General features: G+C 45.3%; 2 protein-coding genes across 2 annotated transcripts; both read left to right on the top strand.

Annotated features, from left to right (window-relative positions):
- The first annotated feature begins 47,316 nt into the window (after positions 1-47,316).
- Positions 47,317-48,499, top strand: LOC125509195 (FCS-Like Zinc finger 6-like). Its single transcript, XM_048674108.1, has 2 exons — positions 47,317-47,902; positions 48,020-48,499. Exons 1-2 carry the CDS (start codon positions 47,568-47,570, stop codon positions 48,183-48,185), a joined length of 501 nt encoding a protein of 166 aa, XP_048530065.1. The 5' UTR covers positions 47,317-47,567; the 3' UTR covers positions 48,186-48,499.
- Positions 48,500-64,781: 16,282 nt separating this feature from the next.
- Positions 64,782-66,240, top strand: LOC125509194 (glutathione S-transferase U18-like). Its single transcript, XM_048674107.1, has 2 exons — positions 64,782-65,366; positions 65,464-66,240. The coding sequence occupies exons 1-2, from the start codon at positions 65,049-65,051 to the stop codon at positions 65,839-65,841; spliced, it is 696 nt and encodes a 231-aa protein (XP_048530064.1). The 5' UTR covers positions 64,782-65,048; the 3' UTR covers positions 65,842-66,240.
- The last annotated feature ends 5,849 nt before the right edge of the window (positions 66,241-72,089 follow it).

Genomic DNA, 72,089 nt, shown 5'->3' with positions numbered 1-72,089 from the left:
TTAGCAGGCTGAAATTAATATAGGGCCGAAATGTTAAACGGGCCCTTAACAGGGCAAAACTAATATCAGGACGAATTACTAAGTGGGCCTTTAGCAAGTGGACCCAAAAGCATAGTGTCCAGTTAACAGGCCGAATCTGATATGGGCCATAATTAAGCCCAAAGCCTCTTAAAGGGCAGGACCTGATCTGGGCCGTAATTTGGCCCAGAACGTGGTAGGCCTTTAACGGGCCGGATCTCATATGGGCCACTATTAGGCCCCGAGCGTGGCAGGCCAATAATGGACCAGATCAAATATGGGCCGGCATTTGGCCCAAAACATGGCAGGCAGTTAATGGGCCGGCCTACTAGGGTCCTCAAAATCTTGTGGGCCTACAGCTGGGCCGACCCATTAATGTCGGCCAAATCTCGTGGGCCTTTAGCTGGGCCGGCCCATTATGATCCGCAAGAATCTTGTGGGACTTTACCTGGGCCGGCCCATTACAGCAAACAAAAATCTTGTGGGCCTTTACCTGGGCCGGCCCATTATGGCCCGCAAAATCTTGTGGGCCTTTATCTGGGCCAGCCCATTATGGTCCGCAAAATCTCGCGGGCCTTTAGCTGGGCCGGCCCATTATGGCCCGCAAAATCTTGTGGGCCTTTAGTTGGCCCGGCTCATTTAAACTTGTTGGGCCGTGCCATGTGTCGACATATCATAGGCGCCTTCTGTCCAGTGAGTGGATGACATCAATCCCGACGATGAGCCGACACGTGTTTCCTCTAGCCAATGATGATTTTATACGTGGAAAATCCCCATTGGCCGGGGCTGTTAATGGGTTATCGGATCCAAAACCCGACCCAATAGCTTAACAGCGTTCCGTTACGGTGGATGCCACGTGTCGGTCACCCTTGACGAAAGCACTTCTGTGACGCGCGATTTATCGTCATGGAATTGGACACTTCCGTGATGATAATTTTGGTAATGTCATGGAACACTTCTACGACAGCACAGGTATGACTATCTTGATTATGTCATAAATTTGTCATGGATGTACATGCATGACAAAAAAGCGACCTACTGTGGCAAACACGTATCATCACGAAAGTGTTTTTTTTGTAGTGCTATGGCCTGCCGATCATCGGGCAACTCAACCAAAGACCATACTTTGTTCTCATACATAGATCACATCTCAGATTTCATGGCCTCAAGCCATTTTGTGGAATCTGGGCTCATCATCGCTTCCTCATAGTTCTTAGGTTTGTCATGGTCAAGTAGCATGACTTCCAGAATAGGATTACCGTACCACTTTGGTGTGGATCTTACTCCGGTTGACCTACGAGGTTCGGTAGTAACTTGATCAGAAGTTTCATGATCATCATCATTAGCTTCCTCACTTACTGGTGTAGGAATCACTGGAACTGGTTTCAGTGATGAACTGCTTTCCAATAAGGGAGAAGGTACAATTACCTCGTCAAGTTCTACTTTCCTCCCACTCACTTCTTTCGAGAGATACTCCTTCTCTAGAAAGGATCCTTCTTAGCAACAAATATCTTGCCTTCGGATCTGTGATAGAAGGTGTACCCAACAGTCTCCTTTGGGTATCCTATGAAGACACATTTCTCTGATTTGGGTTCGAGCTTATCAGGTTGAAGCTTTTTCACATAAGCATCGCAGCCCCAAACTTTAAGAAACGACAACTTGGGCTTCTTGCCAAACCATAGTTCATAAGGTGTTGTCTCAACGGATTTAGATGGTGCCCTATTTAACGTGAATGCGGCCGTCTCTAAAGCATAACACCAAAACGATAGCGGTAAATCAGTGAGAGACATCATAGATCGCACCATATCTAATAAAGTGCGGTTACGACGTTCGGACACACCATTACATTGTGGTGTTCCAGGTGGCGTGAGTTGCGAAACTATTCCGCATTGTTTCAAATGAAGTCCAAACTCATAACTCAAATATTCACCTCCACGGTCAGATCGTAGAAACTTGTTTTCTTCTTACGATGATTTTCCACTTCACTCTAAAATTCTTTGAACTTTTCAAATGTTTCAGACTTATGTTTCATTAAGTAGATATACCCATATCTGCTCAAATCATCTGTGAAGGTGAGAAATTAACGATATCCGCCACGAGTTTCAATGTTCATTGGACCACATACATCAGTATGTATGATTTCCAATAACTCTATTGCTCGCTCCATTGTTCCGAAGAACGGAGTTTTAGTCATCTTACCCATGAGGCATGGTTCACAAGTGCCAAGTGATTCATAGTCAAGTGATTCCAGAAGTCCATCAGAATGGAGTTTCTTCATGCGCTTTACCCCAATATGACCTAAATGGCAGTGCCGCAAATAAGTTGCACTATCATTATCAACTCTGCATCTTTTGGCTTCAATACTATGAACATGTGTATCGCTACTATCAAGATTTAGTAAAAATAGACCACTCATCAAGGGTGCATAACCATAAAAGATATTACTCATATAAATAGAACAACCATTATTCTCTGATTTAAATGAATAACTGTCTCACATCAAACAAGATCTAGATATAATTTTCATGCCCAATGCTGGCACCAAATAACAATTATTTAGGTCTAAAACTAATCCCAAAGGTAGATGTAGAGGTAGCATGCCGACTCACATCGACTTTGGAACCATTTCCCATGCGCATCGTCACCTCGTCCTTAGCCAATCTTCGCTTAATCTGTAGCCCCTGTTTCGAGTTGCAAATGTTAGCAACTGAACCAGTATCAAATACCCAGGCACTACTGCGAGCATTAGTAAGGTACACATCAATAACATGTATATCAAATATACCTTTCACTTTGCCATCCTTCTTCTCCGCCAAATACTTGGGGTAGTTCCGCTTCCAGTGACCAGTTCCTTTGTAGTAGAAGCATCAGTCTTAGGCTTAGGTCCAGACTTGGGTTTCTTCACTTGAGCAGCAACTGGCTTGCTGTTCTTCTTGAAGTTCCCCTTCTTCCCTTTACCCTTTTTCTTGAAACGGGTGGTCTTGTTGACCATCAACACTTGACGTTTTTCTTGATTTCTACCTTCATTGATTTTATCATCGCGAAGAGCTTGGGAATTACTTTCGTCATCCCTTGGATATTATAGTTCATCACGAAGTTCCAGTAACTTGGTGATAGTGACTACAGAACTCTGTCAATCACTATTTTATCTGGAAGATTAACTCCCACTTGATTCAAGCAGTTGTAGTACTCAGCAATCTGAGCACATGCTCATTGGTTGAGCTATTCTCCTCCATCTTGTAGGCAAAGTACTGTCAGAGGTCTCATACCTCTCGACACGAGCATGAGTCTGAAATACTAGTTTCAACTCTTGGAACATCTTATATGTTCCATGGCATTCAAAACATTTTTGAAGTCCCGGTTCTGAGTCGTAAAGCATGGTGCACTAAACTATCAAGTAGTCATCATACCGAGCTTTGCCAAACGTTCATAATGTCTGCATCTTCTCCTGCAATAGGTTCGTCACCTAGCGGTGCATCAAGGACATAATTCTTCTGTGCAGCAATGAGGATAATCCTCATATCACGGACCTAGTCCACATCATTGCTACTATCATCTTTCAACTTATTTTTCTCTAGGAACATATCAAAAATAAAACAGGGAAGCTATACGCGAGCAATTGATCTACAACATAGATATGCAAATACTATCAGGACTAAGTTCATGATAAATTTAAGTTCAATTAATCATATTACTTTAGCACTCCCACTTAGATAGACATCCCTCTAATCATCTAAGTGACCACATGATCCATATCAACTAAACCATGTCCGATCATCATGTGAGATGGAGTAGTTTTCAATGGTGAACATCACTATGTTGATCATATCTACTATATGATTCACGCCTGATACATCTCCAACGTATCTATTATTTTTGATTGCTACATGCTATTATATTATCTATTTTGTATGTTAATGGGCTTATTTTTACACTTTTATACTATTTTTGGGACTAACCTATTAACCGGAGGCCCAACCCAAATTGATGTTTTTTGCCTATTTTGGAGTTTCGCCGAAAAGGAATATCAAACGGAGTCCAAACGGAATGAAACCTTCGGGAGCGTTATTTTTGGAACAAACGTGATCCAGAAGACTTGGAGTGGACGTCAAGAAGCAATCGAGGAGGCCACGAGGCAGGGGGCGCGCCCTCCACCCTCGTGGGCCCCTCGTTGCTCCACCAACCTACTTCTTCCTCCTATATATGTCCATATACCCCGCAAACATCCTGGAGCACCACAAAACCATATTTCCACCGCCGCAACCTTCTGTACCCAAGAGATCCCATCTTGGAGCCTTTTCCGCAGCTCCGCCGGAGGGGGCATTGATCACGGAGGGCCTCTACATCAACTCCATGGCCCCTCCGATGATGTGTGAGTAGTTTACTTCAGACCTTTGGGTCCATAGCTAGTAGCTAGATGTCTTCTTCTCTCTTTGGATCTCAATACAAAGTTCTCATTGATTCTCTTGGAGATCTATTTGATGTAATCTTCTTTTGTGGTGTGTTTGTCGAGATCCGATGAATTGTGGGTTTATGATCAAATTCATCTAATAACAATATTTGAATCTTCTCTGAATTCTTTTATGTATGATTGGTTTATCTTTGCAAGTCTCTTCGAATTATCAGTTTGGTTTGGCCTACTAGAATGATCTTTCTTGCAATGGGAGAAGTGCTTAGCTTTGGGTTCAATTTTGTGGTGCTCGATCCCAGGGACAGAAAGGGAACCGACACGTATTGTATTGTTGCCATCGAGGATAAAAAGATGGGGTTTACATCATATTGCATGAGTTCATCCCTCTACATCATGTCATCTTGCTTAAGGCGTTACTCTGTTCTTATGAACTTAATACTCTAGATGCATGCTGGATAGCGGCCGATGTGTGGAGTAATAGTAGTAGATGCATAATCGTTTCGGTCTACTTGTCTCGGACGTGATTCCTATATACATGATCATGCCTAGATATTCTCATAATTATTCGCTTTTCTATCAATTGCTCGACAGTAATTTGTTCACCCACCGTAATACTTATGCTTTCTTGAGAGAAGCCACTAGTGAAACCTATGGCCCCGGGTCTATTCTCCATCATACAAGTTTCCAATCTACTTTATTTTGCAATCTTTACTTTCCATCTATATCATAAAAATACCAAAAATATTTATCTTATTATTATCATCTCTATCAGATCTCACTCTTGAAAGTGGCCATGAAGGGATTGACAACCCCTTTATCGCGTTGGTTGCGAGGTTCTTATTTATTTGTGTAGGTACGAGGTGACTCGCGCGTGGTCTCCTACTGGATTGATACCTTGGTTCTCAAAAATTGAGGGAAATACTTACGCTTCTTTACTACATCACCCTTTCCTCTTCAAGGGAAAACCAACGCAGTGCTCAAGAGGTAGCAAGAAGGATTTCTGGCGTCGTTGCCGGGGAGATCTATGCCAAGTCAAGACATACCAAGTACCCATCATAAACTCTTATCCCTCGCATTATATTATTTGCCATTTGCCTCTCATTTTCCTCTCCCCCACTTCACCCATGCTATATTATTCGCCCTCTTTTTCCGTCCACCTTCTTCCCGTATGTATCTTTCTTCGTGCTTCCATGTGCCTTCTATTTGCTTGCATCTTTGCTTGCTAAAAATCTATTGATATGGGTCCACTTAAAGTGTTCTACTTGGATCATCTTCGGTCCTTATGCGCTCGTGCTGAAACCCCAACTAGCCTAGTTGATGGGAAATCTTTAGATGAGCATGCTCATTTGTGCGTCACTGTTTATCCGAAAAAGGGATACTCCTATGGGATCAAATAAACAGATTGCTTTGTTATGCTTGGAATCTTTGTGAAATTTGTGATCTTACTTGTTGCTCTAAGAACCCTAAAGAACACCTCCCCTACCTATGTGAGTTTAATGATAATGAAATCTTATCTTCTTATGCAAAGGGTGTTTATAGTTACTACAACATCGAACAAATTGAAGAATTTGTTGCTTTTAAGGGTGCTTATGAAGTTGCTTCTTTGATTGAAAAGTATGATGTTACTCTCTACAAATCTGAAAATTTTGACATACTTAAATATTGCTATGAAAACTATGCTCATAATGTCTATGTCAAAGAATTTATTGAAAGAATGACCGTTGCTTCGAAAGAAAATAATGATACGCATGAATCTAAAGATAATTATGATTCCGATGATTGGATTGAAATATCCCTTGATGAACATGTTGCTTGCTATTCTTGTGGCCATGATACAGATATTTATGAAGATGAGTTTGCTATAGTTCCTTATGTTAAACATGAGATCGTTGGTATTGCACCCATACTTGATATTTCCTTCGATGAAAAGTGAGGGAGTCCTGGACTAGGGGGTCTCCGGACAGCCGGACTATATCCTTTGGCCGGACTGTTGGACTATGAAGATATGAGATTGAAGACTTCGTCCCGTGTCCGGATGGGACTCTACTTGGCGTGGAAGGCAAGCTAGGCAATACGGATATGTATATCTGCTCCTTTGTAACTGACCTTGTGTAACCATAGCCCCCTCTGGTGCCTATATAAACCGGAGGGTTTTAGTCCGTAGGACAAGAGACAATCATACCATAGGCTAGCTTTTAGGCTTTAGCCTCTCTGATCTCGTGGTAGATCAACTCTTGTAATACTCATATCATCAAGAACAATCAAGCAGGACGTAGGGTATTACCTCCATCAAGAGGGCCCGAACCTGGGTAAACATCGTGTCCCCTGCCTCCTGTTACCATCCGCCTTAGACGCACAGTTCGGGACCCCCTACCCGAGATCCGCCGGTTTTGACACCGACATTGGTGCTTTCATTGAGAGTTCCTCTGTGTCGTCATCATAAGGCTTGATGGCTCCTTCGATCATCGCTAGCGATGCGGTCCAGGGTGAGGCTTTCCTCCCCGGACAGATCTTCATATTCGGCGGCTTCGCACTGCGGGAAAATTTGCTTGGCCATCTAGAGCAGATCGAAAGCTACGCCCCTGGCCATCAGGTCATCCACGGAGACTTGATCTTCGATAGATTCGAGCCCATGCCGGACGCGCCGCACAGTCGCGACGAGCAAGATGTAACTCTACCGTCGGACAGTGTTCGGGAGATCGCATCCGCAGCTACTCTGGCCTTTTACCCGGAGCAAATCACGCCATCCGAAAGCGAAGGGATGGACCCCGCCATGGAGGCCGCACTCTTAGTGGCGATAGAACCAGATACTGACTTCACCCCTTATGAGAGCCGTGTCATCGAACCACTGGATTTATCCCCGGCCACGGACTCCGAGCCGCCTACATCCGTGCCCGTCGAACCCGACGGGTCACCGACAATGGAGTTCACCTCCGCGGATATCTTTCAGCACTCACCTTTCGGAGATGTGCTAAATTCATTAAGGTCTCTCTCCCTGTCAGGAGAATCTTGGCCGAACTATGTCCGGCTAGAATGGGATGCAGACGACGAAGAAATTCGCTGCCCACCCACCACCCACTTAGTAGCCACTGTCGACGACTTAATCGACATGCTCGACTTCGACTCCGAAGACATCAACAGTATGGACGATGATGCAGGAGACAAACCAGAACCACTGCCCACAGGACGCTGGACCGCTACTTCATCACATGACATAGACATGGTGGATGCACCCAGAGAGGGCAATGGCGAAGAGACAGCGGAGGATGCACCCTCCAAGCAACCCAAGCGCCGACGTCAATGGCGCCGCTCTAAGTCCCGCCATAGCAAAAACAATGATAATAATAGTCCACGTGACTCTGGAAGAAACGACAACTGCACCACCCCGGTGGCAGAACACGATCAAGATGCAAACTGCACACATAGTACGGATCCGACGTCCGAACACGATGACGCCAAAGATAAGCCTCATCAATCCCCGTCTAGGGAAGAAAACAGTCCGGACGCCCGGAAACGCACTTGGAGCAAGAAAACCTCCGCAGAAGGCTTATTGCCACAACGAGGAGCCTGAAGAAACAGAAGCAAAGGCTCAAGGTCGCACAAGATACACTCAACAGCAAGTGGAACAAAGTAACGAAGTATGGTGGAAGTTACCATCAAAATAGCTATCGAAAGCGCAAACTATTACCGGAATTCGACGATGAGGCCTTAGAGCCCATACAGCCGAAAGGTGATACGGCCAACCAGCCGGATCCACCACCCTATGAACGCGGTAGAGCAGCTAACAAAGTCACGCATAAGTCAACACACGATTCACGTGAGAACTTGCGTCAAAAATCCGGCGTGACCAGATCTATCTATGGATCTAGGAAGTGCGCTACGGTACACAACCAACGCCGAATACTACAACCGTCCGAACACCATGGCGCATCCCAATACAGGAGTGCCGCACACCCCTTACGTTTCACTGATGAGGTGCTGGATCACGAATTCCCAGAGGGATTAAAACCGGTGAACATAGAGGCGTACGACGGAACCACAGACCCTGGAGTCTGGATAGAGGACTTCATCCTCCATATTCATATGGCTCGTGGAGACGATATCCATGCCATTAAATACTTGCCCCTCAAGCTTAAAGGGCCAGCTAGGCACTGGCTGAAAAGCCTCCCCGAAAACTCAATTGGAAGTTGGGAGGAGCTCGAGGACGCTTTCCAGGCCAATTTTCAACGGACTTATGCCTGACCTCCGGATGCAGACGATTTAAGTCATCTAATCCAACAGTCCGGAGAGTCCGTCTGAAAGCTTTGGAATAGGTTCCTCACCAAGAAGAACCAAATTGTCGACTGTCCGGACACCAAAGCCTTAGCAGCTTTTAAACACAGCATCCGAGACGAATGGCTCGCCAGACACCTTGGTTAAGAAAAACCGAGAACAATGGCAGCCCTGACAAGCCTCATGACCCGCTTCTGTGCGGGCAAGGACAGCTGGTTGGCCCATCGCAGCACCAGCGACCCAAGCACATCCGAAGTCAGGGATGGCAATGGTAAACCATGACACAACAAAAACAGGCGTCGAAATAAAGAAGGTAGCCCAGATAACACGACGGTAAACGCCGGATTCAGGGGCTCCCGACCAGGTCAGCGGAAAAAGCCTTTCAAAGGCAGCAGAGAAGGACAATCTGGCCTAAACAAAATTCTTGACAAACTCTGTCAGATTCACGGCACCCAAGACAAACCTGCAAATCATACCCACAGAGAATGTTGGGTCTTCAAGCAGGCCGGTAAGCTAAACGCCGAATACAAAGGGGAAGAGACACCAAGCGAAGATGAGGATGAACCTCGCCAGCAAAACACCGGAGGACAGAAAAGTTCCCACAGAGGTTAAAACAGTAAACGTAATCCATGTGACAAAGAGGAGAAGCAATCATGCACTCCGATGCACACGCGCCATAGAGCCCGTCACCCCTAGGTTCAACCACTGGTTGGCATGCCCGATCACTTTTGATCGTCGGGATCACGTTACAAATATCCGACGCGAAGGACTGACGGCCTTGGTGCTAGACCCAATAGTAAATGGGTACCATTTCACACGGGTCCTCATGGATGGTGGCAGTGACCTAAATCTGATATATCAGGACACAGTCCGCAAAATGGGGATAGACCCGACACAAATAAGCCACAGCAATACTACCTTCAAGGGAGTAATACCAGGCCAAGAGCCTGCTGTACGGCCTCTCTACCACTAGAGGTGGTATTCGGTTCTCCCGATAACTTCTGAAGCGAAATGTTAACTTTTCACATCGCTCCATTCCGAAGTGATTATCAAGCACTACTCGGAAGGGCGGCTTTCGCTCGTTTTAACACAGTACCGCATTATGCTTTTCTCAAGCTCAAGATGCCCAGTCCACGTGGCATCATCACAGTTAGCGGAAATACCGAATGTTTTTTACGTATGGAAGAGGATGTGGCGGCTCTAGCAGCCGCAAACTAAGACGGCCTCACCAACCAGAAAAATGGCACGTCGTCAAGACCACGGACACGGTTAGACGAATCCAGCGTTCCATCATATATACATGAGATTGGTTTTCAAACCCTCATAAAATGACACCAGGGGCTTCCCGCGTGTAATCAAGGCCAGCCCGGCTCAACTTGGTTTCTCTTGAATTTCGATAGTTCATTGATAATAACCAACTCTTCTCTTTTTTGGCACGGCAACCTTCACCTAAGTTCTTTCCTTTTGCAGATGACAATCGTGCTGCACCCATCCAGGACACGGCACAACGGAGACACAGGCGCAGACGTGCAGCAGGGACCCGCCCAAAGGTTTCTTTTTAGATTAAGACCCTGCATAAACCTTTTTTACTATCTCTTGTTGCTCACATCCTCCGGATACTCCACATAACCAAGAAGGATGCTGGCGTTATTGGCATGTGGCCACGCCAGGATTTTGCACGTACCTGGACACATGGGGTTTCTTATTAAGGGCATTGTTTAGCCTGGTATATGTTATAAAGACCGAACACCTTAGGGAGTGTTCGGCGTCGCGAGTTTGGACATATATGCATCAGCTCCGAATCATGTCTTTGGTCAAATGTTGGGTTTGCCCGACTCCCACGTTTTGGTACCTTACGTTCCGTTATATCGGCTAAGGTAGCACTGGGAGAACTACTATGATTATGCCCTGGTTCATCCAGATGAGCACCTCAGTAGAGAAAGCCGAAAACTGACTGTCATGATATAGCGAGAGATTGGTCAACCACTCGATGACTCATCGGAATTTTCAGGATTCCTCCGCATTAATGAAGGGCCATTTCCCAGTCACGTACATATGCGCCACGTATTCGGCCAAGCGCAGAAGTACAAGGGGCTACATAGTAGCCCCACTGTCAAACTCCTATGGCTAAGTGAAAGTGTTAAAGCAATATAGTCCGATTGCCTAGTTCGCTACGCTATCACCTCAACGGACCAAGACGTTGGATCAAGTGTGAATATGCATCTTTTGCGAACACCCCTGCATTATATGCATGGGGGCGGAAGCCGACGACTGCAAACTTTCAGGTTATACACATATATACATAAACGGCCGCACAGGAGGCACCATAGTACTTTCAGGCAAAAGTATAAATACAGCCTTGACAATTCAATAAAACATTGTTTTTACAATGGGAATACATGTCACTTGAACATAACATTCTTCGAGCACTGAGCCTCTATCGAACGAGCGCCTTCAAGAACTTCTTCAAAGTAGTGCTCGGCAGCCACTCGGCCTACGGCCGAACCCTGTGTCGCAACAGTGGTGGCCTCCATCTCCACCTAGTATGTCTTGACACGGGCAAAGGCCATCCATGCACCCTCTATGCACGCCGATCTCTTTACAGCATCGATGCGTGGCACAGCACCAAGGAATTGTTGCACTAAGCTAAAGTAGCTATTTGGCCTTGGCCCTCCCGGCCACAGGTGATCCACAACGGACCTCATGGCAAGTCCGGACAACCTATGGAGCTCGGCCCACTCGGCCAATCGCTCATTCAACAGTAGCAGACGGACTGAAGCGTGGAACTGTGACTAGAACAGCTTTTCCACTTCGGGACCTTTCTGATCCTTGAAGTACTCAGCCGCATCAGCAGCACTTGCAGCTAAATCCATGTACGCGTCCGCAGAACACCATAGCCGGTCCAGAGGAGCATACTTCGGATCTTCGAAATTAGTCCGCAACAAGAAGGGCTTCCCAGACACGATATCTGCAGCTTCGTTCAGCTCCTCCTTCATCGCTCTAATTTTGGAGCGGGCTTCCTTGGCAGCCACCCGGGCCTTCTCCAGGTCCGTCGCCTTCGCTCGGTTCTCTTCTTCAAGAAGCTGGTAACGGTCAGCGGCATCTTTTAACTCTATAGCCATCTTGGCTTTTTTTCCTTGCTCTCGCAATGCGCGGCCTGTTCGGCCCTTAATTCTTCGGCCGCCTTTAAAGCGGCCGCATTGCTACTCCTTGCTTGCTCCTTGGCTCGGGCAAGCTCCGCCCGAAGGGTCTCCACGGTGGCAGCTCCATCTGCAGTCACAACACATTAAAGATACTGGCATCATGCTACTCTTATTATGTGACGACCACCAGAAAAATCACTCACCCCTGTGCCTGGTCAAGCTGCTTGTTGACAAGCACGATGTCGGCATCTGCCGCATCCAGTTGCCGCTTTAGCTTGGCAAACCCATCAGTCCGGCTAGCCACCGGAGCTTCAGCCACCTGCACATAAAGGCGGTCTGGTTGTTACCTGGGACTATGATCCTCTGTTTGCCGCCGTTTTCAACGACAACCAGAGTCTCAGGGGCTACTATCTGCATAGGGCATACCTAACGTATGTGGTACTGTTAAAAACATACACTAGTTCACGTACCTCAAAGCCTTTCAGCAGACTCATAAAGGCTTCATGCAAACCGCTTTCGGCGGATGAAATCCTTTCAATTACCGTACCCATTAGCGTACGATGCGCTTCCGAGATGACAACTTGCCCCAGAAGATCCTTCAGCGCATCCGACCGCACACTGTACGGACCCTTGTTGTCGCTCTCCTTAGGAGCCGGATACTGGGGACTCCGGGCAGCAAAAGGGTTATCCTCTGGCCCTAGTGGATCTGGAGATACCCTTCGCGACGACACTTCAAGGTCGCCCGCTTCTTGAGCCGGGGTGTCCGGGGCAGGCGTTTCGCTCTCCATCATCTCCGGAAGAAGATCCCCCGAAGATGAGCTCTGTTGAGAAGGGCTGCGATCCGGACTACAATTTATAAGCATTAGTTATTGTCTTCAGAAGTAAGGTAGGATGTTTGCACTATTAAGTACTTTTCGATTACTTACAGCTCGGTAGAGGGCTGATCCCCGCGCGGACATTGTGCGGCAAGAATACCCTCCGAGGCAGGACCCTCTGCCGGAGATTTCTTCTCCCGTTTGGAAACCTTAGTTTTCGGATCTTCAGAGGTAGTCCTTTTCCTTCCTCGGGGAGAGAGAATGTCAGATTCTTTCCCTTGGTTATCCTCCCTTGCGGAGGCGCTCATTCCCTCGGTTGGAATAAATAGCGAAGGAGGCCCGCTTTCGCCCTCTTTTTTCCCCCTTCATCTTCCTTTGAGGGCACCAGATAAGGTGCTGGCTCAAGCATCTTTTCTAGCACCGGATTGTCCAAGCCCTCAGGAAGGGGGGCCAAACACCGGATCATCTTCGCCTTTGTTATCCAGTCCTGGTCAAAGAGCGATTCTTCAGAATGATGTCATGATAAATAAAAGGACAGTGTGTTCGGCCACGAGATTACTTACTTGGGCAGTGGGGCGGTTGCAGCTCAGGCCCACGTCCTCGGTGGTGTCCGGACACTCTATTTGGGGGTCCGGAGAACGATTTGTACATCTCCTCGTGCGTCATGCCGAGGAAATGTTGAATAGTACGCGGTCCTTCCGGGTTGAATTCCCACAAGCGGAGGGGCCGGCGTTTGCAAGGTTGGACTCGACGAACCAGCATAACTTGCATTACCATAACCAGACTGATATCTCCCTCGAAGAGATCTTGGATACGGCTCTGCAGCATTGGCATGTCCTTGGCTGGACCCCAGCTCAGCCCCCTACTGATCCATGACATCAATTGTGGTGGGGGGCCCAAGCGAAAGGTAGGGGCAGCTACCCACTTGGCACTTCGGGGAGCTGTGATGTAGAACCACTCCTGCTGCCACAATCCGGACACCTCTGGGAAGGAACCCTCTGGCCATGGAGCGTCAACGATTTGGCTTATCAAAGCACCTCCGCATGCTGCATGCTGCCCCTCAATCATCTACGGCTTCATATCGAAGGTCTTGAGCCACAGGCCGAAGTGAGGGGTAATGCGGAGGAAGGCCTCACATACGACAATAAATGACGAGATGTGAAGAAGGGAATCCGGGTCCAGATCATGAAAATCCAGCCCGTAATAGAACATAAGACCCCTAACAAAGGGATCCAGAGCGAGGCCTAGTTCTCGGAGGAAGTGGGAGATGAACACAACGCTCTCGTTGGGTTCGGGAGTAGGGACGACCTGCCCTCGGGCAGGCAGCCTGTGCAAAATTTTGGCGATCAGATATCTGTCCTCTCTCAACTTCTTGATGTCCTCCTCTATGACGGAGGAAGGCATCCACCGACCTTGAAGGTTGGATCCAGACATAGTTAAAGGTCCGAAGCACCTGACCTGAGCTTTGGGTGTTAGAACTCGAGGCGGGGGAAGGGTTCGATTGAACGCGGGAGGGAAAAAAGAAAAAGCCTTGTCCCCTTTATAAAGAGGGTGAATATCAGGCGTCCTCCTCATGGCCGTTTGAGACTTACCTAAGATCTAGGAGTCATACCAACAGGCACGGTTGGGTTACCCACGTCTGTATTGATGAGAATCCCATGATAAGGGGAACACGATCTTTGCTTTGACAAGACGTGTCGAGGAAACCGCCTCGCGTTATGTGCGGGGCTGGTTAAAGAAAAACGGTTCAAATAATGACCGGGTCGTGGCGTGATGTCATGCTGTCAAAACATGTCAGCAGATTAGATTTGTGGAAATATTATTCTCTCTACGGTGGTATGTGGAACTTATTTTGCAGGGTCGGACACTATCCTCATATTCAAACTCTTCCATGGTGTATTCGGAGGAGGAACCCGCCTTGCAATGCCGAAGACAATATTGCGCGCCGGACTCATCATCATTGAAGCCTGGTTCAGGGGCTACTGAGGGAGTCCTAGACTAGGGGGTCTCCGGACAGCCGGACTATATCCTTTGGCCGGACTGTTGGACTATGAAGATACGAGATTGAAGACTTTGTCCCGTGTCCGGATGGGACTCTACTTGGTGTGGAAGGCAATCTAGGCAATACGGATATGTATATCTCCTCCTTTGTAACCGACCTTGTGTAACCCTAGCCCCCTCCGGTGCCTATATAAACCGGAGGGTTTTAGTCCATAGGACAAGAGACAATCATACCATAGGCTAGATTTTAGGGTTTAGCCTCTCTGATCTCGTGGTAGATCAACTCTTGTAATACTCATATCATCAAGAACAATCAAGCAGGACGTAGGGTATTACCTCCATCAAGAGGGCCCGAACCTGGGTAAACATCGTGTCCCCTGCCTCCTGTTACCATCCGCCTTAGACGCACAGTTCGGGACCCCCTACCCGAGATCCGCCAGTTTTGACACCGACAAAAAGCATGATTGCAATGATGTTATTGTAAATTCTCTTAATGTCAATTGTGCTAATAATATGCAAAACACATAGCTTGGGGATGCTAGTTTTGCTATGTCCTCTACTTGTTGCAATGATCATGATTGCGGTGATTCTTCTTTTGATCTTGAAAATTTATTTAAGCCCCATGATGGATATGAGATTGATAATAGTGTTTGAAATAATATTGAAAGTAGGTTTGGAAGAGTGTCAACTTTAGATCCCACATATTTCTAGAATGTCCAATCTTATGAAGTTTTTGATAAAAGTGGGTTTGGAGAGGTCATGACTTTAGTTAAGGTTAATCCCACTATTTCGGAAGAGTGTCAACTTTGCATGCATGTGGATCATGTAGAGAATATTTTATGTGATAGCTATATTATTTAATTTGATTATGATCCTACATGTAATTATTATGAGAGAGGAAAATATAGTGGTAGAAATTTTCATGTTTCTAAATTACCTCTCGTTATGTTGAGATTGCTATTGTTTCTTTCCGCTTCCTTGCATCTGCTAGTTTTTGCTTGCCTTGATAATTTGTTTGCCTATAAAATGCCTATGCATAGGAAGTATGTTAGACTTACATGTGTTTGTCACGTGTTTTATGATGCTCTCTTTGTGCTTCAATTCTTGTCTTTAATGCCTAGCTAAAAAGGCTTTAAAGAAAAGCGCTTGTTGGGAGACAACCCAATATTTTTCCTTGCTGTTATTCAATAAATAATTTATCTAGCCTCTGTTTTGGTTTGTGTTTTTTGTGTTTAATTAGTGTTTGTGCCAAGTAGAACCGTTAGGAAGATTTGGGGAAAGTCTTTTTGATCTTGCTGTAAAAAACAGAAACTTTAGCGCTCACGAGAATTGCTGCAATTTTTTATTGAAGAGTGCTATTTAGTTAATTCTTTTTGCAGATAATTAATAGATAACTTCCTCACGTCCAGAAATTTATTTTAGAATTTTTGGGGTTCAAGAAGTTTGCGTTAGTTACAGATTACTACAGACTGTTCTGTTTTTGACAGATTCTATTTTTCGTGTGTTGTTTGCTTATTTTGATGAATCTATGGCTAGTAATAGAGTTTATAGACCATCGAGAAGTTGGGACACAGTAGGTTTAACACCAATATAAATAAAGAATGAGTTCATTACAATACCTTGAAGTGGTGTTTTGTTTTCTTTCACTAACGGAGCTCATGAGATTTTTCTGTTAAGTTTTGTGTTGTGAAGTTTTCAAGTTTTGGGTAAAGATTTGATGGATTATGGAACAAGGAGTGGCAAGCGCCTAAGATTGGGGATGCCCATGGTACCCCAAGGTAAAATACAAGGACACCAAAAAGCCTAAGCTTGGGGATGCCCCGGAAGGCATCCCCTCTTTTGTCTTCGTTCATCGGTAACTTTACTTGGAGCTATATTTTTATTCGCCACATGATATGTGTTTTGCTTGGAGCGTCTTGTATGATTTGAGTCTTTGTTTTTTAGTTTACCACAATCATCCTTGCTGTACACACCTTTTGAGAGAGACACACATGAATTATAATTTATTAGAATACTCTATGTGCTTCACTTATATCTTTTGAGCTATATAGTTTTTTCTCTAGTGCTTCACTTATATCTTTTAGAGCACGGTGGTGGTTTTATTTTATAGAAATAATTGATCTCTCATGCTTCACTTATATTATTTTGAGAGTCCTTTAGAACAACATGGCAATTTGCTTTTAGGCATAATAAAAAATTTCATATAGGTGCATTGAATACTAAGAAAAGTTTGATACTTGATAATTGTTTTGAGATATGGAGATGGTGATATTAGAGTCATGCTAGTTGAGTAGTTGTGAATTTGAGAAATACTTGTGTTGAAGTTTGTGATTCCCATAGCATGCACGTATGGTGAACCGTTATGTGATGAAATCGGAGCATGATTTATTTATTTATTGCCTTCCCTATGAGTGGCGGTCGGGGACGAGCGATGGTCTTTTCCTACCAATCTATCCCCCTAGGAGCATGCGTGTAGTACTTTTTTTCGATAACTAATATATTTTTGCAATAAGTATGTGAGTTCTTTATGACAAATATTGAGTCCATGGATTATACGCACCCTCACCCTTCCACATTTGCTAGCCTCTCTAGTACCGCGCAACTTTCGCTGATACCATAAACCCACCATATACCTTCCTCAAAACAGCCACCATACTGATATGTCCATTTTGCATCATGCTTTTATATCAATATTTATTGCATTATGGGCTGTTATTACACATTATGTTACAATACTTATGCCTATTCTCTCTTGTTTTACAAGGTTTACATGAAGAGGGAGAATGCCGGCAGCCGGGATTCTGGGCTGGAAAAGGAGCAAATATTAGAGACCTATTCTGCACAGCTCCAAAAGTCCTGAAACTTCACGGAAGCTATTTCTAGAATATATATAAAATACCAAGCGCAAGGAGTTCCAGAGGGGGGCCACACCCTGGCCATGAGGGTGGGGGCGCGCCCTACGCCCTGGGCGCGCCCCCTACCTCATGGGCCCCCTGGTGGCCCTTCGATGCCCATCTTCTGCTATATGGAGTCTTTCATTGAGAAAAAAATCATAAGCAAGCTTTCGGGACAAGACTCCGCCGCCATGAGGCGGAACCTTGGCGGAACCAATCTAGGGCTCTGGCGGAGCTGTTCTGTCGGGGAAACTTCCCTCCGGGAGGGGGAAATCATCACCATCGTCATCACCAATGATCCTCTCATCGGGAGGGGGTCAATCTTCATCAACATCTTCACCAACACCACCTCATCTCAAACCCTAGTTCATCTCTTGTATCCAATCTTGGTATCCAAACCTCAGATTGTTACCTGTGGGTTGCTAGTAGTGTTGATTACTCCTTGTAGTTGATGCCAGTTGGTTTACTTGGTGGAAGATCATATGTTCAGATCCATTATGCATATTAATACCCCTCTGATTATGAACATGAATATGCTTTGTGAGTAGTTACATTTGTTCCTGAGGACATGGGAGAAGTCTTGCTATTAGTAGTCATGTGAATTTGGTATTCGTTCGATATTTTGATGAGATGTATGTTGTCATCCCTCTAGTGGTGTCATGTGAACGTCGACTACATGACACTTCACCATTGTTTGGGCCTAGAGGGAGGCATTGGGAAGTAATAATTAGATGATGGGTTGCTAGAGTAACAGAAGCTTAAACCCTAGTTTATGTGTTGCTTCGTAAGGGGCTGATTTGGATCCATATGTTTCATGCTATGGTTAGGTTTACCTTAATACTTTTGTTGTAGTTGCGGATGCTTGCAATAGGAGTTAATCATAAGTGGGATGCTTGTCCAAGTAAGGACAGTACCCAAGCACTGGTCTACCCACATATCAAATTATCAAAGTACCGAACGTGAATCATATGAATGTGGTGAAAACTAGCTTGACGATAATTCCCATGTGTCCTTGGGAGCGCTTTCCTTCATATAAGAGTTTGTCCAGGCTTGTCCTTTGCTACAAAAAGGATTGGGCCATCTTGCTGCACCTTATTTACTTTTATTACTTGCTACTCGTTACCAATTACCTTATCACAAAACTATGTGTTACCGATAATTTGAGTGCTTGCACAGAATACCTTGCTGAAAACCGCTTATCATTTCCTTCTGCTCCTCGTTGGGTTCGACACTCTTACTTATCGAAAAGGCTATGATAGATCCGCTATACTTGTGGGTCATCAAGACTCTTTTCTGGCGTCGTTGCTGGGGAGTGAAGCACCTTTGGTAGGTGGAATTTGGTAAGGAAAAATTTATGTAGTGTGCTGAAATTTACTGTCACTTGTTACTATGGAAAGTAATCCTTTGAGGGGTTTGTTCGGGGTATCTTCACCTCGTACAGAACCACAATTAGTTACCCCTCAACCTACTAAACCTACTGAAAATGTTTACTTTGAAATTCCTTCGGGTATGATAGAGAAACTGCTAGCTAATCCTTTTGCAGCAGATGGAACATTACATCCCGACCTACACTTAATCTATGTGGATGAAGTTTGTGGATTATTTAAGCTTGCAGGTATGCCCGACGATGTTATCAAGAAGAAGGTCTTCCCTTTATCTTTTAAGGGAGATGCATTGACATGGTATAGGCTATGTGATGATATGGCATCATGGGACTATAAACGGTTGAAATTGGAATTCCATCAGAAGTTTTATCCTATGCATCTTGTTCATCGTGATCGTAATTATACATATAATTTTTGGCCTCGTGAAGTAGAAAGCATCGCTCAAGCTTGGGGAGGCTTAAGTCAATGTTATATTCATGCCCCAATCATGATCTCTCAAGAGAAATGATTATTCAAAAAATTTATGCTCGGCTTTCTGACAACAATCGCTCCATGCTCGATACTTCTTGCATTGGTTCCTTTATGATGAAGACTATTGAATTCAAATGGAATTTATTGGAGAGAATTAAACGCAACTCTGAAGATTGGGATCTCGACGAAGGTAAGGAGTCAGGTATAACACCTAAGTTTGATTGTGTTAAATCATTTATGGATACCGATGTTTTCTGTAAATTTAGCACTAAATATGGACTTGACTCTGAGATAGTAGTTTCTTTCTGTGAATCTTTTGCTACTCATGTTGATCTCCCCAAGGAGAAGTGGTTTAAATATAATCCTCCCATTGAAACAAAAGTAGTTGCACCTATTAAAGTTGAAGAAAAGACTATCACTTATAATGATCCGGTTGTTCCCACTGCTTATGTTGAGAAACCACCTTTCCCTGTTAGAATTAAGGATCATGCTAAAGCTTCAACTGTAGTCAACAAGAGTAATATTAAGACACCTAAACCCCCCGAGCAAATTGAGAAAGTCTAGTTTTCGTAATCGACCAATTCGTTAACATACCACTGAACCACTTTTTATTAACATAATGACAACGAGCCCTTGGCGAACTTAATGGAGTAAGTTATTCTGATCCTGCTACTGTAAAAAAATATGCGAGGCATTCTCAATTAGGGGAAATTTTTGAATTAGACCGGGCTACTTTGAAATATGATGCTATTTTTCGCAGCAGTCTTTTTCTTTTGACTCAATCCTCTTCTTCTCCTTAGCATTCGGGAAAGACAAGAAAATTTCAGGGTAGGAAACATTATCTAGAATTTCTCTTAGATTCGAACCCATAGATGATGATAGAACTAGAATAGATATCTTTTGTTTTCTACTCACGTGAGCCCATATCCTTTCTTTTTTATCAATTGCTAATTCCGATTAAAGTTGAACCTAATATTGCTATCGTTAAAGATCTCTTGGCCGATAATATTGATGGGCATGTTATTTATTTCTGTGAAGAAACTGCTAGAATTGCTAAGCCTAGTGCTAAGGTTAAACATAGACCTATTATAGGCATGCCTGTTATTTCTGTTAAAATAGGAGATCATTGTTATCATGGCTTATGTGATATGGGTGCTAGTGCTAGTGCAATACCTATTTCCTTATACAAAGAAATTATGCATGATATTGCACCAACTGAGATAGAAGGTATTGATGTTACCATTAAGCTTGCCGATAGAGATACTATTTCACCAGTTGGGATTGTTAGAGATGTTGAAGTCTTGTGTGGGAAGGTTAAATATCCTGCTAATTTTCTTGTTCTTGGTTCCCCACAAGATAGCTTTTGTCCCATTATATTCGGTAGACCCTTCTTGAATACTGTCAATGCTAAGATAGACTGCAATAAGGATATTGTTTCTGTTGGTTTAGGGGATATGTCTCATGAGTTTAATTTTGCTAAATTTCGTAGACAACCCCATGATAAAGAATTATCTAGCAAGGATGAAATTATTGGTCTTGCTTCTATTGCTGTGCCTCCTACTGATCCCTTAGAACAATATTTGCTAGACTATCAAAACGATATGTCCATGAATGAAAGAAGGGAAATAGATGAAGTATTCTTTAAACAGGGACCTATTCTGAAACACAACTTGCCTGTTGAAATCCTAGGGGATCCTCCTCCACCCAAGGGTGATCCCGTGTTTGAGCTTAAACCATTACCTGATACTCTTCAATATGCTTATCTTGGTGAAAAGAAAATATATCCTGTTATTATTAGTGCTAACCTTTCAGAGAAGGAGGAAGAGAAATTATTGAAAACTCTGAAGAAGCACCGTGCTGCTATTGGATATACTCTTGATGATCTTAAGGGCATTAGTCTCACTCTATGTCAACACAAAATAAATTTGGAGGAAGACGCCAAACCAGTTATTGATCACCAATGACGGCTAAATCGTAAGATGAAAGAAGCGGTAAGAAATGAAATATTAAAGCTCCATGAGGCAGGTATAATTTATCCCGTTGCTGACATTCAGTGGGTTAGTCATGTCCATTGTGTCCCTAAGAAGGGAGGTATTACTGTTGTTCCTAATGATAAAGATGGATTGATTCCGCAAAGAATTATTATGGGTTATAGGATGGCAATTGATTTCTGCAAATTAAATAAGGCTACTAAAAAAGATCATTACCCTTTGCCTTTTATTGATCAAATGCTAGAAAGATTATCCAAACATACACATGTTTGCTTTCTAGATGGTTCCTCTGGCTTCTCTCAAATACCTGTGTCAGCTAATGATCAATCAAAGACCACTTTTACTTGCCCTTTCGTTACTTTTTCTTATAGACGTATGCCTTTTGGTTTATGTAATGCACCTGCTACCTTTCAAAGATGCATGATGGCTATATTCTCTGATTTTTGTGAAAAGATATGTGAGGTATTCATGGATGACTTCTCCGTTTATGGATCCTCTTTTGATGATTGCTTGAGCAACCTTGATCGAGTTTTGCAGAGATGTGAAGAAACTAATCTTGTCTTGAATTGGGAGAACTGCCACTTTATGGTTAATGAAGGTATTGTCTTGGGGCATAAAATTTCTGAAAGAGGCATTGAAGTTGATAAAGCTAAAGTTGATGCTATTGAAAATATGCCATGTCCCAAGGACATTAAAGGTATAAGGAGCTTCCTCGTCATGCCGATTTTTATAGGAGGTTCATTAAGGACTTCTCAAAAATTTCTCGGCCTCTGACTAATCTATTACAAAAGGATATTCCTTTTGTCTTTGATGATGATTGTGTAGAAGCATTTGAAATACTTAAGAAAGCTTTGGTTTCTGCACCTATTGTTCAACCTCCTAATTGGAATTTACCATTTGAAATTATGTGTAATGCTAGTGATTATGCTGTAGGGGTTGTTCTAGGGCAAAGAGTTGATAAGAAATTAAATGTTATTCAATATGCTAGTAAAACTCTAGACAATGCCTAGAGAAATTATGCTACTACTGAAAAAGAATTAATAGCAGTTGTTTTTGCTTGTGATAAGTTCAGACCTAATATTGTTGATTCTAAAGTAACTATTCACACTGATCATGCTGCCATTAAATACCTTATGGAAAAGAAAGATGCTAAACCTAGACTTATTAGATGGGTTCTCTTGCTACAAGAATTTGATTTGCATATTATTGATAGAAAGGGAGCTGAGAACCCCGTTGCAGACAACTTGTCTAGGTTAGAAAATGTTCTTGATGACCCACTACCTATTGATGATAGCTTTCCTGATGAACAATTAAATGTCATAAATGCTTCTCGAACTGCTCCATGGTATGCTGATTATTCTAATTATATTGTTGCTAAATTTATACCACCTAGTTTCACATACCAGCAAAAGAAGAAGTTCTTCTATGATTTGAGACATTACTTTTGGGATGACCCACATCTTTATAAAGAAGGAGTGTATGGTATTATTAGACATTGTGTACCTGAGCATGAATAGGAACAGATCCTATGCAAGTGTCACTCTGAAGCCTATGGAGGACACCACGCTGGAGATAGAACTGCACACAAGGTATTGCAATCTGGTTTTTATTGGCCTACTCTCTTCAAGGATGCCCGTAAGTTTGTTTTGTCTTGTGATGAATGTCAAAGAATTGGTAATATTAGTATACATCAAGAAATGCCTATGAATTATTCACTTGTTATTGAACCATTTGATGTTTGGGGCTTTGATTATATGGGACCTTTTCCTTCCTCTAGTGGGTATACACATATTTTAGTTGATGTTGATTACGTTACTAAGTGGGTAGAAGCTATTCAAACTAGTAGTGCTGATCATAACACCTCTATTAAGATGCTTAAAGAAGTTATTTTCCCGAGGTTTGGAGTCCCTAGATACTTAATGACTGATGGTGGTTCACACTTTATTCATGGCGCCTTTCGTAGAATGCTTGCTAAGTATGATGTTGATCATAGAATTGCATCTCCTTATCACCCACAATCTAGTGGTCAAGTAGAATTGAGTAAGAGAGAGCTCAAATTAATTTTGCAAAAGACTGTTAACAAATCTAGAAAGAATTGGTCCAAGAAACTTGATGATGCATTATGGGCTTATAGAACTACATATAAAAATTCTATGGGTATGTCTCTGTATAAAATGGTTTATGGTAAAGCATGTCACTTACCTCTCGAATTAGAACATAAGGCATATTGGGCCATTAAAGAGCTCAATTATGATTTCAAACTTGCCGGTGAGAAGAGGTTGTTTGACATTAGCTCACTTGATGAATGGAGAACCCAGGCCTATGAGAATGCCAAACTGTTTAAAGAAAAAGTTAAAATATGGCATGATAAAAGGATAGAAAAGCGTGAGTTCAATGTAGGTGATTATGTATTTCTATACAACTCTCGTTTAAGATTTTTTGCAGGTAAACTTCTCTCTAAATGGGAAGGTCCTTACGTTATCGAGGAGGTCTATTGTTACGGTGCCATAAAAATCAACAACTTTGAAGGCACAAATCCGAAGGTGGTGAACGGTCAAAGAATTAAACATTATATCTTAGGTAATCCTATAAATGTTGAAAGTAACATTATTGAAACCATAACCCCGTAGGAATACATAAGGGACACTTTCCAGAATGTTTCAGACTCCGAAAAGGAATAGGTACGTGGTACGGTAAGTAAACCGACTCCAAAACAGTTCTAATGGCAATTTTCTCCGTTTTGGAATATTTAGAAAATAGGAAAATAAGAAGCAGACCGGAAGGGACACGACGCTTCCACGAGGGTGGAGGGCGCGCCCTACCCCCTGGGCGTGCCCCCTGCCTCATGGGCACCTCATGTGCTCTCCGGACTCCGTTTTCTTGCACGATACTTCTTTTGGTCGGTAAAAATTCATTATATAATCTCCCGAAGGTTTTGACCACCGTACCACGCAAATATCTCTTGTCTTTGTTTTGAGCTATTTTTCTCACAGATCTAGGTCGTCATGTCGTCTTCAAGTGCCCCCAAGGACAAGTTCTTCGAGAAGGTCATCAACCCCTACCTCGCGGAGGTGCTGCAACACCCTCAAACCATTGAGATGCGTGAGGGGTTGTTGCACATCCGTGATGCTGAGGGACAAAGGAGGACCGGAAGCACGGAGGCAAGGCTCGAGGCATTGGAGCAACAAGTTTTCAAGTGTCAGGAGATGGTGTAGCATGGACTCAACTCCAATCACATTATGATCACGGAGTTCACCAACAACCACAAGCTGGACGTTAAGGACATTGGGGAGGCCATCTTCAAGCTTCATGAGAAAATCGAGCACCTCCAAGCCCAGATCTACGACCTGCAAAACCAAAACTGTGAGTATGAATATAGATTCAAGAGGATGAGTTTGGCTGCAGATTTGAGGATTCAGGAGACTCGATCATCCTTCTATGATGGTGAGCCTATGCCTTGGAAGAGGGACGACAAGCCTACATCATCAACAACTCCACCTTCTTGACCAACAAAGAAGAACTGAGTATCTGGTATGGGAACTCCCCTTGGCAAGTGCCAAGCTTGGGGGAGTGCCCCGGTATCGTATCACCATCACTTTTATCTTTACCGTTTTTCTTAGTTTGATCCTTTTGATAATATCTTGATTTAGTCGAATAAAGTTTTACTATGATCTAGTTGTGAGTTTTGCTTTATGATCCCTCTATGTAATCGAGTCCCGAGCTATATATAATAAAGATTAGTGTTGAGTCAAGGGCTTGATTATTTTGCTATGATCTTGAGAGAATAAAATAAAAAGAGAAAGAATAAAAAGAAACAATGAGATCATATGGATCTTATGGAGAGTAATGACTTCACATATAAGAGTATGATGAATAAAAGTTGTTGAGAGTTGACAAACATAGTTTTGGTCATCGTTGCAATTAATAAGAAGTAATAAAGAAAGAGAGGTTCACATATAAATATACTATCTTGGACATCTTTTATGATTGTGAGCACTCATTAAAGTATGATATGCTAAAGAGTTGATGTTGGATAAGGAAGACAACGCAATGGGTTATGTTTTCTTTCGCCTGAGATAAATTATATTGCCATGGATCATCCAACATGTTGAGCTTGCCTTTCCCTCTCATGCTAGTTTGCACCAAGTAGAGATACTAATTGTTCTTCCAAATATCCCTAAACCCGTTTTTGCCTTGAGAGTCCACCATACCTACCTATGGATTGAGTACGATCCTTCAAGTAAGTTGTCATCGGTGCAAGCAATAAAAATTGCTCTCTAAATATGTATGACTTATTGGTGCAGAGAAAATAAGCTTTATACGATCTTGTGATATGGAAGAAATAAAAGTGACGGACTGCATAATAAAGGTCCATATCACAAGTGGCAATATAAAGTGATGTTCTTTTGCATTAAGATTTTGTGCATCCAACCATAAAAGCGCATGACAACCTCTGCTTCCCTCTGCGAAGGGCCTATCTTTCACTTTTATCTTCTACCTCACATAAGGGTCATGGTGATCTTCACCTTTCCTTTTTACATTTTATCCTTTGGCAAGCACAATGTGTTGGAAAGATCCAGATACATATAGCTAATTGGATGTGAGTCTGCATGAACTATTATTGTTGGCATTACCCTTGAGGTAAAACATTGGGAGGAAATACTATAAGCCCCTATCTTTCTCTGTGTCCGATTAAAACTTCATACCCATAAATATTGCGTGAGTGTTAGCAATCGTGAAAGACTAAAATATGGTTGAGTATGTGGACTTGCTGAAAAGCTCTTATATTGACTCTTTCCTATGTTATGATAAATTGCAATTGCCTCAATGACTGAGATTAGAGTTTGTTGCTTCTCAATGAAGTTTATGATTCATACTTGAAATTGTGACTGAATTGTTACTTTAGTATAAGAGATCATATGACAATATATATATATGTTGTTGTTCTATGATGCCCTCATGTCCGTATTTTATTTTTATCGACACCTCTATCTCTAAACATGTGGACATATTTTTCGATTTCGGCTTTCGCTTGAGGACAAGTGAGGTCTAAGCTTGGGGGAGTTGATACTTCCATTTTGCATCATGCTTTTATATCGATATTTATTGCATTATGAGCTGTTATTACACATTATGTCACAATACTTATGCCTACTCTCTCTTATTTTACAAGGTTTACATGAAGAGGGAGAATGCCGGCAGCCAGGATTCTGGGCTGGAAAAGGAGAAAATATTAGAGACCTATTCTTCATAGCTCCAAAAGTCCTGAAACTTCATGGAAGCTATTTCTAGAATATATAAAAATACTGAGCGCAAGAAGTTCCAGAGGGGGGCCACACCCGGGCCACGAGGGTGGGGGCGCGCCCTACCCCCCTGGGCGCGCCCCCTGCCTCGTGGGCCCCCTGGTGGCCCTCCGATGCCCATCTTCTGCTATATGGAGTCTTTTGTTGAGAAAAAATCATAAGCAAGCTTTCGGGACGAGACTCCGCCGCCACGAGGCGGAACCTTGGCGGAACCAATCTAGGGCTCTGGCGGAGCTGTTCTGCCGGGGAAACTTCCCTCCGGGAGGGGGAAATCATCACCATCGTCATCACCAATGATCCTCTCATCGGGAAGGGGTCAATCTCCATCAGCATCTTCACCAGCACCATCTCATCTCAAACCCTAGTTCATCTCTTGTATCCAATATTTGTATCCAAACCTCAGATTGGTACCTGTGAGTTGCTAGTAGTGTTGATTACTCCTTGTAGTTGATGCTAGTTGGTTTACTTGGTGGAAGATCATATGTTCAGATCCATTATGCATATTAATACCCCTCTGATTATGAACATGAATATGCTTTGTGAGTAGTTACGTTTGTTCCTGAGGACATGGGAGAAGTCTTGCTATTAGTAGTCGTGTGAATTTGGTATTCGTTCGATATTTTGATGAGATGTATGTTGTCATCCCTCTAGTGGTGTCATGTGAACGTCGACTACATGACACTTCACCATTGTTTGGGCCTAGAGGGAGGCATTGGGAAGTAATAAGTAGATGATGGGTTGCTAGAGTGACATAAGCTTAAATCCTAGTTTATGCGTTGCTTCGTAAGGGGCTGATTTGGATCCATATGTTTCATGCTATGGTTAGGTTTACCTTAATACTTTTGTTGTAGTTGCAGATGCTTGCAATAGGAGTTAATCATAAGTGGGATGCTTGTCCAAGTAAGGACAGTACCCAAGCACCGGTCTACCCGCATATCAAATTATCAAAGTACCGAACGTGAATCATATGAATGTGATGAAAACTAGCTTGACGATAATTCCCATGTGTCCTTGGGAGCGCTTTCCTTCATATAAGAGTTTGCCCATCCTTGTACTTTGCTACAAAAAGGATTGGTCCATCTTGCTGCACCTTATTTACTTTTATTACTTGCTACTCTTTACCAATTACCTTATCACAAAACTATCTGTTACCGATAATTTCAGTGCTTGTAGAGAATACCTTGCTGAAAACCGCTTATCATTTCCTTCTGCTCCTCGTTGGGTTCGACACTATTACTTATTGAAAAGGCTACGATAGATCCCCTATACTTGTGGGTCATCACATACCTACCTATTATGGCATTTCCATAGCCATTCCGAGATATATTGCCATGCAACTTTCCACCGTTTCGTTTGCTATGACACGCTTCATCATTGTCATATTGTCATGCATGATCATGTAGTTGACATCGTATTTGTGGCAAAGCCACCGTTCATAATTTTTTCATACATGTCACTCTTGATTCATTGCATATCCCAGTACACCGCTGGAGGCATTCACATAGAGTCATATTTTGTTCTAAGTATTGAGTTGTAATTCTTGAGTTGTAAGAAAAAAAGTGTGATGATCATCATTATTAAAGCATTGTCCCAGTGAGAAAAGGATGATGGAGACTATGATTTCCCCACAAGTCGGGATGAGACTCCGGACGAAAAAAAGAGGCCAAAAGAAAAAAAAAAGGAAAGAAGGCCCAAATAAAAAAATTAGAGAAAAAGAGAGAAGGGACAATGTTACTATCCTTTTTCCACACTTGTGCTTCAAAGTAGCACCATGATCTTCATGATAGAGAGTCTCCTATGTTGTCACTTTCATAAACTAGTGGGAATTTTACATTATAGAACTTGGCTTGTATATTCCAATGGTGGGCTTCCTCAAATTGCCCGAGGTCTTCGTGAGCAAGCAAGTTGGATGCACACCCACTTAGTTTCTTTTGTTGAGCTTTCATACACTTATAGCTCTAGTGCATCCGTTGCATGGCAATCCCTACTCACTCACATTGATATCTATTAATGGGCATCTCCATAGCTCGTTGATACGCCTAGTTGATGTGAGATTATCTTCTCCTTTTTTGTCTTCTCCACAACCACCATTCTATTTCCACCATAGTGCTATATCCATGGCTCACGCTCATATATTGCGTGAAGATTGAAATTTTTTGAGAACATCAAAAGTATGAAACAATTATTGGCTTGTCATCGGGGTTGTGCATGATTTAATACTTTGTGTGATGAAGATAGAGCATAGACAGACTATATGATTTTGTAGGTATAACTTTCTTTGGCCATGTTATTTTGAGAAGACATGATTGCTTAGTTAGTATGATTGAAGTATTATTATTTCTATGTCAATATTGAACTTTTATCTTGAATCTTTCGGATCTGAACATTCATGCCACAATAAAGAAAAATTACATAGAGAAATATATTAGGAAGCATTCCTCATCAAAAATTCTATTTTTATCATTTACCTACCCGAGGACGAGCAGGAATTAAGCTTGGGGATGCTTGATACGTCTCCAACGTATCTATAATTTTTTATTGCTCCATGATATTATATTGTCTATTTTGGATGTTAATGGGCTTATTTTTACACTTTTATACTATTTTTGGGACTAACCTAATAACCGGAGGCCCAACCCAAATTGTTGTTTTTGCCTATTTTAGAGTTTCACCGAAAAGTAATATCAAACGGAGTCCAAACGGGATGAAACCTTCGGGAGCGTTATTTTTGGAACAAACGTGATCCAGGAGACTTGGAGTGGACGTCAAGAAGCAATCGAGGAGGCCACGAGGCAGGGGGCGCGCCCACCCCCTGGGCACGCCCTCCACCCTTGTGGGCCCCTCGTTGCTCCACCGACCTACTTCTTCCTCCTATATATATCCATATACCCCGCAAACATCCAGGAGCACCACGAAACCATATTTCCACCACCGCAACCTTCTATATCCAAGAGATCCCATCTTGGGCCATTTCCGGAGCTCCGCCGGAGGGGGCATTGGTCACGGAGGTCCTCTACATCAACTCCATGGCCCCTCCGATGATGTGTGAGTAGTTTACTTCAGACCTTCGGGTCCATAGCTAGTAGCTAGGTGGCTTCTTCTCTCTCTTTGGATCTCAATACAAAGTTCTCCTCGATTCTCTTGGAGATCTATTCGATGTAATCTTCTTTTGCGGTGTGTTTGTCGAGATCCGATGAATTGGGGGTTTATGATCAAGTTTATCTAAGAACAATATTTGAATCTTCTCTGAATTCTTTTATGTATGATTGGTTTATCTTTGCAAGTCTCTTCGAATTATCAGTTTGGTTTGGACTACTAGATTGATCTTTCTTGCAATGGGAGAAGTGCTTAGCTTTGGGTTCAATCTTGCGGTGCTCGATCCAAGTGACAGAAAGGGAACCAACACGTATTGTATTGTTGCCATTGAGGATAAAAAGATGGGGTTTACATCATATTGCATGAGTTTATCCCTCTACATCATGTCATCTTGCTTAAGGCATTACTATGTTCTTATGAACTTAATACTCTAGATGCATGCTGGATAGCGGCCGATGTGTGGAGTAATAGTAGTAGATGCATAATCGTTTCGGTCTACTTGTCTCGGACGTGATGCATATCTACATGATCATGCCTAGATATTCTCATAATTATTCGCTTTTCTATCAATTGCTCGACAGTAATTTGTTCACCCGTCGTAATACTTATGCTTTCTTGAGAGAAGCCACTAGTGTAACCTATGTCCCCCGGGTCTATTCTCCATCATACAAGTTTCCAATCTACTTTATTTTGCAATCTTTACTTTCAATCTATATCATAAAAATACCAAAAATATTTATCTAATTATTATCATCTCTATCAAATCTCACTCTTGCAAGTGGCCGTGAAGGGATTGACAACCCCTTTATCGCGTTGGTTGCGAGGTTCTTATTTGTTTGTGTAGGTACGAGGTGACTTGTGTGTGGTCTCCTACTGGATTGGTACCTTGGTTCTCCAAAACTGAGGGAAATACTTACACTGCTGTACTGCATCACCCTTTCCTCTTCAAGGGAAAACCAACGCAGTGCTCAAGAGGTAGCAATGCTCGACCTTTCGATCTTAGTGTTCCGAGGCCATATCTGTATATGCTAGACTCGTGAAGTTTAACCCGACTATTCCGCGTGTGCAAAACTGGCTTGCACCCGTTGTATGTGAACGTAGAGCTTATCACACCCGACCATCACATGGTGTCTCGGCATGATGAATTGTCGCAACAGTGCATACTCAGGGAGAACACTTATACCTTGAAATTTAGTGAGAGATCATCTTATAATGCTACCCTTGAACTAAGCAAAATAAGATGCACAAAGGATAAACATCACATGCAATCAATATAAGTGATATGATATGGCCATCATCATCTTGTGCCTTTGATCTCCATCTCCAATGCACCATTATGATCACCATCGTCGCCGGCTTGACACATTGATCTCCATCAAAGGATCGTTGTCGTCTCGCCAACTATTTCTTCTACGACTATCGCTACCGCTTAGTGATAAATTAAAGCAATTACATGGCGATTGTATTTTATACAATAAAGCGACAACCATATGGCTCCTGCCAGTTGCCGATAACTGTGTTACAAAACAGGATCATCTCATATAATAAAATTTAGCATCATGTCTTGACCATATCACATCACAACATGCCCTGCAAAAACAAGTTAGACGTCATCTACTCTGTTGTTGCAAGTTTTGCGTGGCTGCTACAGGCTGAGCAAGAACCGTTCTTACCTACGCATCAAAAACCACAACACGGTATAGTGATTTCTTTTTGATCTTCAGAAAGAACCCTGTTCATCAAATCCGATTCAACTAAAGTTGGAGAAACTGACACCCACCAGCCACCTGTGTGCGAAGCACGTCGGTAGAACCAGTCTCGCATAAGCGTACGCGTAATGTCGGTCTGGGATGCTTCATCCAACAATACCGCCGAATCAAGAATCAACTAGTGACGGCAAGCAATATGTATATACCCACGCGAGACATTGGTAAATGCCCGATCTCACCCGGAACCATTCTGATGTCCAAATATAGTCATCCAATATATCGATCTTTATGTCTCAACCATTTCGAAACTCCTCGTCATGTCTGTCACCATATCCGGGACTCCGGACTACCTTTAGTTCATCAAAAAACATAAACTCATAATATGATCGTCACCGAACGTTAAGCGTGCGGACCCTACGGGTTCGAGAACTATGTAGACATGACCGAGACACGTCTCTGGTCAATAACCAATAGCGGAACCTGGATGCTCATATTGGTTCCTACATATTCTACGAAGATCTTTATCAGTCAAACCGCATAACGATATACGTTGTTCCCTTTGTCATCGGTATATTACTTGCCCGAGATTCGATCGTCGGTATCTTAATACCTAGTTCAATCTCGTTACCGACAAGTCTCTTTACTCGTTCTGTAATACATCATCCCGCAACTAACTTATTAGTCACAATGCTTGCAAGGCTTATAGTGATGTGCATTACCGAGAGGGCCCAGAGATACCTCTCTGATACTCGGAGTGACAAATCCTAATCTCGATCTATGCCAACTCAACAAACACCATTGGACACACCTGTAGAGCACCTTTATAATCACCCAGTGACGTTTGGTAGCACACAAAGTGTTCCTCCGGTATTCGGGAGTTGCATGATCTCATAGTCATAGGAACATGTATAAGTTATGGAGAAAGCAATAGAAACAAAATAAATGATCATCGTGCTAAGCTAATGGATGGGTCAAGTCAATCACGTCATTCTCTAATGATGTGATCACGTTAATCAAATGACAACTCATGTCTATGGTTAGGAAACGTAACCATCATTGATTCAACGAGCTAGTCAAGTAGAGGCAGACTAGTGACACTCTGTTTGTCTATGTATTCACACATGCACTAAGTTTCTGGTTAATACAATTCCAGCATGAATAATAAACATTTATCATGATATAAGGAAATAAATAATAACTTTATTATTGCCTCTAGGGCATATTTCCTTCACTTGTGTGCTATCAAACGTCACAACATAGATGGTGATTATAAATATGCTCTACAGGTGTCTCCGGAGGTGTTTTTTGAGTTAGCATAGATCAAGATTAGAATTTGTCGCTCCGAGTATCAGAGAGGTATCTCTAGGCCCTCTCGGTAATGCACATCACTATAAGCCTTGGAAGCAATGTAACTAATGAGTTAGTTGCGGGATGATGCATTACGGAGTAAAGAGACTTGCCGGTAACGAGATTGAACTAGGTATGATGATACCAATGATCGAATCTCGGGCAAGTAACATACCGATGACAAAGGGAATGACGTATGTTGTTATGCGGTTTGACCGATAAAGATCTTCGTAGAATATGTAGGAACCAATATGAGCATCCATGTTCCGCTATTGGTTATTGACCGGAGATGTGTCTCGGTCATGTGTATATAGTTCTCTAACCCGTAGGGTTCGCGCGCTTAACATTCGATGACGATTTGTATTATGAGTTACGTGTTTTGGTGACCGAAGTTTGTTCGGAATCCCGGATGAGATCACGGACATGATAAGGAGTCTCGAAATGGTCGAGGGGTAAAGATTCATATATTGGAAGGTTATATACGGACACTGAAATGGTTCCGAAGAGGTTCGAGGATTTTTCGGAGTACCAGGAGGTTACCAGAACCCCCCGGGAAAGTTAATGGGCCTAATGGACCATAGTGGAGAGGAGGAGGCAGCCACAGGAGGTGCCCCCCCAAGCCCAATCCGAATTGGACAAGGGGTGGGGGGCACCCCCCCCCCTTTCCTTCTCTCTCTCCCCTCTTTCCCCTTTCCCCCTCTTCGTTGGAAGGAAGGGGGCGAATCCTACTAGGAATGGAGTCCTAGTAGGACTCCCCCCCTTGGCGCACCCCTCCTAGGCCGGCCACCTCTTCCCCCTCTCCTTTATATACGGGGGCGAGGGCACCCCAAAGGCACAACAGTTGTTCTCTTAGCCGTGTGTGGTGCCCCCCTCCATAGTTTACTCCTCCGGTCATAGCGTCGTAGTGCTTATGCGAAGCCCTGCGTGGATCACATCGCCATCACCGTCACCAAGCCTTCGTGCTAACGGAACTCTCCCTCGACCCTCTACTGGATCAAGAGTTTGAGGGACATCATCGAGTTGCACGTGTGCTAAACACGGAGGTGCCGTACGTTCGGTACTTGGATCGGTTGGATCGTGAAGACATTCTACTACATCAACCGCGTTAACCTAACGCTTCCGCTTTCATTCTACAAGGGTACGTGGACACACTCTCCCCCTCTCATTGCTATGCATCTCGTAGATAGATCTTGCGTGATCGTAGGATTTTTTTTTTGAAATTGCATGCTACGTTCCCCAACATCCACCCCCTTCTCCATTTGAGAGAGATCCATCAGAACGTGCATACACTTCCACTACTCATTTTCCGAGCGAGAATCACCTACTCATGTGTTGAGACCAAGACATTCCAATCCAACCATAAGAATCTTGATCTCTAGCCTTCCACAAGTTGTTTTCTACTCAAATCATCTTTTCACCATAGCCAAATCTGTGTGAGAGAGAGTTGACTATTGGGGAGACTATCATTTGAAGCACAAGAGCAAGGAGTTCATCATTAACACACCATCTATTATCTTTTGGAGAGTGGTGTCTCCTAGATTGGTTAGGTGTCACTTGGGAGCCTCCGACAAGATTGTGGAGTTGAACCAAGGAGTTTGTAAGAGCAAGAAGATCGCCTACTTCATGAAGATCCACCCGAGTGAGGCAGGTCCTTCATGGGCGATGGCCATGGTGAGATAGACAAGGTTGCTTCTTCATGGACCCTTCCTGGCTGGAGCCCTCCGTGGACTCGCGCAACCATTACCCTTTGTGGGTTGAAGTCTGCATCAACGTGGACGTACGATAGCACCACCTATTGGAACCCGACAAAAATCTCCGTGTCTACATTGCGTTTGCCTTCTCCAAACCTTTCCCTTTATCTTCATATGCAATGTTTTACTTTCCGCCGCTACACTTTTAGAATTGCATGTGTAGGTTGATTGCTTGACTTGTGCTAAGTTGCTAAAATCTGCCAAGACTTGAAATTGGGAAAATGTTAGATTTTTATTTAGTCAAGTAGTCTAATCACCCCCTCTAAACCTACTTTCAATCCTACAATTTGATGACACACGAAGTGAGCAAAGATGAACCTGAACGAAACCGTGGTGCCGACCGAAGGAGCAAAAAATGTAGTCACCAACAGGGAAATGGAGAAGCTAAACTAGAGGTTCGTCAATTTCTGGTGGGAGACGAAGAACCTTGATCAGGCGGTGACCTTCCTAACACATATGATGGCGCTTGCAGTAAAGATAAGCGAGGTTAGCAACTTACTGTCTATGTTGAAACCGTTCTCCGAAATGCTTTACTGCCAATTCGACTTCATTTTCTAAGTGTTGGAACCGTTCGGACATGTGAGCAATGGAACCATTTGGACATGTGAGCGATGGAACCATCTGTACATGTGAGTTGTGGTCAAAACAGAATCGGGAACCATTGGCCACATTTTTACTTTCTATTCAGTAAGATTGGTGAAAACATGATGACTCCATGTACGGAAAAATATTATCTCAATCATGCTATATGATTGATAATAACTGGTAACTTCTTCAAAGAATAATGGTTCACAATGGTTACTCCAGTTGTCTTTTTTTTGAAAGATACAGCTTTTCGCTGGCATTTCATTGATAAGCAGGAAGCAGTGGGAAAAAAGGTGGAGAGAGGATCCAGGGGATCAGAGGGCTTGCCACAGATCGGCAATCCTCAAGCAATAAAAATCTAGGGTTTATATCTCATGGTGGTTCCCCGAAGGGGCTCTCAATGCAGGATGCACCTGCGGCTCGCCAAAGCTCGATGCAGTCTGTGATCCTTCTGGTGATGTTGGAGGCCCTTGGGGTGCTTTTCCTGAAGGTGGCGTTGTTTCGTTCATGCCATATCTCCCAGCAAACCAGCAATAGCAGCATGTTGGTGCCTTATCGCCATCTTGCTGTGGCCCTGTCCAGGGCGGCCAGCGCAATGGAGGAGTGCTGGAGGTCACGCCAGCTCGCAGCTAGAGCTAGCGAGGCGCAGCCCGTCCATAAGCTTATTGTTTCCCAAACACCCTAGCCATTGGGCACTCCCAGAACAGATGCTTCGAGGATTCAAGGTTTCGAGTGCACAATTGGCAGAAGTATTCGTTCTTCCAGCCGCGGTGTTGAAGTTTGTCGTTGCACCACAGCCTGTTTTGCAGCATGAGCCAAACAAACATCTTGATCTTCCTGAGGGCCCAAGCACTCCATATGATCTTGCCGAAAATCGAGGTCGTCATGCCCTGGAATTGCACCCGATAAGCTGATGCTGCCGAGTATTCGCCCGTCCGCTCGAGGATCCATCTAATGGAGTCGGAGGTGCCCGCCTGCAGTTCGCCGGCTACGCCATGGAGCCGTCTATGCAAGATCAGGACGTCGTGGATCAGATGTTCAGTAAGGCCATGAGCTAGGTCCTTGATCCAGGTGTCATCCGCCAGGGCCTCCTTCACTGTCCTGTTCTTTCTCCGGGCATGCAGAACCAACCATGGGAATTGCTGGGCGAGCGTTCCCGGTCCCATCCAATGAGAGTGCCAGAAGGACGCCGTCGTGTCGTCGCCAATGCAGACCAAGGTGGCCGCCGTGAAGAGGGAGAGGTCGTCATCGTTGCAAGGCAGGGGCGAGCCCACCCATGGGCACTCAGGGTGGCACCATGCGAGCCAGGGCCAGCGCAGGCGAAGGGCACGTCCAAACCGCGAGAGGTCAGGAACTCCCAGGCCTCCTTTTTCTGTTGGAGTGCAGACTGCTACCCAGCTAACTTTGCAACTTGCGCCGGAGATTTCCTCGTCTTGCTTCCAAAGGAAGTGGCGGCGACATTTGTCGATTTCCTTGAGGATCTTTTTTGGCACCTTCAGTACTGTGAGTGCAAAGGTGGGCATGGTGCTGAGAACGTAGCGGATCAGCACGCGCCGCCCCGCGATGTGGATTAGGTTTCTCTTCCAGCCTGCCAGCCGAGCCTTGATCCTATCAATGATGAATTGTAGGTGCACTAGCCGAAGTCGGCCAGTGATGAGTGGCAGACCCAGGTATTTGATCGGAAAAGGGGCGATTGAGCCGCCGAAATTGTGCAGCACATGTGCGAGGTCTAGGTCGTTGCAGCTGACCGGCGATGCCGTGGATTTTTCTGTGTTGATGCTTAACCCTGTAGCGCGTCCGAATTGGTGTAGGATGCCCAGGAGAGCGTCGACCTCCTGACGGATTGGGTTGATGAAGACAACCACGTCGTCGGCGTAAAGACTCACCCTGAGCTTCAACTCGCGGCCAGGTATCTGTTGTAGGAATTGTAGCTCGACCGCTTTTGCCAACAGGTGGTGCAGAGGGTCTATGGCAAGGATGAAGAGAAACGGTGAGAGCGGGTCGCCCTGGCGAAGGCCGCGATGGTGAGAAAAGTGGCGGCTCAGCACCCCGTTTAAAGAAACCGCCGAGGACACCGAGGAGAGGAGGAGGGCCACCCAATCTCACCAGCGCGCGCTAAACCCTAGCTACTGTAGCAACTCTAGCAGGTAGTCCCACGAGACCGTGTCGAACGCCTTCTCGATGTCGAGCTTCATGAGCAGTGCTGGCGTTTTGCGTCGATGGAGGTGGCGAATGGTGTTTTGCACATAGAGGTAACTATCATGGATGCATTTGGTTTTGAGGAATGCCGTTTGCGCCGGAGAAACGATAGTGTGGATCACCTTCGCCAGCCTCATGGAGAGGACCTTGGATATTAGCTTCGCTATTGAATGGATCAGACTAATCGGACGGTAGTTCGTGATCGCGGCCGCTCCGTCCTTCTTGGGGAGGAGAACGACCATTGCCCGGTTGATGGCGGCCACATCCCCACCGGCAAGGTGATAGAACTGGTGGAAGACTGCCATGACGTCTAGCTTAATGATCATCCAGCATGTTCGGAAGAATGTTCCGTTGAAGCCATCCGGTCCAGGCGCTTTTTCCTGCGGAGAAGCACAAATCCCTGCCAGACCTCCTCCTCCGAGAATGGGTTATCTAAACCTACAGCCGGCAGCGATGGAAGATTGAGCGAGTTCCAGGCAATAGTGGTGTCTCTGGCTGGCGCCGCTCCAAGTGAGGAGTTGAAGTGGTCGTAGATGGCGCTGGCATTGTCGCTATGTGACGTGACGATGGAGACTGGCGTGTGGATGGCGTGGATGAAGTTTTTCTATCGCCTAGCGTTGATTTTGGCCTGAAAAAGGCCGATTGGACTTCACCAGCCCGCAGCCAAGTGATGCGCGAGACCTGGCGCTTTCTGGCTCTCTCGATCGCCACCAGCCCTAGGACGCGGAGCTTGAGCTTCTTCCGGAGAGAGAGCTCGCCGGCAGAAAGTTGTCTATGTTCTTGGGCGGTGTCAAGGCGGAGGACAACTTCATTTGCAATCTGCAGCTAGAGGCGAGTGTTGCTGAAAAAACCCTTTGCCCATATTTTGAGATCATTTGCCACCCTATCTAGTTTTACACGGATGCGCTTCTATGCACAACTAGAGGCAACGGGGCGATCCCACGCATGTTGCACCGTTTCGTGGAAATGGGGAAAGCGCGGCCAGAAGGATTCAAACCGAAAACGAGCCGGTCGGCGTGGTGCAGTTGTTGCGGCGAGCAGAAGGGGGCAGTGGTCGGAGCAGGACGTTGAAGCGGCATGCAGGAGGAAGGTTGGGAAGATGGTGTCCCAGGCGTTGCTGCAAAAGAACTTGTCGATGCTGACAAGAGTCGGATCATCGCGCTCATTACTCCATGTGAAGCGGCGGTTTTTGCATCTAATCTCTCGAAGTCCTGCGGCGTCGATCGCCGCGCGGAATTTTCCCATCATTCTACGGTTGATGTTGCTATTGTTCTTGTCACTAGCCTTGTATATGAGGTTGAAATCTCCATTGATGAGCCATGGGTCATTTGGTGGCGGCGCCGTCCTAGCTATTTCTGACAGGAACTCGTCCTTTCTGCCATCGTCGACGGGGCCATACACCATGGTCAGCCAAAACGTTGTTGCTGTTGACCTCAGGGTGACGCGAGCAGTGATGGAGAAAAGGCCGATGGCATGCGACTGTACATCTACAGCAGAGCTGTCCCAGAAGATTGCAGCCCCTCCCTTGGTACCGGAGGCGGGGAGCACAACGCAATCGGTTAGTCTTGTACCGCCGACGTCCTTGACAAGGGGGCGATTCCAGGTCTCGATTTTGGTCTCCTGGAGGCAAAGGATGGCTAGCCTATGAGCTTCTGCTGTTTCGCAGACAACTGCGCGTCGCGCCGGCGTGTTTAAGACACGGATGTTCCAACTCATGATGGGGCAATTTGTGTCAATCATTAAACACTATGAAGCTGCTCCGACGACTACGAATATCATTAAGAAAAGACGGGTACACCTCCTCGCGATCCGGGGGTTGCCGGCGGCCACCAATAGGCCCCAATATCCGCCGGCAGACGGCAGCGCCTCTACGCCTACTACAAGGACAGCAACAAACTAGACCTAGCTCAACCCAGCCGAACGCTGGGCGTCGCCGGAGCGAACTACAACATGAACGCACTAACATGGGGAAAGCATGGCCTCCGGGGCCTCTCCGTCAGGGCCCTGCATGTCGGCCGCCACCCGCAGCGCGGCCGGGTCGAGGTTGGTAAGCCTAGCGATGGTGTGGATGTCGGTGTCGGACAGCGGCTCGTTGAAGCGCTTGATGAGGGCCTCGGCTTCCTTCGCGGTCATAGCTTCCTTCGGACCGAGGATGCTGAGGCCATGGATGATGCGGAGGGTGGCGCGCTGGCTGACGGGGACCGTGGACGGGTTGCTAGCTTGACGTGCGCTGTGGCGGGTCGCCGCAGGCCTGGGGCGGAGCGGGGTCTTGGAGCGGGGAGGTGCCCGGCCAATTACCGGGGCCGGGGTTTTGGAAAAAAGTTGCTTGGTCGCGTCCTTGTCACCCTCCCCGCTGATCTGCAAGTGGCAGACTTGGCTAGTCACGGCGCCGAGCTGCAGGGAATGAGTGTCCGCCATCGCTGGGGTGTGCCTTACGAGGGAGAGGGCAGGGCCCATGTCGATGTCGTCCGTGTCGCCGTCATTTCCCTCCTCGCGCTCAGAGAAGGAGAGGGGCTTGTCCACCTTCTTAGCCGCTGTCGCGTCCACCACGACGGCCCTGGGGTCCGGGCGTGGTGGGGGCGGGAGCTCCTTGCCAGCTTCTTCGAAGAACTCGGCCACCGGGTCCGCTTCCGCGGCCGCCGCGGGGGGACGCAGGGGGCGCGGCGGAGCAAGGAGCGGGTTTGCTGGGGGCGGAGCGGTCCGTGAAGACTGACCGCGCTCAAGACGCTTGGAGCCGCCCGCACCCTTTCCGCGCTGCGTAGCATGGACGTAGCCGTTGCCGGTGCCATTGTCGTGGCGCTTGCCTTGGTGATCAGAGCTGCTCCGGCGTCCTCGGGGCGCCCCCTAACGGTGGCGGGAGGTGGGCGTGCGGCTGCGGTGGCACTCGGGGGGAGGGTCCATGGTTGCCGCAACGGGCTCCTTTCCACGTCCCCGCCCCAGTAGGGTGTCCTTCCAGGACCGCCTGTGGCCGTCGCCGTCTTCGCTGTCGTGGCCGCGCCTGGCGCCCGCGGATGGCATGCCCCGGCAGCCCGTGGACACCACCGGCGCCTGGGGGCGGGCACAGCCCGCGCCAGCGCCCGGCGCCAGGATCGCGCGCACCGCGCCAGCGCCCAGGTCCTGCACGGGGCGCCCGTCCTCGATCCCGTGGGTCCAGCCGCCGGCAGGAGGGCGACGTGGGTACGGGCGGTCGTTGTCATTGTCATCCGAGGAGGGGGAGGCCGCTCTGTCCGGAGTGGGAGGACCGCGGGGACAGAGGGGCCCAATCCTCGATGCGGTCGATGTGCACTAGGATGTCCCATCGAAGCAGGGCCAGCGGTGGAGCGACGGCCCAGATCGGCGGAGAGAAGCCGTGCATCTCCTCCACCCGGCCCGCACCCCGCGCGTGCTTCCAGAGCGTCTGACTGGTGGGGATGTGGTGCAGCTCCCGCACCCACACCCAGACGGCAAACGTCTTCGCGTCGGCCCGCTCGAAGGTGCGGCTGTCAAACCGGTCGATAATGACCTAGTCGCCGAGCGCTTCGGCCGCCCCCTCCAGGGTCCAGAGCTGCATGGCAGCTTCTCCAGGACGACGCGCACGTGCAACATCCAGGTGGCGTGCACCGCGTGAGTGTCTTCGCGCCAAGGCTCCAGGAGGAACTGGACGCCGTCCAACATGATCGTGCCCTGGCGCACGACCAGATCCTTGTGGGTGGGTAGGTGGAAGTGGACGAAGAAGTCCTCCGGGTCATGGCTGGTGATGCGGAGGAGATGCGCAGGGATCTAAAACTCCTTCTCCATGGCCCGGCCGATGGGGAATGGGCTGGCGGCGTGGACCTTGCTAACGGCGGTCACCACCCCCGCGTGCTGCTGTAGGAGGAAGACTTGCTGCTCCAGGGACGGCGTGGAGGCAATCACCTTGTGGCTTGAACGGGGCCAACGCCTGTGGTCGACCCCGGGGACGTCGCCGATGGCCATGGGAGGCGTGGCGGAGCGGTCGGGGAAGACGAGGCGCTCGCGGACAGGACGCGGGACGGCACCCGAGCCCAGGCGGTCGCGCACCGAGCCGTCGCCCCGCCGGTTCCTAATGTTTTGGGGGCACTCTCTGCCGTAGTGGCATGGTATTCTGCAGATGATACAATGAAGGGGATCGTGGCAATCGACGCGGTGGTGTCTGGAGCGCAGGCAGCGGAAGCAGAGCCCCTTAAATTTGCTCGGGAAGGCCTCGCGCCCCGGGACAGAGCTGCGGCCGGACCGTGGTCTGAGAGGAGACCCGCGGCGGGGGGACACACGGACCGCCGAGGCTTTGAGGGCCTGCTTGCTTTTGCGAGAAAGGTGCATCTCCCATCCCTCTTCAATGCCGTCGGAGGACTCATCAATGTCGTTGGGGGCGAGATCTGGCAGGAGGGAAGGCGCGACGATGATGGATCGAAGGCGTTGCTGCTCGAACTGGGGGTGGCGGGCTTGGACTCCCGGTCCGAGAGGGGGGCGTCCACGGGGGACGCCCCACGCTGCAGGATTTGCGGCGGCGATTCAGCCTCAAGCGCGGCCAGAGGGTAGGGGGTGGCAGCGACCTCGGATGGCCCGGCGGACAGATCCAGGCTCGCAGGTGAGGGCCATTCAAGCCCGCCGGTGGCGACCCGGGATCTCGGGGGGACGCGGGGGAGGGCATGGGGAGGAGCGGGAGGCCCGGGGGTGGGGGGCGGCTGCGGCAGGTGGCCGCCGCGGCCGGAGTGGCCAGCGGCGCGGATCTGGTGGGGGAGCCGCGCTCTCACGCTCTCTCTCCTACTCCAGTTGTCGATAGAACAATTTGCACCAGCTCTTGGTCCTTTTGCATGATAACTATTTTTGTGATATTTATAAGGGATAATTTTGTGATATTTAATTGTACATATACAATAGTTGAGACGTGTCTTGCACATGTATACATGTGAGCTGTGCATATTATTCCATCTGTTTTGAAAATATAGGTGTTTGCTTTCACAAGAACCTACAATGCACAACTTTCAATATTTTCTCTTGCAATGTGCATAATGAATAATTAAAACATATATAACATGAAAGAGTTTTGTAAGGCAAAGACAAGGATATTATTCTTTCATGTTCAGTCCGTATACTTACATGTATTGATGCTCAAAATACTAAAGCACTCCCTCCGTCCGAAAATACTTGTCATCAAAATGAATGAAAATAGATGTATCTAGAATTAAAATACATCTAGATACATCCATTTTAATGACAAGTATTTTCGGACGGAGGGAGTAGCTATTATTGTAGAGGTTGTTGTGCTAGTATGATTTTCATACAAAAACATCCTGTCAACATTCAATCAATTTTATATTAGATAAACGAAACATGGATCATACAAAAACATATCCAACTATTTTCTTTTCGCGCCGCAAAGGGGACTTTGAAAGTCCGGTTTCCATTTCTCAGAATTAGGCCCATTTGCCCACATACGCCGGTAGACCAGGACCCGGGAGAACTAGACGGTGGACGTCACAATTTTCTTGGATGTGAGTTCTAGCTTACCAAAGGGTGTGAAGAGATGATTTCCTTGTTTGTATTTGGACTTTTTTTCCGGAAATCAGATGGTTTTATTTGTGTACAGTAAAATACTAGAGTATGTATACTATTTTAATACATATTCAATTTTGCGAAGTTGCCTATCCGAACCGGGCCTAAACGACAACTCTACACGATGTTTAGATACATTCTGTTGTCTTTTCAGTTTTGTCATGACGATCTTTACGCGACTTGTACTTTGATATTTATGGTATGAATGAGAAACGTTTTACCATGAAAAAAAAGAAAACTCTACACAAACAGCCAGCCACAGAGTTGCCCGTCTTCCGTGCTGCGCAGACGATCACCTTGCACGAACAGGTCTTGCACTCCCCGCCTATAAAGGCCGGGCACGTGGGCACCTGGCCACGGTACAATCAACCGTGCACCTCCTCCTGTTGCAGCAACAAAAGTAACTGACTTGTGGGGACTGGGTTCCGTAGTATGTCCGCCTCGCTCGTGTTCTATTCGGCGCTTGGCGCGCACTGTTCTACGGGTCGAGGTCATCCAGCTTAGGACGGGGCCACGCTTCGATTCCTTTGGGTGCACTTTATCAGGCCTGAGCTTACCATTTTTTTACATTTGTTTTTTCGGTTCTCTTTAGAAGGCATGATGCCATCGTTCCAGAAACTCTTCGAATGCTCTCCTGAAATTTTGTAGGAATTTGAATTTGAAAAAAAATGCAGGCATGACTCGGAAGAATATGCTTAGTGATCTTTAAAAAAACATGTAAGCAAGTAAAACCCCGACAAGATTTATGAACGGAGGAGTACAAAATTATGGTGCATGCTGGGAATATACATAATATTTGTGGTGTCAACCTTCTCATTCAATATGATAAATAGGTCTAAGGAACTCCAAGAAGGCCAACAACTCTCTATAGATGCTCATATGCTGGGAGATTTGGAATGCGAGGAACGCTAGGGTGTTCCGTTCCAAAGCTTTCCTTCCTTCCAGCATGGCCGCGGCGATTAAGGATGAGGTGAAGACCTGAGTTGTCGTCGGGGCTAGAATTTTGGGCAACTTAATTCCGGAAGAGTGATTCTCGTGTTTCGGACTTGTGTGGTTCTGTGACCTTTAAAACATTGTCTTACCCTTCTTAATTAATGAGATGAGGCAAAGCTCTTGCCTCTGTTTCAGAAACATTATATCCCAATTCCTTAGTTCAAACAAGCCTTAGACGTCCTGTTGTAATTTAACCAATATCATTGCTATGATTTTTCTTATGTTTTGCTTGATACTAAAATTGCCTATGTTCCAAAGTAAAGAAAAAACATCCAACCTATGCACACCAAACACAAAAAGGCACATTCACTTTGTTGTCTTGGTGTTCATGGTTCAGGTAAAGGTACTTGTGTACATTGGCGAATAGTGCCACTATTCAATAACATTGACATGATTATTCTCACAAGTGATTTTTTTTCGTTCACATAGTCTCACTACATACTATTAGGTTTTGTATATTATGTTTTGCATCTTTTTTCTAATTATCCATTTTAAGAAATCATAACCCTAAGACCATGACAAAGGAGGGGGCACACTAGTTTGTCGATAAATGACACAGCAAATGGAGTGAGAGTGTGTACGAGTATGATAAATGGCTCTTTTATGTGAGAAGGACCAAAAAACAATTATATGGCACCACAATCTTGAAACATAGTATGTTGCACATCTAAAACTAATATTTCCTTTCAATCGTCCAATGCAGAGTTGAAGTACTGACCTACAAATTTTGAAACAACATATGCACATTACAAAATTGTTTGCACTTACCGTGTTGCTTCTGGCTCTCCTTCCTTTTGACTCCTTCTGTGCATAGACAGTTAGCTATATACTTTTGCTCAAGATATACATGTATGAACTTAAAAAAAATTATGTGCATCCATAAAAGTTTTTGTTTTTTCAGTTGCAACATATATCTGCTAAAAGAAGGTGCAACATTACTTTTGTAGCCCTAGTGTCACTTTTTTTTAAGTAACCATATCATCATGATTCTACACCCCATGGTTTCCACGTTCTCATTTCAAACCTTAGAATAGGCGTTCTTTTAGAATAAAAAATTGGATTAGTTTATGATGCACAAATACCATTCGTCATTGATTTTTCCCATGCAATTACCTTTTCATTGATATTGACAAGAAATTCCTACATACTTGGTACCCAGAATAGTCAGTGTTGCAGATTTACCAAACAATTAGATTGAATTTTCCAAAAAAGGATATGACAATGAAAGTTTCAAAAAATGTCATTGTGTATTTTTCTACATATTCTTTATTGCTATTTATTTGAGGATTAATATTCACTTGATAAACACGGGTATTCATTTAAAATGGAATTGTTATAATTTTGATAAAAAAAGGAATATCATGTTTTCTAGTATGATTTAACACTCTTGAAGAGTATGACGTGATGCGGGATCGGGAAAACTATTTATGGTTATTTTACATAGTTGTCACTACCAATGGTGAACATATTACAAGTTTACAACTCTGCAAGTCAAAGACAGTCGCCGCTACAAAATCTTGCTACTGTGTCAGTAGCACACGAAAAATGTGTATTTATTATTTCCCCACAAAATATGAAGTGTAAAACAAAATCCGAAATAATAAAAAATATGGAATGTCTTTTTGTATATAAATATGTAATCATTTGATGATAAAATGAAAAAACACAAATATGTGTGATATAAGTCACGCATGTTGAGAAACCGTTTTCGCCAAGAGCCCTAGTTTTTTTTTTCGGAAAGGGCAAGAACCCTAGCTAAGCTGAAACTCCATCAATTCTTCAGTGAACCCCTTTCTTTTCTCTTGCGTTTATACCTGCGTTGAGTGGATGGAGGACTCGTTTGATTTCTCGGAGGTGTATATATAGCTTCTCCATCTCCAATTTCACATGTTTTTTATGCTAGATCGCGCAACATCCCTTTTCTCTTTCTTTTGAGTACTTCACTAGATCCTACTCAGCTGTGATAGTATATGAGTAAGACCAAGTCACCTAGGCAGTGACCCCTACACCAAAAATCAACACCAAAGCGAGTTTGATGAAAAGATACCACCTCTGCTATTCTTTTGAGACAAACAACTGTAGTGGTGTAGATCTTGCACATAATTGTAGATGATCCATGGTCTACTTCTCGTTGTCGTTGTTTTTGACGACCAACGATGCAAGGCGCGGAGTCGAAAAGAAGGAAGAAAAAGAAGTCTAGCAAGTATACCGATAGATAAATTTGATGACAGCATGATGCATGTTGTTCCTTTCAACTTTTCAACACAAGCTAGGCACTCATACATGTACTTTGTTGGTTTGAATATGTCATTTCTGAATTACTCCCTCCTTTCCGGTTTATAGGACTTATCTCAAAATTTTAGTTTTTCCATTTTATAAGGCTCAATTTGATTGTTCCCGATCACATGTTCAGACGTTAAGGTGCATTAAATCATTGCATGCAAGTATTAAGAGAAAACTGACCAATGCATGCACTTTATGCATGCATGCATTGCAATTAATGCATTCGTAAACATAATTTTTTGAGGAAAACAAGAGCATTAATTGGATGCTTTTGCAAACTACAAAAAATATTCCACCACTCATCATCTATCTTGGTTGGTGAGATTTTTGAATTGAGCCTTAGACCTCCTCCAATGCACTAGTGCTAAGATGAGGTGCTAAGCACATTAAAAATCTAAGCAACTAAAGTTCCCAATGCAAAGGTGCTTAGCTTGTTATTGCTAAGCATCCTTCATTTAGTGATTTAGCAACTAAAGTTGTCCATGCATTGGTGGGCTTCTTTCATTTAAGTGTTTTCCTTAAGTTCCCGCGCTTGGCATTGTTTCTTCCTGGGGCTACCACACCCATCTCTCTTCTCTTAATTACCTTGCCACATCATCTTTTTTGCCTACATGGCAACCTTAGCACATGTACAAGGTGGAGCATTGGGAGAGGCCTTATAAACCGGAAAAGAGGGGGTATTACAAAGTAAATAAAAAATATATGGGGTCTACAGTTGCTACGTAACCCAACCACAAACTCAGCTTTCATCTCATGCATCGAGCTGCTGAATCACACGTCCTCCCTTTCTATCCTTCACAAAAACTTCACCGTCACAATAATGCTCCTCCTCCTGCTACTGGTAGCAAAAACCAGCCAATGAAAGTTGCCAAGAGGCGCCTGGAATCGTAATAAATTCGGCGAACGACGTTGCGACAGGCCCCCGACCGAGCGCCCGGAAGCGAACAAGCGCGCAGCAATCAGGCGCGAGCACGAGGCGGCCCAGGGCCCAGGGCCCAGGGGAATAACAATCAGTGCGCTGACGTGGATCCGATCGGTCATGGGACCCCATCCGACGGCCCAGATCCTTTCCCCCCTCTTTATCTTCCCCCTCCTCCCTCCCACCCTCTCGCAGTCGCAGATCCCCACCCTCGCCTCTTCCTCTCCACAAGCACACTGACGCACTTCCATGGCCGCCGCCTCCTCCTCGTCCCCCCCTCCCAGCTCCGCTTCCTCGCACCATTTACGGACTTTGCGGGCGTGCGTCTGGTAGGGTGGATCGTGCGAGAGCAGAGGCGTACGTCTTGGTTTGTCGGTTAAGGGAGGAGCTAGGCTGTGGTGTGGGGTGGAGCTAGGTGGGGGAACGCGATGAGGCGAACGACGAGCTTGACGGAGGTCGCGCCTCCGTCCGTGTTGGCGGTGGTGTTGGAGGACGAGGACGAGGACGAGCAGGCCAAGGCGGTGGTGCAGGCCGAAGAAGGTGGCGCCGGCGGGGGGCAGGACTGGCTGGCGGCCCTAGGCGGCGGCAGCGGGGCCCCCGGGACGGACTGGCTCGCGGCGTACCGCGCGCGCGCGGCGCCGGCGCGGGCGGGGCTCCGGCGCAACTCGGCCGACTACTCCAAGGTCGAGACGGCCGCGTTCCTCCGCCACTGCGGCCTCTGCCGCCGCCTCCTCGGCCCCGGCCGCGACACCTTCATGTACAAGTACGTGAGCTGTCCGCCCCTGCATGCACGTGCAACGTGCATCCATGGCCAAGTAGCACCACTAGCCAATATACTAATCTGTTGCTTTGCTTCTGCTTCCGTTGCACGATTTTTCAGGGGCGAGGCGGCCTTCTGCAGCCTGGAGTGCCGGCAGCAGCACATAACGCACGAGGAGTGGAAGGACAAGTGCACGTCAAGGTCCATGAGCGAGGCGGCGGCGCCGGCGACCAGCCGCGGCCGCTCCGGCAAGACCGACACCGGCGGCACGGTGGCGGCGGCCTAACCTGACGGCGCACGAGAGGCAGGCACGCTATCATCTTCCGAAGCTACCTGCCGGCCAGTAGCTCTGGAAGCTCTCGCTTCTCACCGCCCGCTACGCATGTATTACTCTCGTACGTAGTACGTACGAACGCCTCCAATATGAATCGCTGGTAATCTGTGCAGGCCGTCAGCCACCGCTGGTCGATCGATCGACCATCGCCTCAGTACAACTGCATAGCTTTTTATCAATTGTATGTACACTTGGAGCCCGAATCCGTTTCTGAGATCGTTCCTTCCTACGGTCCTCCACTACTGATCGATTAGTTAATTGCATCACCTCACGGATCTTATCTTGTTTGGCTTTGTGCATCCTCGACGGTTCATATTGCAGCACTGCGTAGACCGAATGCGTTAACGAAATTGCACTTTAATGAAGAGAGAAAAACAACCTTATCTTGCCTAGTGTAATCAAGTCTTGGTGATGTGTGCAGTCAAAAGGGATGTGATCACTGTTGTTACGTGCTCGTGAGGCCGCCGCCAGGCTGAAAGTTAAGAGTCATTGAACCAGTCGCGTGGTTACTAATCAATCCCGTGAGCAGCGTATTAAAGCTTGTTGGCTCTCATGATACGGATATGGCTGTGGGCTTTACTACTTGAGCACTTGCTCACTAATTGCAACAATAAGACAAAATTCAGACGACTCTAGTACGCAACTATTCCAATGTGCAAGTGCAAGTATATAATACTCTCTCCTCCAAGTTTACAGTTAAACCCTTTAATTTGATCAAGTGTATATTATTAAAGAGTAAGATTACAACACCAAATCGATGCCACTACATACTACTCTCTCCGTCCCATAATATAAGATGTTATTACGGGAAGTATTTTGTAATATATTAAATATATAATAGATGTTTGACCTTTTTTCTATGAACTTTTTTTTCAGAAACTTTCAATCTATTCATTTTCAATCATAGCAGTACAAAGAACAAAATAGGTAATAAAATTACAACCATGTCTGTGGACCACCTAGCGACGACTACAAGTATTGGAGTGAACCGAAGGCGCACCGCTGTCATTGCCCCTCTTTCACCAGAGCCGGGCAACCTTGTTGTAGTAGGCAGTCATGACCTTTTTTTCTACAAACTGAAACAAATACAGCTTAGGATTAAATTAATAAACCTTGTAAATCCGGGCGGAGGAGTATATTGGTGTTTTTTTAACAGGATATCAGTGTATTTCCCGGCAGAAAACCCCTTTTGACTCTCAGGATCACATGATCCATTTTCAATTAAGTTCCTGGCACTTATCAAAAAATTTATAGAAAATCTCACGTGCATATTACTCAACATGGTCTCCAGATTTAAAGTTTTGTGAAAACACAACTCATTTGTGGGGAAAAAGAATAACAAATTGGGGGCCTTTTTCAAAATCTCAAGATGCTATTGTACCTTCCCAGTTTCGTCTTTTCTTTTCACACAGGCTGCAAACCAACGATTTTTTTTCCTTCTATAAAGACTGTTGGTACATGTTCACTCCAATACCTACACACCAAATTGTTTTGGGGAATTTTTATACTTTTTAAACTCATTTTAAAAAACATCTGGAATCATGTGACTCCGAAATCCACAGAATCAGCTCTATTTGCTCGTATGCGTCCTGGAAGCATCGATTCTCATTCCACAGATCCTTAAATAATTAGGGTTCCCTGATTCTCAATGACTAGATCGAGGAAGCATCCAGGAACAGAGCTGCTGCCGCTGCTGCTGCTGGGCTCTCATTGACATGTTAGCCTCGTCAGCAACGCATGCATGCCTGATAAGCGCATCACAGTTTTTGGAGACTGATAGGTGGTGGATCGTCCCTCCCATGTCAGTCAGTCAGTCCACTCCAGGCACCACCACCACCCCGATAGGTCACGAGTGGTCCGTTGCGTTGGCCGCACTTGCACCCAACCGCAGGCTCCAGGCCCCAAGCATCGTCCAGTTGTCCACGCACGCGACAGGGGACACCTCCTGTCGCCCACTCGATCAGCTCACTCACTCGCACCCCCCAATTGCCCCGCTTTTCTTGTCTCCATCTCCCTTTATTTTTCATCATCTTTCGATCACGAGAGAGATGTATTTGTCACCGCACTCAACAATACTGCTAGCTACACGAATCCACCAGAGCGTGCACACACTAGAATTAGTCTAGCCTATCATATCAGGCCCGCCGTGTTCAGCCATCTCAAGTCGATGAGTATTTGAATGATGTGGATCGTCCCGCCAAAGAGTCGGCATAGACTATATCTTATGATTAGTCGGCAAAATTCTCTGAATTCGTATGAAATGCACATCCATGCTTATGCAAATACGAGCGCGTAATTTGGAAACTACTGGATGCGTAACCTTACCGTCTCACCAAGTGGGTTCTCCAGCTATCATTTTCCTTGGCCTTTACCGAAAAGCAGAAAAAAAAAGGGGGAAAAAGGCCCCCTCTTGCAAATTGTGTGGCGACCATAGGCCAAACTCGTGGTAACGACAATTGGGACAAAAGACATGGCTATCGGAAGGCGCTTTATTTTCGCTTGATCTTTCCGTCTCCAACTGGTGATATGTTTGTTCCTATTCCGTGGCTAGAAACAGTGCATTTTATGCATGTTGGGTGACCTGTAATACGTAGCGACTGCTAGAATCCGTGCTAGTTTCCTGGAAAAAGAAAGGGGTCCATACGGATTGTTTGTTGGCAAGGTTTTTGTAGTCATTGGAGACTGCCACTTAATTTTTTTAAAGCAAATAGTTAGGGAACCCCTGATGTATAAAAAGATTTCTAAGTTCATGTTTGTTACGATCTGAACCTAGATGAGCAAGTTTTTTTTTAATCAGCTAGAGCCACTTCCTAAGACCACCCTTCCCAAATACTCCCTCCGTTCCATATTAGTTGTCGCTCAAACGGATGTATCTAGCACTGAAATACATCTAGATACATCCATTTCAGAGACAACTAATATGGAACGGAGGGAGTAATAATCACAGTTTCAACTTTAAAACCAAAAGTGTGCTTCACTTTCAACATTCACCCTTGCAAGTTGCAACGCCGGTCCTTCTTTTTTTACCCATACCACCCTCCCTTGATCTTTCTACACATATCTTCTTCCCTTTGTGATATCAATCCAACCTCATCTCTCTCATCCACTATCTTTTCTCAATTTATGTCTACACTACCTTATCTACTATATTTTTCAGGGCATGTAGGCTCGTCTCAGTTGGTTTGCCAAGATCGAGCTCATGTTGAATTTTGAAACTGAAACCCCCAACACCTAGACCAAACTTCAAAATATAGTAAGCCACTTGCCATGAATTCCGTGGTCTCGTCGCTTGCATTTCCAAGGTGTCAATCATCAAGGCTGGAAGTTATGATAATGAAATTGCTTTGGTAGGAAAGTTTAGTGATGGGTTGAATGGATCTTGTTTGAAGGTTAGAACCGTACAACAATAGTTCTATGATATTTTTCCCATTAATTTAAAAGGCAGAACGGAGGGAGCAATGGGTTGAGTGTAGATTCATTTATTTTAATCCGTATGTGGTCCATATTGGAATCTCTTAAATGACTTATATTTAGGAATGGAAGGAGTAATTCTTTTGCGGTGCGTTTGTTGGGATCCCATGAATTATGGGTTTATGATCAGATTGTTCATTGAAAATAATTGAGTTATTTCTAAACTATATCATGTGTGATTGTTATAGCTTTGTATTTCTCTCTGATCTATCCGTTTAGTTTGAGCGACTAGATTGATTTATCTTCAGTGGGAGAGGTGCTTTGCTGTAGGTTCAATCTTGCGGTGTCCTCACCTCGTGACTGAACAGGTAGCGATGCACGTATTTGTATTGTTGTTACTAAGGGTAAAACGATGGGTTTCGATCATATTGCTTGGTCTTATTTTGTCTACATTATGTCATCATGCTTAAACCATTACTCTGTTTGTCATGAATTTAATACCTAGAAAGGAAAGCATAGAAGCGTTCTCGAAGTGGAGTAATAGTAGTAGGCTTCAGTAAGTTTAACGGTCTACTTGTCACGAGCGTAATGCCTATGTACGGGTCATGCCATGAATAACATCATAACTATGTCTTTTTCTATCAATCGCCCAACAGTAATTTGTGTACCTACAGTTGCTATGTTCTTGAGAGAGATGCCTCTAGTGAAAGCTATGGTCCCCGGGCCCATTCACCTCATATTGTTAAAACCCTAAAAACTTTGCTGCAATTCATTTACTATTTATTTAGTTTTATAATTTATCTATCTACCACTATCAGAATTAATCCTTGCAATTAACGAGTACAAGGGGATTGACAACCCTCTTACCCGTGTTGGGTGCAAGTATTTGCTTCTGTGCGTGTGCAGGTACTATTGACAGTTGTTTGTGTGAATCTCCTATTGGTTCGATAAACTTTGGTTCTTAACTGAGGGAAATACTTTATGCTGCTATACTACTCCACCCTTCCTTTTTGGGGAAATCCCAATGCCTATCATAGGTAGCACAGAGCGCCATGGAATCAAATTGGTCGGCAATGTCGGAGTGAGTGACACCCATATGGTGGATGACGCAATCGGAGTGGCACACATCAGGGGAGGCCAGTGGTGGCCATCGAAGGAGGACCTATATCGCGCAGGGGGGGGGAGGTCGTGTTGTATGGATCAAGTGCACAATGAATGGCTAGGTTGGTTTTACGTGATTGCAACAACTTATTCCCATCATCTACTAGATCTTTCTCCTTTATTTCAATATATAAAAACAATGTTTGGTATTCTGTTAAAATAATTTGATTTATGTAGACTACAATCCCAACCTTGGCAAGGCAAGAGTTTTCTTGGCACAACAGAACCAAGCATATCATGTATTCTCCTCCTTGCTATTGAGCACAAAATAATCTTTTCATTTAATCCTGGCTTGTCCTCCCCTCATTTGTGTTCCATACTTGTTAAAGCTCTTGAATCAATGTCGTGAACACTCAGATGCAGGATAAACTTGATGGGTATAGGTTCTAGAAATTGTAGCGCGACACCTCCTAGAGCTAAAAGGAAACTTTGACAACTTTCTAGTAAGAGGATTCATGTGCAAAATAACTTGTCCCCAAAGCAATGGCGTTGCCCCCACCCCTCATAGAGGCATATTGATTCACTCCTAATTAGTTGGAGTATTTAACCCAACAATATCTCTAGGAGGCACTAATATTTCATGTGAATGTCAGAAAATATTGATCTTCGAAAGTCAACCTTCGCAGTTGTAACTATTTACTCCATTTGGTACTTTAAAAGTTATCATTCCATACATCAGCTCAACATTTCAAATAAAACTTTGACCTTCAATTTTTATAAATGTGCTTTTATAAAGTTCAAGGGTACTTTATGTTGTGAAAGTAAGTATAAAGGCAAGTTCACGTGTATGGCATTCAAGTATCTAATATGACTATTAAAATATATTAGTACTCTGAATTTTGAGAAAGAAGTCTGCTTTTGTATATTGTGAGAATTCGAGCTCGGTACCCGGGGATCCTCTAGAGTCGACCTGCAGGCATGCAAGCTTGAGTATTCTATAGTCTCACCTAAATAGCTTGGCGTAATCATGGTCATAGCTGTTTCCTGTGTGAAATTGTTATCCGCTCACAATTCCACACAACATACGAGCCGGAAGCATAAAGAGTTGTCTTACAATCGCCACTTCACACAATGCATAAATATAGCATTACATCATCCAGAATACAATCAAGGTCCGACTACGGAACCAAAATAAAAGAAGACCACCCCTAATGCGATAGATCCCCGATCGCCCCAACCGGGCTCCACTACTGATCGAAAGGAAAACGAAACAACCCAACGAACACGATCTTCATCGAGCTCCTCCTTGAGCTCGGTTGCGTCACCTGCACGGTATCGTCGGCACCTGCAAACTGGTTTTGGAAGTAATCTGTGAGTCACGGGGACTCAGCATTCTCACACCCTCGCGATCAAGACTATTTAAGCGTTTGGGTAGAAAAAAGGGTAGTGAGGTGGAGCTGCAGCAAGCACTAGCATATATGGTGGCTAACATACGCAAATAAGAGCAAGAAGAGAAGCGAAGCAGCGGTCGTGAACTAGAGTGATCAAGAAGTGATCCTGAAACTACTTACATTCAAGCATAACTCCAAAACCGTGTTCACTTCCCGGACTTCGCCGAGAAGAGACCATCATGGCTACACACGCGGTTGATGCATTTTAATTTAAGTTAAGTGTCAAGTTTTCTACAACCGGATATTAACAAATTCTCATCTGCCCATCACTGCAGGCACGGCTTTCGAAAGTTCAAAACCCTGTAGGGGTGTCCCAACTTAGGCCATCACAAGCTCTCATGGTCAACGAAAGATATTCCTTCTCCCAGGAAGACCCGATCAGACTCGGAATCCCGGTTACAAGACATTTCGACCATGGTAAAACAAGACCAGCAAAGCCACCCGGATGTGCCGACAAATCCCGATAGGAGCTGCACATATCTCGTTCTCAGGGCACACCGGATTGTCCAAGCTTCCGGTAGGCCAGCCCAGAGTTGCCCCTGGTGGCCACCGGCGGCTGACAAGTTGGACCAACACTCAGAGGAGCACTGGCCCGAGGGTTTAAAATAAAGATGACCCTTGAGTCTGCAGAACCCAAGGGAAAAAAGCTTAGGTGGCAAATGGTAAAACCAAGGTTGGGCCTTGCTGGAGGAGTTTTATTCAAGGCGAACTGTCAAGGGGTTCCCATTATAACCCAACCGCGTAAGGAACGCAAAATCAAGGAACATAACACCGGTATGACGGAAACTAGGGCGGCAAGAGTGGAACAAAACACCAGGCATAAGGCCGGGCCTTCCACCCTTTACCAAGTATATAGATGCATTAATTAAACAAGAGATATTGTGATATCCCAACATATTCATGTTCCAACAAGGAACAACATATCCATGTTCCAACAAGGAACAAACTTCAGCTTCACCTGCAACTAACAACGCTATAAGAGGGGCTGAGCAAAAGCGGTAACATAGCCAAACAATGGTTTGCTAGGACAAGGTGGGTTAGAGGCTGGACATGAAAACATGGGAGGCATGATATAACAAGTGGTAGGTATCGCAGCATAGCAAAAGAACGAGCAACTAGCAAGCAAAGATAGAAGTGATTTCGAGGGTATGGTCATCTTGCCTGCAAAGTTCTCCGAGTTGACGTAAGCTTGATCCACGATAGCGTACTCAACGGGTTCCTCGATCATGAACTCGTCTCCCGGCTCTACCCAAGGCAAGAACACAAGCAAAAGAAACCACAATCAACCACGGTGCAATGCGCAAGTAACATGATGCAAAACATGGCATGATATGCGGGATGTAATATGCAATGCATATGCGTGCTCCGGAAGGAAAATATTGAACCAAGCCTCAACTTGGCAAACCAAGTGCGCCGCTGGAAAGATGAGTTAATTTCGGTTGAAATCGATATAAGGATCACCGGAATCGGATGCACGGTTTGCAAATGGCAAGCCAAACAAGAATGGCACAGTTCTGCGATTAACAGCACGATGCCATCTAAAATGCAACAAGAAACTAAGATACTGCACTCTAACATAGCAACAAGGCACATGGCAGTGATCTACTCAAGATGCTTGACAAAAGATGAACACTGAGCTACGGCTAAATCACACAAGAGCAGGTTCAAACAAGCATGGCCAAAGTGCAAAAGATATCAGCTTCACAGACTTAGTGAAAATACTAACATGTCAGGAATTAACATCACGAAGCAATGTTTAGAGCAAGATATCAACATGCTACAGGATCAGAACATAGCAAACAAAGGCATGGCATGAATCTACTCAAAGCACATAACAAAAGTCCCTTACTGACCATAAGCCAAAAAGGATCAGATGATATGATGGCACCCATGTAAACATAGCAAGTTTCGTTAACAGATTCAGACTTGGCAGAAAACTGGACATGGCAAAAACAGAGTTATAAAGGCATGTTTGCGAGCTCGATGCACTCAACACAAGATATTGCATGACAAATTAAGCATACTACCAGCAAGAAAACATGATCAAGAAGCTATCCATGGCAAGAACAATCTCATAGCATGCATGGATCAACTACAACAACCTTGACAAAATTGATTAACACGTAAACAATCTGCCAGGAACATTTTATAGCAAAAGTAGAGCAAGATTGAGTCATGCTAGGGAACTCCATAAATGCAAACAGCGACAAGGATGGATAGAGCACAACCATATATCAAAATCATCCTTACTGAACATGCTCAAAAAGAGGCATGAATCACTCTGTAGCAACATGAATACATGGCATAAAAATAACATCAGGGAAATGACTTGGAAGAATTCTAAGTCCCTGAAATCAGCAACATCACGAGAGCTACTTTGCATGCTTGTGCTAGTCACCACATCGATCACAAAAAAACATGGCATACACCCCTGTAAAGATGGCATGGCATAGCCCAAAACTCATGTAGGGCTCAAGTTCATAGGAGGCACACAATAATCATGGCAAAAATGACAAATGTCCATAATCTGATAAGAAACAAAAACTAACATTATATAGCACTCTTGCAACAACATTTTAGGCATCAAAATGGACTCAAACAAGCATGGTGCAATGGAATAAAATCAAGAGCACATCCTAACAAACATTTTCATATATCACACGCGCAAAACGGAGCTACGGGTGATGAGATATGGCCTGATGAACATGCCTAGAAAATAATGCAGAAAATGACTTAGAAGAATATTTAGACCTCTAGATCTGAGAACTAGGGTTGACTTGGCACGCAACCCGAGGTTCGTCGGGGAAGTTGACCGGAGCTGACGGGGAGAACGAAGGAGAACGCCGGCGAGGCGCGGGGCGGTGGATCCGGCCGGTCGAGGCCCTTCCCGGTCGGATCCAGGGCCGATGCGGGTCGGGGAGGCCGCCGAGGACGAGGAAGACGGCGAAGGCGCGCGGGAGGTCCGGCGGTGGCGCGCCGGCGTCGGGCAGCAGGCGGCACACGGCGGCGAGGCGCGGGCTCCCTCGAGCCCGGGGCGGGCCCGATCTGGGCCTCACGGGCCCTGGCGGCGGGGAGGAGAGAGAGGGCGACGTGGCAGCGCGGGAGAGGCCGGACGGTGGCGGTTGACATGTCCGTCGGTGGTGGGGAAGTGTCCGGCGGCGCGAGGGGAAGAAGACTAGGGTTTCATCCGCGAAATTTCGGGGAAAGTCACTTATTTATAGGTAGAGGGAGCTAGGAGAGTCCAAATAAGGTGCGGTTTTTGGCCACGCGATCATGGTCGAATGACCGAGAGGATAGAGGGGGTTTGGATGGGTTTTGGGCCACTTTGGAGAGGTGTTGGGCTGCAACACACACGAGACCTTTACGGTTCCCCGGTTAACCGTTGGAGTATCAAACGAACTACAAATGGCACGAAAGTTGACAGGCGGTCTACCGGTGGTGTACCAAGGCCGCTTGGCAAATCTCGGTCCAATCCGAGGACGTTTAACACCCGCACAAGAAAAGAGACAAAAGGGGTGCTGGAGGACATAGGAGCGCCGGATTGCAAAACGGACAACGGGGAAAATGCTTGGATGCATGAGACGAACACGTATGCAAATGTGATGCACATGATAATATAATATGAAATGCATGACACGCAAACAAATGACAAGGCAACAACAGCGAATAACTGGCAGACACCTGGCGCAACGGTCTCGGGGCGTTACAAGACCACAATCCAAAAGCTATACCAATTGACATCCACCAATCCATGACACCAGATAGCTTTAATTAATCCAACTGAGACTTGGAATTATTAGAGATATATGCTTTTTCTACAAAAAATATTAGTGATATGCTTCATCGAAGGAATTTCAAGGTAAGCTGAGACATACCGTGTGCTTTGTCCATCCTTTTCTTTTGAACAATGCTTTTGTCCACCTATGGAAGGAAAGGATTAGTTTCACCTGTTCTTTTTATTCCAATTTCAAAACATGTGTAGGGCCCATCTATGACGCATAGGGACTATGTGTGCATTTACTATAGGGACGTGGCATGGATGTGTGGCAAATTGCACTGGCGGTTAGAAGGGATTTTGGTCATCCTTTCTGCAATGAAGTTGTTTATTGCTTGCTGGCACATTTGAAAAATAGTAACGGGTACATATTTCAAGGGCAAACATACCTTCTTCTAAAGCATGGCGCAACCAGATTACCCATGACATCACCATGCACGAGCGACGAATAGGGTGAAGAAAAAGCATAGTGATCAGTTACAATCATAGGTTGATAGCCCACCATAGCCTCAATTGTAGCATGTATATATCCCTTTCATTTGAGGATCTCTTCGTATAGTCTTTGTGCAGTTTCTAAATATCTTTTTTGAGCTTTAGTAAAGTTTGTTGCGGGGTTATTGCCTCATAGTTCCGGGTCTAAAAAGGAAGGGAAAAAACATGAGACCAACAGTAAGCGAAGTTGGAAGAAAAAAATGTAGTACTCCCTTAGTCCGACTTTATTAGCCCATTTTCTTATTTTGAGACACATTTTAACCATAACTTATCTAATAAAATATGATTTGTATGTAATAAAAAGTAATATCATTAGAAAAAAGTGAATATGAAGGCAACAATATAAATTTTAATGGCATATCACTAATGTTTTGCTTGTCAAATCTACTGTCAAACTTAGAACCAAAATATGAAGGGGCAATAAACCCGGAGAAAGTAAGGTTGAACTATTTTTTAAAAACTAGACCAAGCCCCTATTGATTTTTAATAAAGAAGAAGATGTGAGACCCATTTAAGAACCAAGGTTCGAACACGCGGCGTCTGGGAGATATGGAAGGAGAGAAATGCATGTGTTTTCAACAGCAAACTCCCCCATGCTGAAGACGTGCTGCACTCCATCAGGAACACGATCGAGCTATGGAGAATGGCGGGAGCAACATGCCTAGAGCCCCCCTTTGGGGAATATGTAGCAAGAGATTAGGCCGAGGGCTAAGCCGGTCACCCTGTAGTTTTCATTTTTCAAACTGCATCCATGATCGCTTGATCACCCTCTGTTCTTCCGATGCTTTCTTCTAAATCAATGAAGCCGGAAACCCCGGATCTTTCAAAAAAAAAAACACGCGGCGTCTGGAAGGAAGCGCTGCCCCTGACCACTGAGCAGAGCTCATCCACAAGGTTGAACTATTTTAGTTGGGATTTCTGACCCCACTCACATTATAGAGGTCAGCCAGCAACTGGTAATGTCTTGTCAAACTCACGTAGCCTAACTTCCCCAAGGAGGATCAATATAACAGTTATGAAGTTGGCATCAAAACTTCACCTCGGGTCTATTTGCGACCTCAGAGCCGCCCCTACAGCCCGCGGCCCTCTGTTGGAAAACGAAAATTCACACGAGAGGTTCCTATCGCATAAACACAGCAGTTAGAGCACTGAAAAGGAGGAGATCTGCAATCTAGCTAAGCAAGACGGGGCTCCAGAAAAAGAAAACTTGTATTCCCTCTGTAAACTAATGTAAAACCTTTTAGATCACTAAAGTAGTGATCTAAAAGGTCTTATATTAGTTTACAGAGGGAGTACTACCAGTAGTACGAGCACTGTAGAGCCGGTGGGGACACGTCCGAGTCAGCATCAATCTATCAAGGTACGTACTCCTCCTACTAGCTAGGTGGGTTGTTGTTTTCCCTGCCGAAGCTTGAGAATGCTGCCATCCTATTCGCAATCGCAACTGCAGGCAGCATTAGGTTTGCACTCCAAAGTGACACCTTGTTGCAAGTGGCGGTATGCTCGGTCTCGAAAAAGAGGTCACCTTTGCAAGTGGCGCATTTCCTAACGTTCTTCTGGGATCAAGTGAAGCACACGCCTGGGAGCCGGGACCAGATGCGCGCAAACGATAATGCACTTTGGGACGAACTTTTCAGGGATTTGTTGCTGCGTAGCACCCACCGGCTATAGTAAGGCGCATCTCATCTGCATGCATGATGCAAGATCGGTCGAGCCGATAAGACCGGAGAGAATGAATATATTAGGGCAACTGGGAGGGAGAGAGCGGATTAGTTAAGTAAAGAGATCATTGCTCGTCTGCTGATGCAGGCACGGATGGGTGCCAGGGAGCGAGGAGCTACCACTAACCACTGGGCATTTGATAATTCACATGATTATGTGTTGCCAGGTCACCGAGAGCCACTTCACTGGGATCTTATGCCATCTTGAGAGTTGATTAATCCAGGGACGGGACTGGGGATAGCTTTGATTTGTGTACGTACGTACTTTTACGTAGGATATATATAGGATATCATTTGGGCTAGCTAGTTAACTAGGCAGGGAGGGGGTGGGCATGCATACGCTAGGCCCTTTAATTGAAACCCGCCACCCGTACGTTCGTCCATGATGGATGAACCAATCAACCACCATGAGCACGACCTGGCAGCCGATCCGTCGCCAAACTGGCGTATTGCTACAGCCTACAGGGCACAGGTGCCTGCCTCTTGTGCGACACCAAGAGGCGCGCCGTGCCGCGCCCGCGATGATTAGTTTTTTTTTTTTTTTGAAACAAGAGCCCGCGATGATTAGTAGCTGCGGAAAGCTGCGTCGTCTCGTGCAGGGCCCGGGTTGATGAAAGGGATGGGAAGCTAGCGATAAACATGTCAAGCACGGACTGGTCCAACAATGAGCAGCCAACAATTTCTACTGGCAAGAGACGCGAGAATGACGTCCGTGCTGGACCTACGCGAGTCGTGAGCGGCTCTCGCGCACGGCGCACCCCAAAGTTGTTCTGCGTCTCTTTCCCATCGGTTTTGAAAATGTTAGAACCTTCTCTCGACCGGTCTCTTTTCGATTTCCCTCCGTTTTTTTTCTTCTTTCAAAATTCTTTTTTCTTTAAATTTAAATTAAATGCTTGCATGTCTTTGAATTTCAGAAATATTTTTAACCAATTTTTAAACATCTTATAAAATTCGGAACATTTTCCTAAGTAATGATATATATTTGTGAAATTTATTCAACATTATTGAAATTCATGAAGAGTATTTAATTCGTGGAATGTTTTCCTTTTGTTAAAAAACATGATTTTTTTTCTAAAAAAGAAGAACATTTTTATATTTTGGGACATTTTTATATATACCACAAACCCAAAGTTGCACGACGTGCGTGAGTGATCTAATAGGAAAACCGTTCTAGAAAAACGCATTCTTATATATACCACAAGCCCAAAGTCGTTGCTCACTCGTCCCTGTGCAGAGATTCAACTATTTGACGCAGAGAGTGTCTAATAGGAAATTCCACTAGTTGCTAGTTTTTTTTTTTGAGAAATTCCCACTAGTTGCTACTATCGAATCAGCGAGGACAGAAACTCTCTAACCTCAAGGCACTGTCAAAAGAATGAAAAGAAATTTATTTTCACAAAACTATGATGATCGCTAGAAGTTGACAAAGAACATAGTGATTTTGAAGATCCGAGGCAGCTAAATTTCTCAGATGACGGCGGCCCGAGAAATCCTAGGCGGCACCCTTGGTATTCCATTGGTCGCTAGTAGTTTTGATGTCTGTTTTGTGATGTGCGACAGGGGGCTAGCACGTGAGCTACTCAGGGCCTCGCAATCTATATTCCACGCATTTTTCCGAAGATAATGCACAATATTTCACATGTAAGTATGGAATCTCGACCAACAGGGATCCTATACGGCGTGCTGGACGCTGGTTAGCGACCACGCGCGTACCCCTGCTTCCCCGCTGCTTATGTTTCGCCCGGCCCAGCTACCTTGTTTCCGGTTTTCAAAAGGTTCTAGAACCTTCCCAAATAGGGTTTTATTTTTTTCCTTTCATTTTTTCTCCTTCTTCAATTCCTTTTTCCTTATCGTTATCTTTTTCAATTTTTATCTTATCTTTTCCTTTTTTGTTTTTGTCCACTTTCATTTTTTAAATTTGTGAACATTTTTTGAAATTCCATTTGTTTTCAAAAAATTAACATGTTTCAAATTCATGAACATTTTTTCGACATCATGAAGATTTTCGCATACATGAACATTTTTATCACTATTCATGTACATTTCTTGAATTTGTCAATAGTTTTGGGAACTCATGAATCTGTTTTTAAATGTTAAATATTTTAGAATCGATGAACGTTTTTTGAAATTTGAAAAACAAATTAGATTCGCAAACATTTTTTGACCTTTGTGAACATTATTTAACAATATCGTGAACATTTTCTAATTCACAATCAGTTTAATTTCACAAATAAAATTGTGAATATGTGAATATTTTTTATGATATCGCGAACATTTTTTCATACGTGTATATGTTTTAAAAATTCGAGAATTTTTTTGAACTCATGTACATTTTTTGAAACTCGTAAATATTTTTTGGATAGGTAAATGTTATATTTAAAATCACGAGCATTTTTTGAATCCTTGAATATTTTATGTGTTGTTGATTTTTTTTCCATAATTCACACTTTTTTTGCATTTTTGCAACCTTTTTGTAATATTGAATTATTTTAAAAAAGAATAAAAAGAAAAAAGAAAAAGAAAACAAAAAGATGAGAAAGAAAAGATTGGCATCCAGCCCCGCAAATGGGCCGGTAAGTGGCACCCCGGGGGAAGGGTGGGTGCGCGTTGACTTGTTCGGCAGCGTGTACGGGGCTGAATAGTAGTTCCGCTCAGGCAAACAGGGAGAATATCAGGTACTTCGACCCTTTGGGGTGCTCCCGGTGCACCAATGCCGATAATTTTTTTAAAAGTATTTGAAAAATTCTGAAAAAAAACTTAGCACATTGACACATCATTGATGCATCTTGTCACAAAATTTCAAATCAAAATTCAAAACATTGCTCGAGATACAAAATGACAAATTCCACAGTAAATAGTACATAACATAAGTTGGGCTTTAGATTTGGCCCATTATCACATTCATGTCAAATTTGTTATTTTTGTATCTCGAGCAATGTTTCGAATTTTGATTTAAAATTTCGTGACAAGATACATCGATGTTGTGTGACTGTGCTAACTTTTTTTAAGAATTTTTGAAGCACTTTAAAAATGTTTTTCGGCATCGGTGCACCGGGAGCACCCAAGGGGTGGGAGTACCTGATATTTTTTTCCTAGGCAAACGCTACACTCCAGATGGGTACATGGGCCGGCACAACTTCGGGTCTTCGGCGTTCATCAATTATTATTTTCGTTCCCTCTCTCTTGTGTGTCCTTCTCTGGTTTTTGTCTCCTTCTATTTCATTTTACTTCAATTTTTCGCTCTTTCATTTTGGTTTTCTAAATTTACTTATTTTATGGTTTTATGTTTTATTTAAAAAATTATTGGTTATTATATATATATTCATGACTATGTTTTGTAATTTATTTTAAAACGGTTTGATATTTGTGAACTATTTTAAAATGCATGAACATTTTTCGTAATATTTTTTTTCTAAAATATTTTTTTTCAAAAAATCATGTTTTCTCATTCATGAACATCAATATAATCTATAAACCACTTTGAAAATTATCGGATATTTTTGTAATTTGTGAACATTTTCTAAAATGTACAATATTTTATAATTCATGTTCAATCTTTGAAATGATTGATCATTTTTAAAATATTTGCAATGATTTTTATATAAAATTCCTAAACATTTTCCAATAATTCGTGAAGAAATTTCAATAAGAAACCGCTAGCACCACCACACCGAGCTGCCACCATGGCGTCCAGCAGTCGCTAAGGCCCGATGTCGCCACACTTGTCAGTAGCCAAAAACCGATCCATGTTGGCTAGATCCAAATCAGGCAAGCCCATGGCTCCTAGCCGTTGCTGCCACCAAGGCAGCACCCCTAGACGGAGCCTGCACTACAAGCGCTGCCATTGAGCAGAGCCACCACCGAAACTTCACTGCACTCCGCTGCCAAGTACTCCTTCTAAAGGAAACCATGCTACCGCCAGGGATAGGGGCCCGGGCCTAGGAGAGGCCCCGCCACCACCTGCACTGCACGGGCTTCGCCCGACAGTGGCAATGGAAGGGGGGAGAGGAGGGCTGGCGGCTGGGGGAGTTAGGGTTCCTTCGTATCGCCTCGGGAAGGGATACACGTTGAAACGGGAGTTTTCTAGCACTATCTTCAGATGTGCAATACCGCAACCCTTCTCAATCTAATATTCTTCTCTGTCTAATTCGTTATGTAGTTCTGCAAAGTGAGTGTACATGGTTAGGTTTATTATAATGGAAACAAACCATTAAGGTTCATTTTCTTAGATTTATTCAGACATTTGGCGACGTTCACATTGACTAGAAGCCATTGAATATCAAGATGTATCCTAGATTTGCTCGGCTTCGATAAGGGAGGGGTGAAGATGATGGCGCCTTCAGCTCGCTCCGGTGATTGTAGTCATCGTTAGTTGGTCTACGGACCTGGATTTTTTTTAATTTTAGGTGTTCTTTATACTACATAGACAGTTGATCAATAAATCATAAGTTTTCTTGGACAAAAAATGTTACCGTGTTAGAAAAAGTATATGATTTGTCGTTCTGGTGACATGTCCAGTCAAATCCACTCTGGAACGCTAGTGGACATGTCAAGCCACGTGCACCATCACAACGCCCAACAACCACATTGTCCCTCCTTCGGCCGCTGGTCCAATTTGGTTATTCTTAATTCGATCACACACCGCACCAACCACTCCCTTTACACCAAGATTTCAAAAAAAAAAAGATGGCTGGATCCGACGACTCCGGCCGCGCTCCGGTGGCGTCGATCGGTCTCTGACGCCGTCGACGGCGTCGTTCAGAACCTTGCTGCTCCAGAAGACAAAGCAAAATTACCATTGATTGACAGTGGTTTCCACTAAGTGGCTTGTGTGTTAGAAGAACCAGCGGCGGCGGCGGCGGCGATGTCGGAGCCGGTGGTGGTCGTGGGCGGGTGGGCGAGCCCGTTCGTAACGCGAGTGTGCATCGCGCTCAGGCTCAAGGGCGTGGAGTACGAGTTCCTCCAGGAAGCGGTGGGCAGGAAGAGCGAGCTGCTGCTCAGGTCCAACCCCGTCTACAGGAAGATGCCCGTGCTGCTCCACGGCGGCCGCCCCGTCTGCGAGTCCCTGGTCATCGTGCAGTACGTCGACGAAGCTTTCTCCGCCGCCGGGAAGCCCATTCTTCCGGCCGACCCCTACCGCCGCGCCGTCCACCGGTTCTGGGCAGAGTACGCCGACGCCAAGGTGAGCCAGCCATTCGATCGTGACCACTGGATCTGAAACGCGAGTTATTTTACTGTTCTGGTAATTGATCATGGCTATCTGTTCCGAGAGGTTGCAGCTCCATTCACCACTTCGGACACTGAGAGGTATGGTCGGCGGCGACAAGGCCGATGCCGCGGAGCAGGTGTCCGCCGCGCTCCGGCAGCTCGAGGAGGCCTTCCTGGAGTGCAGCGGCGGGAAGCGCTACTTCGGTGGGGATGACGTCGGCTTCCTGGACATCGTCGTTGGCTCCTACATCGGGTGGTTCGGAGCCGCGGAGAGGATCGCTGGGCTTCCCGTCCTCGACGAGGCCAGAACGCCGCGGCTGGCGGCCTGGGCGGTGCGGTTCTGCGCGCACGACGCCGTCGGGGACCTCGTGCCCGACGCCGCCAGGCTCGTTGAGTTCGGCGAGGTGCTCCGCGCGGCGCTGGCGGCCAACGCTTCCTCCCGGCCGTGAGGCGCCGCCGTGCCGGGGCCTCGGCGAGGGGATCCAGCTCCAAGGCTCCAGTCTGGTTGGTTGGGTTCACTTGTCCCTACAGACCCGCACATACGTCTCTGAATAAACAAGGGTAATATTATTCAGCGAACTTTGCTAGACTTACAGACGCAAGCCACGGAAAGTAATTTACGGACTGAGCTGGACATGTTTAACTGGAAACTGGGGGCAGTGGGACCCATCCTTGAAATCAGCGGGGGAGAGGGATTGGTCATTGGTTAGTGGGGTGCAGTCCGTAAGATTCATATGTATATTGCCCGTAAGTGTAGCATTTTTGATTATTCAGCAAATGTTCGCCGGAGGTGCATGTTAAAACAGAAGTTTTCACGGCAATTTATGGCAATTTTTTTCAAGTGAGCATGGGAAATTTCACATAAAATCCTCCGTTTGCAAGAAGTTGACATGTGTTTGTGAAGAAATTATCATGTGTTTTTCGAATAATTTGCCATACAAAACATTCACAATTGACATGTCCCACAATAGACCTTTGCTAGTTAGTAGGGTCCATAAACAATTGCCATACTCCGATGGGCACAATCCTAAATGGTTTAAGAATAAATATTAATTCAGTGGTATTTTAAATGGTTTTATGTTTTATATTTCGTTCGTGTCGTAACTTTTGCCTGTTTATAATATCAATACACATTGTTGCGACGAGTTGCGTTGGTATGCTTAACATTACGCAAGGCCCCAAACTTCCACCCCTAACCGTCATTGTAAGAGTGTTTCTACACTTCAACGTGTTTTTTGGGAAGGCCATCATGACTAGCTTTATTGGCTTAAAAAGGAATTACATTGTCCACAAGGTTTGAGACCAGACAGCCCGAAGGCTCGTCCGTCCAAATGCTAGAGAATTTATTACAATAACTATGTTTAGCTAGCACATGCGCCGCTTTATTTGCATTACGAGGACAATGCTTAAATTTGACCTTCCCAATCAAAGTCGAAACATCGACACGCTCCGCGAAGATAGCAGCAGCTTCGTCCCACCATCTTGCTTGGCCACCACAGGAGTCAATCACTGTTAATGAATCGGATTCTGCCTCTACTCGCGTGAAACCTAAAGAGTTTGCGAACTTCAGGCCATCCCGCATTGCCAGCGCTTTCGTTGTGACCACGCTTGATGCCACAGGGATATAGATACATTGGGCTGCAAGAAATGATCCATTCACATCTCTGATAACCGCAGCCGTTGCTCCCACTCCTTCTTCGACATAAAATGCTGCATCAACATTTAGTTTGACAAATCTAGGCTCCGGCTTCTCCCATCTATCTTGCACTGAATCAGTTTTCTTCGCATTTGCCTGGTCTAAATTATTAGAAATTGCAAGGACAGATATAGGCCATTTGAATGGTGGTGGAGTACCATTATGAGTGTACTGGCGTCGGATCCACCACAGGTCCAACCTCCCACCGCTATGACTTGCTTCACATTCAAATTCGGTTTGATGGGCACCTGTCTTGGTGGGCCGACCAGGATGTGTTCTAGTATGATTGACCCCGAACGATCAACCCTTTTCGCTTCATTGATAATATCCAATATTCCAAGTCGAGACCACATCTCCATAGCATGGTAACAATCAAATAACAGGTGCCTCACATCTTCAGCCGCATTGTGACATATGGGGCAAGCACCCTCTATGCCAACATGCTTATTAGTGAGAATGGACTTTAGGGGTAGGACTCCATGTAGTGCCCGCCAACAGAAAATTTGAACTTTACGTGGGATTTGAAGCTTCCACGAAATACTCCAAAACTGGTGGTGTGCTTGACCTCCCTGGCTGCGCTAGTGCATTTGCATGTGTCCTGAAAGTCTGAGTCCATTGAGTATGGTAAGCTGAACGTACAGAGAAGATACCTCTTCGGTCCAGGTGCCAAGCTATGGAATCTTCAAAAGCATTGTAATTCAGCGGGATCTCTAGTATCCTTCGGACATCAACAGGATTAAAGATAACTCTAATCAGATCCTCGTCCCAGTTCCCACTTATGGGGTCGATGAGGTCGTTAACTATAGACAGGATAGTATGACCCTGTGGCGTGATCACCCTTCTATTTGCACTACTTGGAACCCATGGATCTCTCCAGATATTCACTTTCTCCCCTGATCCAATACGCCATATATACCCCAATTTGAAAGTCTCCAAACCCCTCATAATAGTCTGCCAGGTAAATGAGGCACCATTTTTTAAAGTAGCTTGAAGTAAACTACCATTAGGGAAATATTTCGCCTTCAATACCTTTGGACATAAATAATCCGGGTTGTTTAGTAACCTCCAGCATTGCTAGGTTAAATGAGTATAGGTCTTGGAATCCCATGCCCCCTTCACTCTTCGGATAGCAAAGTTTCCACCAAGAATACCAAAGCATTCTCTTATGTTCCTCATCATCACCCCACCAGAACTGGGAAATTAAATTAGTAATCTCTTTACATATTCCTTTGGGTAAACAGAAGACTGACATAGCAAACACCGGAATAGCTTGTGCCACAGATTTCAATAGGATCTCCTTTCCTCCAGTGGATAACTGTTCTCCATCCAACCTTTGAGCCTCTCTTTGATTCTCTCAACAAAGTGCTTAAAGCAGTCACTTCTATCCGCTCCCACCATTGCAGGTAGGCCCAGATATTTATCAGATAGTGCCTCTGTATCAATGTGTAGCTCCTGACATATTTCAGCCCTAGTGACAACAGAAGTATTAGGGCTAAAGAAAACCCTCGATTTAGCAAAACTCACCATTTTCCCCGAGCTTTGACAGTAAGTCTCCAGAACATGCTGTAAGGAAGCTGCATTAAGCGTCTCTGCCTTCATGAGAATTAGAGAATCATCAATGAATAAGAGGTGTGATACTGATGGTGCATTTCTGCACACTCTAATCCCTTCTATGCCACCAACTTCTTCTTCATACTGCAATAGACTGGAAATACCCTCTGCACAAATGAGGAATAGATAAGGGGAGAGGGGATCCCCCTGCCTAATTCCCCTTGTAGGGTTAAAGACATCTGTTTCTTGTCAGTTAAATCTCACTTTATAACTAACTGATTTCACACATTCCATAATCAATTCTACCCACTGTTCATGAAATCCCAATTTGATCATCATGTCATGCAAAAACGACCACTCTACTCTGTCATAGGTTTTATACAAATCGAGATTTACTACACACAACCCGGATTGGCCTATCCTTTTATTCTTAATCTTATGCACACATTCATATGCTATCAAGATATTATCCGTGATCATTCTTCCAGGAACAAAGGAGCTTTGAGTAGGAGAAATGATATCAGGAAGTATACTTTTCAAACGTAGAGCTAACATTTTCGAGATTATTTTGTAGAGGACATTGCAAAGACTAATGGGTCTGAATTGCGTTACCAGCTCCGGAGCATCGGTTTTGGGTATCATCACAATTGTTGTGTCATTCCAGTTTGCTGGAATTTTCCTCGAATTAATGGCCATCAAAACCTCTTGAGTGATCTCATCACCAATTATATGCCAGTATTTTTTGAAGAAAATTGCGTGCAGACCATCAGGCCCGGGTGCTTTAATATCTCCAATACTAGAGATCGCTTTCTTCACATCCTTCACTGTATATGGGGCCATGAGGAAATTATTCATCTGGTCTGACACCTTCCGCTGAACTCGCTCCATGATCACCGATTAGTTTGCTGAACTTCTAAGGAGAAAAGGTGAGAAAAGTAGTTTAAGATATGGGCATTTAAGTCATCAGTACCTTCCAACCAATTCCCAGCCTCATTCCTTAGTCTCATAATAAAATTCCTTTTTCGCCTTGCTTGTCGGCGTCCTGAGAACGGGGGTCCCCAGACTTGCCTGCCTGTGGCCCATGGCGTGACCAAGCCAGCAGGTCGTACGTCCCATCTTCACCAACAAAACATCCAAGACCCTCGCGAGGGTCCAAGCCTCGCGAGGCGGACGACGCAAGACCTCCTCGGGAGTAGCCTAGCTAGGCAGACTCACGAGGAGCAGAGATATCAAGGCGGGGCAAACCTCATGAGAGCCTCGTGACGTGAGCCATGACGCACGGCACAAGGCGGGCGCCAGCGTGCGCAGCGTCCTTGTTTCCTCTTCGGTGCTAAGGAGGCCAGCGCAGGCGAAGAGTACCGATGCATCAGGCAAAGGTTGCTATATTGGTGCAACGAGACCAGGACCAGGAGGACGGAAATACGGAGGTCATCGTGGAGCCCAAGATGGCGTCTGTTGGAAATATGCCCTAGAGGCAATAATAAAAGGATTATTATTATATTTCCTTGTTCATGATGATTGTCTTTTATTCATGCTATAATTGTGTTATCTGGAAATCGTAATACATGTGTGAATACATAGACACCAACATGTCCCTAGTAAGCCTCTAGTTGACTAGCTCGTTGATCAACAAATAGGGTTTCCTGACTATGGACATTGGATGTCATTGATAACGAGATCACATCATTAGGAGAATGATGAGATGGACAAGACCCAATCCTAAACATAGCACAAGATCGTATAGTTCGTTTGCTAGAGTTTTTCCAATGTCAAGTATCTTTTCCTTAGACCATGAGATCGTGTAAATCCCAGATACCGTAGGAGTGCTTTGGGTGTACCAAATGTCACAACGTAACTGGGTGACTATAAAGGTATACTACGGGTATCTTCGAAAGTGTCTGTTGGGTTGACACGGATCAAGATTGGGATTTGTCACTCCATATGACGGAGAGGTATCTCTGGGCCCACTCGGTAATGCATCATCATAATGAGCTCAAAGTGACCAAGTGTCTGGTCACGGGATCATGCATTACGGTACGAGTAAAGTGACTTGCCGGTAATGAGATTGAATGAGGTATTGGGATACCGACGATCGAATCTCGGGCAAGTAACGTACCGATTGACAAAGGGAATTGTATACGGGGTTGCTTGAATCCTCTACATCATGGTTCATCCGATGAGATCATTGAGGAGCATGTGGGAGCCAACATGGGTATTCAGATCCCGCTGTTGGTTATTGACCGGAGAGTCGTCTCGGTCATGTCTACATGTCTCCCGAACCCGTAGGGTCTACACACTTAAGGTTCGGTGACGCTAGGGTTGTAGAGATATGAGTATGCAGTAACCCGAAAGTTGTTCGGAGTCCTGGATGAGATCCCAGATGTCACGAGGAGTTCCGGAATGGTCCGGAGGTGAAGAATTATATATAGGAAGTGCAGTTTCGGCCATCGGGAGAGTTTCGGGGGTCAACGGTATTGTACCGGGACCACCGGAAGGGTCCCGGGGGTCCACCGGGTGGGGCCACCCATCCCGGAGGGCCCCATGGGCTGAAGTGGGGAGGGGAACCAGCCCATAGTGGGCTGGTGCGCCCCCCCTTGGGCCCCCCATGCGCCTAGGGTTGGGAACCCTAGGGGAGGGGGCGCCTCCACTTGCCTTGGGGGCACTCCACCCCCTTGGCCGTCGCCCCCTAGGAGATCCCATCTCCTAGGGCCGGCGCACCCCCCTAGGGGGCCTATATAAAGGGGGGGAGGGAGGGCAGCCGCACCCTGAAACCTTGGCGCCTCCCTCTCCCCTGCTACACCTCTCCCTCTCGCAGAAGCTCGGCGAAGCCCTGCCGCGATCACTGCTGCATCCACCACCACGCCGTCGTGCTGCTGGATCTTCATCAACCTCTCCTTTCCCCTTGCTGGATCAAGGAGGAGACTTCATCCGCTCCGTACGTGTGTTGAACACGGAGGTGCCGTCCGTTCGGCACTTGGTCATCGGTGATTTGGATCACGGCGAGTACGACTCCATCATCCCCGAGAACGCTTCCGCTCGCGATCTACAAGGGTATGTAGATGCACTCCCCTCTTGTTGCTAGATGACTCCATAGATAGATCTTGGTGAAACGTAGAGAAATTTTTTTGTTTGCTGCAATGTTCCCCAACAGCGTCACCACCAGAGCTTTTGGCAGGCGAAGACCACTTTTGTCAGGATAGCTTGTACTAGCCGTCCCCCTTCAAATTGGCCCGCCATTGTTGGCTCCCTTTCCCGCTCGATATTTGGGAAGAGGACCAGGGCCAATATAAATAGGACTATCCACCACCTTAGCAAGGGACGGATCATTCAGACCATCAACACACACAAGCTCACCGAGCTCAAGAACACCTCAACCTCAGGAGGCTGTTCTTCCCTTGTACTGTTCATCATCAGCCCTAGAGGCAATCCACCACCACCACACTGGAGTAG

This window comes from Triticum urartu, chromosome 5 (assembly GCF_003073215.2).
Source record: "Triticum urartu cultivar G1812 chromosome 5, Tu2.1, whole genome shotgun sequence".
NCBI classification, from domain to species: Eukaryota; Viridiplantae; Streptophyta; class Magnoliopsida; order Poales; family Poaceae; genus Triticum; species Triticum urartu.
Note: the sequence above shows the minus strand (reverse complement) of the source record. Positions and strands in the feature narration are given on the sequence as shown.

Excerpts from the sequence above, each read along its gene's own strand:
- LOC125509194 (XM_048674107.1), top strand. The coding sequence starts at position 65,049 with ATGTCGGAGCCGGTGGTGGTCGTGGGCGGGTGGGCGAGCCCGTTCGTA. Across the intron at positions 65,367-65,463 it reads CAGAGTACGCCGACGCCAAG|CTCCATTCACCACTTCGGAC; the intron begins GTGAGCCAGCCA and ends GAGAGGTTGCAG.
- LOC125509195 (XM_048674108.1), top strand. The coding sequence starts at position 47,568 with ATGAGGCGAACGACGAGCTTGACGGAGGTCGCGCCTCCGTCCGTGTTG. Across the intron at positions 47,903-48,019 it reads CGCGACACCTTCATGTACAA|GGGCGAGGCGGCCTTCTGCA; the intron begins GTACGTGAGCTG and ends ACGATTTTTCAG.